We start from the raw sequence: 71,838 nt of genomic DNA on the forward strand, positions 1-71,838 counted from the left end.
TTTCCAGAAATTACCCACCTTCTGAGAATCTGGAACTTCTCCAGATGTCCCCAGGCTAGAGAAGCTCAGCTCAGTCACCTTGGGGCCACAGGGGGCCCTTCCCTCCTCCCACCCATCCCCAGCATGGTGCAGGGGTGCTTGGCCCGGGGATGTACAGAGCGGCCACTGCAAAGCCACCTCCTCCCTCGGGGCTGGTTGGCTCTGGGGCACGAGCCAGCTTGGAAGGGTCTGTGGCTGGGTGCCTCCATCCTGGCCAGGTTTGGGGTCTCAGCACCACTGACCTTCTGCCTGAGCAGGCAACAAGCCCAATTCCCACTTGCTGGCAGGACTTGCAGCATCCAGTTGTCTCTTTGGAAGAGGAATTCATTGGGTGTGTAAGGACTTGCCTTCACCTTGCTCAAAGGTCAGGAAGAGCCCTATGGATTTACAGTTCCCCCAAGCATTCCTGCACCCAGAAAGCCTTGACACCACAGTCCTTCTTGGCCGTGCAGTGTCTCACACCAAGGTCACAGCTGATGGCCAATGGCATATTGCCCCAACACCAGCTCTCTGTCTCCCTCCTCAGACATTGCACTTCCAGGACATCAGCTGTGCCAAGGTGCACCACAGATGTTGCTTCTGCAGAGAAATTTCTCTCCTGGATAAATGCTTTTTGTGTGTCCTCCTGCTGCTGCCAGGAGCAAAGCCAAGCTGTGCTCAGAGGAACAGGATGGGTTATTTCTAAATCCAAGGGGGAAGGTGTCAACTCACAATTGTCCTTTGAGGTCAAAAGATTGCACAAAGCATCTATAAATTGATGATCCAGTAAGAGTACATTAAATAAATATCTGCCTATTAGTTCAGCTCCAAGAGCCTGAAGGCAAAATAGCTTTTCCTTGATAAACAACAAAGAGCCAATGTTTTCCTGGGCAGGTCACCCTTGATTTGGGGATGAACCTCCAAGCATCATTCTTTAAAGAACTATTATTGTAGCACACCAGAAGAGAGCTCATTACAGTGCACATGCCCCATTAGCAGTGATTTATATGTACTGCCACATTTTTTCTTTAATTTTAATTTCAAATTCATTTTCCTCCTCTGCATGGCCGTAAGGTTCATGCTCCTGGTCAGCCCCAGGTGCTCCCCAGGATGACATCAAATGTCCTCACAGCCCACATCAGCAGAACTACCTGGTGGAGCTTTTGAGCAGCAATGGGACAGCTGCTGGAAAAGCAGCAGCATGGGCTCATCCTGCTGTCACCACATGGAGCCAGCAGCCTCATCAGGTTCTTCACTTTGAGGACCAAGCAAATATTTAACAAGTTCCCCTTGCACTACACCACAGTTCATTATCCGGTCTCCCGAGCTCCTTCAGTCAGTAATATCCTCTAATTGATGTGATTTGGCACTGGGCCATGGAGTTAAATTGATTTGTAGGCCAGCAGGAGACAGCAGATGCCCTTTACACTTGAGGAAAGTGGCATGTGGCTGTGTTTACTGGCTGCTGCAGGGGAATGCTGTGGCACGAGATGCCTTTTAGGGTGCAGGAAGGGGCTTGGCCTGCTTGGTGTCCTCTGTGCACAGCCCCTGTTGAGTGGCAGGGTGTGACTGTCACCAGGGAGTGCCTGGGGATCACTCCAGTGATGAAATTCCCCCTCCCTCCTCAACCCAAGGCATGCTGGTGCACAGGGTGAAACAGGGAATTCTCTTCTCTAAACCAGGGCAGGAGGAACAAGGGTGATCTTTGGACCTTTTGAAGGGTGTCCCAACACAGTCTCCCATCTCTGGGCTGGAATCAGTCTGGGGCAGGAGAGTTGCCTCTGGTTGTGTAAGAGCAGGAGGAGCAGGGACATCCTGCCTGTTGCCTTCAGTAGTGTTGATTATCACATTTCCAAACTGCTTTGCTGCAAATTATTTTAGGGCACAGTCATGTGACTCTTGCTCAGGAAGGTCTACAAGTTTTAACAACCGTATGCAACTCGCCTTCAGGATTTCACCTCCAGCATACTAACACTGTGGAAAAAGGAAGTCAGCATGGAGTCTCAGCTCTTATAATCAGCCTAGTACTCTGAATATTTAAGCTTACTTGAAAGCCTCTTTTTATAATTATGAAAAAAACATTAAAATGGTAGACGAGTTAGGAATCTCATTTTCCATTTCAATCATCTTATTCATATTCTGAGAATTTTAAGCTAGCACTGAAATCCTTTCCTTATCACACCAGAGAGCCACATTCATCTTTAAGATATTTATTGATAATTAAAAATAGTAAGATTACAATCACTCATATAAAAATAATAAATCTGAATAAAGCAGGATGACTGGTAGAGGTGGGAGGAGGGTTCCTCCTTGGATGTCACATTACTCCAGTTCTCATGGATTTGACAGGGCTGGAAGGATTTTTCCTGAGCACTGGCCAAATCCCACACGGAAGCCGTTGCCCTGGCAGTAACCTAGGGACAAAAAACAACACACAGCTTGTTCTGTAAGGACAGCGGGATTTTGCCAGGAATAAAAGTGAATAAAGGCATAAAGAGACCAAAACCAAGTGAAAACATCTCAGATATGCAACGAGGGGTAGAAAAAGAGAACACCTGGAAGAGTTCAAGTAGCCCAGGAACATGAGGAAAAAAAGAAGCACAAACTGTTAAACACAGCAATATGCAAGTTCAGTGAATTGATCAAAGAACAACCAAGATGTGCCAGCAATATTTCTGTTTTCAAACCTAACCTGCAGCACCATCAATCTACCTGGCAAACTGATTCACTCCCTGGCCCAGCCCTGCAATTAATCAAATAAATCTGGATTCTCTTTCTGCAGCATCAGGAGTGCTCTTGGGATGTTAGGATGCTGACAGCCAGAAAGGCAGTCATTAAACCCCCTCAAACAGCAGCATCTACCCTTGCAGAAGCTGTTTCACTTGCTAAAGTCAAGTGGTTCAGTTCCATGAGAAATTCAGCATCTGACTCCAAGTTCTCATTAATCCTCTGTTATATAAGAGGGCGTGGAAGCTCTGCTGGCTGCTGCTGCAGAGCTCACGGGGCTGTGACAGCATCTCTGACCACGGGACAGCTCTGTGTCTCCCTGCTCCTGCGTGACGGAGGAGATGACATTGGGACAGGGATGCTGCAGCTCCTCCTGCTGCCACGGGCCAGCCAAGCTGCTCCACAAACAGCAGCCACCAGCAAAGCTGCAGGCAAGGCAGGGGAGGGGACACAGCCAGGGCCTGCTGGCCCCTCTGAGAAGTCTATTCTGGGAAGAACAGCTGAGGAGACCTACTGTAGCCTTCTGCTACAGCAGCTGATCTAAGGAAGGACAAGTGGCATATGCTGCATTTTAAGGACTGATTTCATAGTTAGAGATGCATTTTCCTGATGGAATACATCACCTGCATGTGATTAAAAACAGCTGCCTTCAAGAAGCCAAGAAGGAGCTCAACAGAATAGACCTGAATTCCCACCCTTAGCACAGATCAATGGAAAACTCCTCTGAGGAAGAGAAAGGGTGGGCTCAGGCTGCAGGGCAGCCAAAGTTACTGCAGCACAAAGTGAGACCCTGCCAGCCCTAACCCACGGTACAGCTCTCACAGCCAGGCTGAAATTAAGTTTTCCAAGGACAGTGGTGTCTCTAAGTGCTTGTGTAAAGCCACCGACACCGTCCTGGTACGTGCCAGGTAATCCTCATCCTTAAGCAGCAGTGGAGTAAGGCACTGTAAGGCTCAGCTCAGCTTGCATTTGCCTCATTAGGCTTCATTGCCAGCTTTCCTTTGAGCAGCAGCTGATTATTTCAGTCCAGTTTGGTTATCCCTGCTGTCAGGCACAATTTAGAGCAGCACCAAGGAGCAGCACACTGAACAAAGCGAGCCCTGTGCTGCCAGCAGCCCTGGCCTGAGCTTTGTGTGTGCCAAGGAGCTACTGAGGGGTTTTTGCAGGCAGCTGCCAACACCACCAGGAGCCCTTCCCCTGCCGTGCTCCCTCCTTGAGACACTTCTTGGGAGAAATATATTTCTCATTTTATCCGCTAAGTCTCTGAAATAGGTCCCACGTGGGGAGTAAGAATACAAAGTTGAAACAGGAAACCAGAAATGATGTGTTGAGCACTTGGCAAGAGCTAATAGCAGCTCCTTGGGAGAGGATGGAATAGCACCAGCCCTGCCCCAAGGGTGCCTTAAGGCCCTGGACCTGCCATAGCTCACTAAATAAATAAATAGGAGCAGCTCCCAAACGGCCCCAGCAGACCCCGGCTCTTTGCAGGTGTGGGCTGTGGTGCCCACAGCCACCAGCTGTGCCAGTGTGAAACAGCCCAGCAGATCCACTGACATGGCACTGCCCCACTGCCTTCCCCAGCTGAGCAGCAATGCCATCATGCCATCTTTAAAGATTAAAGACATTCAGGATTCTAAGTATTTAATTAATTGCCATAGCTCGTCCTGGGCAGGAAGAGCATGGCTCGTGGACTGGTCACATTTGTCCCCAGGCTGGCTCTCCGTGCCAGCAGCTCCCAAACTGTGAGGTGCTCCTTGCCAAAAGGGATATGAGTGTGTAACACCACAGGGATGTTCATCATCCCTCACTGTACCCTAATTTAGGGCTCCTGGCACAGTTACTGGGGACTCTGGAGGGCAGTGTGGCACTTTGGATTGCTGGAGGAGTGTCCCTGGATATATGGGGAGCCTGTAGAGAGCAGTCTCAGATGCCTGCACGTGTCAGCATGAGCAGTCACTGGGCTGTTGGGAGGCTGGAAGGTGTCAGAGGCACTGGGGACTCCTCAGGTTCATCACCTATGGCTCTCCCAAGTACATCTCAACCTCCAGCTGTCTCAGCATCTTCCTCTGTCAAACTGGCAGCTGCTCACAGAAACATGATTTTCAAGGCTATTGGATGGGCTGCCAGGCAGGAGGCACTGGAATTGCCAGGGAACTGGAATACATACATTCCATTTTTTTTTTTTAATCACAGAAATTTCTTAACTTTTCTTAATTTTTTTGTCAGATAGAAACAGTTTATAATTTTAAACTGTTTTGCCAAGAATCCTAGGAGTCCAGGTTGGGTTGAGCAGGCCCAGGTACACAGGCACACATATTAGCATCACACCATGAGGCAGCTGCCCAGGTGTTTGTCACTCCCATTTTCTCTGCCCTCAGTCACACCTGTGAAGTCTTTCCCCATTGCTTGAGCCATGTGTTCCTGTGCAGCTATCTCTGATCACATCAGCAGGATGGAGCTGCTCAGAGCCAGGCGTGGCACTGGCTGGTGACACACAACATCCCACAGGACGTTCCCTAAAATCCCAGTAGGTCACACAGCGAAGGCATTGGAGGCTTGAAACAAAAGTTTCTCATGGCTGTCCTTGCCAAATATTTGCCATCCCAAAGATGAGAGGAAAGGAAAACAAAATTTGTTTTGCACTAGGCTTTGGGTTAAAAAGTAGTAGGAGTGGGATTTAGATCACAAAACACCGTGGTAGATTTTAATTCATAAAATCCTTTGATTATCAAGATGAGAACGAAAACCATATCTCAGCATGAAAGAGCTCTCAAGCAGAGCCCTTTTCAGAGGGGAGCTGGTCAGCTGTTCTAGAAGGCTCCATGCTGTTTCCCACATACTTGATTTGCAACACACTTCACTGAATATGCCTAGGTTGCAAATGAAATATTACTTGAGAAATAACTTCTTTTAGCATTTGCCAAGCTCTACTCCACATGCAAACTTGTACTGTGGTGGAAACAATTAAACTTCTCCTAGTCCTGGGGTATTTTTACCCATAAAGGCAAACCTACCTCCACCATGTCCTTGGTGCTCATACAGTGGCATAGCAAGAGCATTAAGGACTTAGCAAAGCAAACAATCCTATAATAATAATTCTAGAAAGCATTTATGGCAGGGAAATTTCCATCCACCTGCTTTAGCCTCCTCACAGGTAGGATGGAAACAACATTGCTTGCATGGCAGGTATGTACAGAATAGCCCAGCTCCACTCCAGGGCCTTGTCCTGCTGGGATCAGCCTATGGAAAAGTGCCCTTGCTGCAGTGTAAGAGCAGTTATCCAGCCATTACCTGTCAAAATTACTTCATCTCCATCCTGCAGGAATTTACGAGACTGCCCACTGCCAAGAGGGATTTCTTTTGTTCCATTCCAGGACAGCTCCAGCATGGAGCCAAAGCTCTCTGGCTCCTGCAGTAAGAGTTCATAAACAAATAAACAATTTTTTAGTGTCTTCCCTGCTGTTCAGCTTCTTGCTGCTGGGAGCAGACAAACAAGTATGTTACCTCTACTGAACTGAGTTTTGCTGTTGATTTAATGAATTGATACATTGGGTCCTTTTCCTGACTTTGCATTTTCATTTCTTGCTGGCTATTAGCAGTGGTGCTTACAGCTGTTATCTGGTGTATTTAATATAGTGTTCAACCTGTTAAAGCAGCTTGGGTGTGCCACAGCAAGAATGGAAACAAGTGGAGGAGCATTCTACAAGTCCAGTGCTTTTATGTAATCATGTTTCAGATTTTTAATTACATTTTGTTCTTCAGAAGAGCAAAGCTGGTGTTTGTGTCTTTAATGTCTTCTGCAGTATAATAATCTGAAGATTCAGAAAGCACCTCAGAAATGCTCAAAAGTGAAGTACAGGCATCCCAGCTTGCAAACAACTTACCTGAGGCTGTCTTTGTGACAGCATGTACAGGATTTGTGTTTGGTGGTTCAGAAAGTGAGGCTTGCCCATATATTGCAGCCACTGTCCAAATGGCAGCTCAAGGGGAGTGACAGCTTGTGAAGCTGGCTCCAACTTAAAGTTATACCCAGGCACCTTTTACATTCTTTTCAGAAATAAAAAGCTGCATTTCATAGAGGGTAAATGGATTGTGAGGATGATTCCACACAGAAGTTAATTTGCATCTGTTGTAAAATAGTTCTTAGGGAAAGAAGTACAGGAGAGATCAAAACCCCAAAACTCAACAACTTAAAAAAACAGCCAAGCAAAAACCCTACCCAAACCAAACCACTGCTCAGTGTGAATTTGGGGCTACCAAAGTAGCACCCCAGAGTGCCTGGGAAAGAGCTGCAGATGGTTTTGTGGTGCTCAGATAAGGAAGGGCTTAGCCCCAAGCCCTGCTCTGTTGGTTCTGAGTTGCTGACCAGTGACTGTCATTGTTTCAACACTTACAGGTCCACTGATGGTGCCAGAGGCCAGGAGGTCTCCAGGCCTGAGGTTGCAGCCATTGATGGAATGATGAGCCAGCTGCTGTTTCATGGTCCAGTACATGTGCTGGAGGAAGGAGGAAGAGGGGCTAAAGCAAGGAAGCAACGAAGGACAAACATCTCTGGTGGGACATTAGGCTGTGCAGAATGCAGTCATGTGGCTGGCCTATGGCATTCATAAAACTCATAATTTAACATGCAATTTAGTCCCTTAAAATTTTTCATATTTCAGCTGGATTTAATTTTTCCTCTTCTTCCTCTCTAAGACCAGTACTGCTGACCGAGGCTCCAGTATTTTAACAGCCTTGTAGAAAAATCTACTTATTACTGATTTGCTGACTACTGATTTACTGATTAAGGTAATTACTATGCAAAGAGCCAAATGTGAATATGAAATTGATTGAGAATTGCTGCAGCTGGCACATAAATCTCCTGGCTTCAATCGGTGGGTGGAGGCAGAGCCACCACGCTGCCCACGGAGGGGATGGGGCAGACCCAGGCTGGCAGCAGTGAGTGGCATCTAAATTAGAGCTGCAGAGCTGTATTGCAAGAGACAATTCCCTCTTCCTGCAGTCCTCTGCTCTCGTGGCTCCCTGCCAAATGGGCACAGAGATGAGGATGCTCTGAGCACCCCAAAGCAAGAAGCAGAAAGAGCTGTCCCCTTCATCAAGCATTCAGGTGTTTCCACCTCACAGGGGGGAACCAGCACCATCCTCCCTGTGAGCTGGAAACACTTGAATGTTTTTCATTTTTTTTTAAATTATGGACTGCCCAGGGAAGTGGTGGGTTCACCATCCCTGGAAGTGTTCAAAAGGTGTGTGGATGTGAGGGACAGGTTTAATTGTGGCCTTGGCACTCCTGGGTTAACATTTGGACTCTATGATCTTGGAAGTCTTTTCTAACCTTAGTGGTTCTATGATCCTGTTCTATGAGTCTAATACAAAAAGCAGTGTTGGAAATTGCCTGGGCTGGAGCTGATGGCATCAGCAAGATTGCAAATAAACAAAAGATGCTGGAGTCTTACCTTGAAATTGGATCTGCATATAGTAGTTGGCGTGCTCATTCCTTCTCCTGCAGAAAATAAAGGATAAAAAAGAGAGAAGCAATTTGTGTTGGATGAATGATGTTGGAGTCTTTTTATTTTACAGATGGATGGAGACTTCTTTTATCACTGTAATCCCTAGTGAGAAAGCAGTAATAACATTTTCTATTGCTATGAAGATCAGGATTTCATAGAAAACAAGTGTGTGTGTTGCACTGGAGTAGCATCAAGCTTCCCATTTCCCACTCTCTGCTCTCCTACAGGAGAAACACCTGGACCTAGTGGTCAGCAGTGCCCTAAGGTGGGGGCTGAGCTGGGTTAACATCTGGATTCCACACAAATCTGCTCAATCCATGCTTTGATGACCTCTGCCTATGCAAGGAGACCCCTCAGGGACCCTCCTCAAGGGGAGCTGACCAGCTGGGGGGCATTCCCTGCTTGGCACATTGCTGCACAGCCAGCAGGGAGCAGGAGGAGTTCTGCCCCTTCCTCTGACAGGGGCAATCTGGGCAAAGCACGAAAAAAGGGAGCACAGGGCCCAGAGCAAAGTGCCTGAAGGTTGTGGAGGTGCCAGAAAATTTAATTGGCAATTGCAGCTTTGTAACCCACTCAGCTTTGCCATACCTTTAATGGCAACAAAGAGCTTGATGTCAAAAGTGTAGGGCTCTTTATCCTGAAGGTAGGGCAGCGGCTTAGGATCCTAAAAGCACATAAAACACATCATAATCTAAATAAAAAGGAATTTAAAAATCCACAAGACATTCCAGTGAGTATTGGTGTACCCACCCTGTGCTGCACAACCCATTCACTTCACCATTCTTACTGCTTAGATTATCACTGTTCTTGGTCTCATGCACACACTTTTAAAGATCTTTCTGAACAGACATGATATCCTTTTAATCCATTTCCTTTTTCTGCACAAGGCTCGCAAAAGCCATGCCCATCATTTCAGTGTGGATGTTAATCCAGCACAGAGTGCCAGCACACCTTTGCTCTGTGCCTGCACAGAGAAGATGGTGAGGTCTCTGCAAGGCTCTGTTATCTTTCCCAGTTTTAACCACCTACACAATGCAGACAACTGGAAATGCTTGAACAAAGTGTTGTGGCTTGACTCCAGCCTCTCTCCACCCCTTATTGGGGATGCTAAGTGCTACCAAAGACCCAGAAGAAGCTCTGATTAATTTATTTTCCAGGTGTTTTAAAGATGATTTTTCTGCCCTCCTCAAACAGAATGACAGCACAACATGTGCCAGGGCCAGTGACATCAATGAGCACTCGAACTCAGAGGGCCCTGATTGACTTCATCTGCTCAGCAGCAAAATCACAACTGTAAATTCCATGGAGAAATCCTTGGCATGGAGGCAGCTCAGTGATTTCTATTGATGGCACCTTCCAGCTCTGCTGACATTTTTCTAGCATTGCTTTTCCTTTATTTCAACCTTTTCTCTTGCTGACCTGGACAGGGTTTGGCAACACAAATGGCATGAGAGCTTCCATGGTGACAACCCACGGAGAGATGGTTGTGCCAAGGCTTTTGCTCAGGAAAGGACCCAGAGGAACATATTCCCACTTCTGGATGTCACGGGCTGGGAAGAGAACGTTCAAAGAAATGCAGGTAAACATATCCTAGGAATTGCACATCCATCAGACCCATGAAAGAGTAACATGAATTGAAATTGCTACCCCCAGCCTTTTCTAGCTGTTGTGCCCAAATCCTAATTTAAATTCATCCATTTTCAACCCATATTTCTTAGATCAGCTAGATTAGGATGATAAATCAGCAATAAGTAAAACAAACCAGATCATCCCCATATAACCAGTATTTTTACCCCTTCTTTAATTATTCCTTTTATACCCAGCTAATCGTCTTTGCCAGTCATAGGGAGAATTTCAACAAGTTAAATCTTTGCAGAGACTGAGGCATTTGTGATTGCCAAATCCTTTTCCTGACACTGAAATCAATCACCATCCTTCATATCACCATTCTTAGGATTCCTCCATCCCTGCCCAGAAGAAACTAGACTGATATTAGCTCTTTCATAAGTAAATAAATCTTCATTAGGCAGCAATTTCTGGTTCTGCTAATTGATCAAAGATGGATTGATACAGGCAACACTTCATTTTCACCCCCTTTCACTCGTACCCAGTGGTTTCAGTGATCAGCACTCTACTATTAAGACACGTGATTTATGCCTCTCTAGGGTTTCCCGTGGAGCTGTAACCCCCTCTCCAGGCAGATTCCCACAGCACCGGTTACCGCTCCAGTCGTTCATCAGCACCATCCCAAAGATGTGCTCCTGGGCTCTGCTGATGGGAATGGGCTCCCCAAACTTGTTTCCAGGACCTACAAAGAATGCCTGAAATCAAAAAGCAACATGTTGATTATGTTTTTGAAGCTAAAAATCTTTACTGCACAGAGAGTTACAGACAGCAGCAACAGAGGCTGGACAGGATGAGTTTTGTACCATTTCCCACACACATTTGGACAAAACCCATGGCCTGCTCCCCTTTTCTTCCCCTCCATGGAGCTGGCAGGCTTGAATTACTTAAGAGCTCTGTGTTGCTAAGAGACAGGCATTAAACAAGGGCATGATGTTGTCAAAATGCAGGAGGAAAAAATGGTCCCTCCTAATTAGAGTCCGGATGCAGAACAGGTTTGCCCACTGAAGGAACTGATTGCTGCAGACAGTGAACAGGAAGGAGTTTGAAGTCATCCAAGGGGATACTGAACGTGGCTGGAGCCTGATGAGACAGTGGGCAAGAACAGGCAGGTGGAGAAATGTGCCCACTAAGTAAAATAGGCCATGAACTGGGTGCCTGCACTCATTCCCTTAGGAATCCACAGCCTGCAGATGCAGAGGATTTTATAGGAAAACTCAGCTGTCTCTTTCTGTGTACAATATGGAAGCTTTTCCTTCTGTTCTTGCAGCAGCCAGCAGTAGAGCTCAGGCTGGAAAGCAGAGCTATGGCAGCACTATGGGAACCCCAATTTATGGGACTGCATCTCCCCTTACAGCACTGATTGGCAAAGCACACAGCATTAAAGAGTTTCACTACATTTTTATAACCATTTCCATCAATATTACACTTCTTCCACTATTTTTTTTTTTAAGGGAAAAGATTGGGAATAAAACATACAAAAATTATATAGGCCATTAAAATGATATAAATCTTAACAGAATCCTATGAAACCCTCCCTTCTGGACCACACTAAACCACAGCACGATGTGCCTTCCCACCAAGTTTTTTTACAACACCCACAGCATAGGTTTTAACTTTCCAGGCAGGAGAATCAGGAGTTTGAATCCCACTGCCAAGAACTCAGGGCTTCCTCTGCTCTAGCACAAGGTGCAGACAGCCTGGACTTCCCAACCCCCAGTGTCCATTGATAGATCCTGGCTGCAGTGCAGAGGGAACTGCTGACCAGGAAACGGGCTGTGGTGGCTGATGGAAAGAATTCTGCTGCCTGACTGCACCACTGGTGCTCAGCTTTGGCCAGGTGAGCTTTTTCCAGCCTGAGAGCTGTATGAGCAAACCTCCCAATGAGCTAAGGCACCCTGTTCCTCATCCAAGGCAAAGGTTTGTTCCACAGAAATCTTTACTGGCTGCAGCACAGACAGCTCAGAGAGGAACACAGGAATGGACCTTCTGGGATATTCAGTTTAGAAGAAGCCAAACCCACCCTTTCTTCCCTGTTTCTATTTTAATATTTTTCAAGTCATAAAGAGAAAAAAAAATATCTCACCATTTCTAACTCGATATCCAGACGTTTACAAGCACCAAACACTGGAGGTTTATCTGTGGGTAGAAGCAAGAATATATTACAACAAGGGGCAGCTAGGGAAATAGAAGTAATGGCCAAAAGAAGCAGCAGCTGGTGCTGCTCGGCAGGGAACAGAAAATGGACTTAAACCAGGGCTTTCTCTTGCCCTGACCCCAGGCTGGGCTTTAGGTAAGGCATCCCAGACCCTTCCACTCCACTACTCTATGATATGGAGCAAAATTAAAGAATAAAAGAAATAAGAATCCAGATGAAAATCCCCCTAGAACTCACCATTGTCAGGTTTTGTTTGTCCCACAGGTCTCCGGATGGGTGTCCCAGACACCACCACAGACGATGCCCGGCCGTGGTAACCCACAGGTAAGTGCAGCCTCGAGAAAGAGCACCACAGTGCCTGGGTTAGCTGGGTGCCAGAGCAGCCTTTTGGGGTGGAAGCACCACGGGAGTGTGAGGTACAAGGAGAAGGAGCTCTGCATGCATGGGCACAAACTCAGCACCTTACTCTGATATAAGGATGGAAGTAAAATATAATAACAAAGCCATGTTGTAGTCTTAATGCACTGCTGTGCCACTGCTCCAATTAATTCCTTGGATCTTAAATTCTGCTCTCTTGTCCCTCAGCAAAACCTAATTCTTTAAGTATACTTGTCTTTGAACTGGAGGGGCTGCACAGTAACTGGTGTGGCCACTGCAGTGAAGGGCAGTGCAGATTCAGCTGAGGCTGGGGACGTGTGGAACTTGGTTTTGGTATTGAACTCTGGACATCACTGATTCTCATCTGCTGTGAACTGAAACCAGTGTGATCCTGAAAAACTACTCACACCTTTGAAACAGGATCCATATCATGTATACGTACAGATAAGCCTGCAAAATAATGCTGCACTAGAGAACATTCCAAGCCACCCACCAGTTGGGCATCAGAGCGTTCTCCTTCCCCCTGAACATGATCCCAACGTTTGTGGCGTGTTGGCGTGAAGAATAGAAGTCAGTGTAATCTCCTGCACGAGGAAAAAAGCCATAAAACAGGGATCAGTGGCAGCAAAGTCCCTCATCTGCGGGGGCTAAAGCACATCATACACTGCTGGGGATGGAAGGAGCAGAGAAGGAGACAGTGAGAGAACTCAGGGGATGTCACTAATAGCATAAAGGGGTGATTAACAGTTCACCTATAAATTATGCAGACAGAAATGGCTTTTTTTGTTTTGTTTTGTTTTGTTTTGTTTTGTTTCTTGAGTCTCCAGTAGAGAAGAGGAGGGAAAAAGCAGGACATAAAGCAGCAGCCCCCTTTCCATAGACAAGGCAATTCCCGCTGCTTTTCCTCCAGCCGGCCGTACCCGGCTCAGGAATTCGGGCGATACTCAGGACATCTGCTGCCCTCTGCTGCCATCCCTGCAAACAGCTCCCACCCTCCTGATCCACGGGAAAACGGAGGCAGTGAGGGGAAATCACGAACTGGGAGGGTGCATTTGCATTGTGCTGGTTGGTGAGCTCAGTAATTATCCAGCAGCTCCAGGAGGATCCAGCAGTAAGTTATCCCCTGCAGTTCCAGCCTCCCAGAGGAGGACCCAGCCACCCAGGAGAGGCAGGAACCACACACAGGACAGAGCTGCACCTAAGGACTGTGGAATCCTAAATGCCTCCTATCTGTGTGCTCCAGTTCAGTCACACCAGGGCAGTCCAGGGCAGTCATGGGAGCCAGGAGCCAGCAATTTTCTGACAGGACATGTTCAACCTGAAACTATTTTCAGGAAGGTATCACACCTATGGGAACTCCTCATGGTTCCTCTGGGACAGGCTAGACTTTGTCCCAAACCAGGGCTGTGCCCCAAGGAAGGCAAAAGCCAACTCAGAACAGAGCTTGGATAGAAAATGGGCAAGTTCACATCCCTGTTCCTGTGCAGGTCACACCCTCAAGTGACTTTGATCAAGATGGTTTGGGTCCAAACACAAACTCCTGCTAAAACCAGGAAATTATTATCTATCTGTATGAACATAGGAATCCCAAAGCAGTCCTCCTGGGAGTGGAGGCAAGATCTGGGATGCAGAGTAATGGTCTGGGAGTGGAAACTCATGCTTGTTCATGAGGCTGTGCTGGGATATCTGCCTTGGAAACTTTGCAACACCTGAAATATTTTATGATGGCAAAAGGGGAAATTGTTGGAAACTGAACAAGTGTTTCTTTCCTGGCTCTAATCACAAAGGCCTTTGGTGATGCCAAGCTGATGACAGGAGTTATGTACCACCAGACACCCCTGATTTAATGGAAATTGCATCCAGGAGTGCTCTGGCTGCTATTGAGCTTCCCCAGGCTTTTATTCTTGTGCCACAGACAGCACCTACCTTTCATTATGTACAATAATCTACTTCTGGCTGCTGCAAACCCCATTCCCTGTCACAGCTATGATCTGTCTGTCTGAGCAGGCTGGAAATGAAGCAGCTGCTCCGTGTGGGAGCAAAGGGCAGCGCCGAGGAGCCCTTGGCTGCCCCCACACTCACCGATGTGGGCAGGCAGGTGCATCGTCGCAGAAGCTTGAGGTACAAGTGCTCTGAAATGAAAAATGATGCCTTCAGATCTCGGAAAACTTGCAGCTCCCACCCGTAAGAAGCATGGAAGAGGCCGACTTGCTCCCCCAGCTCCTTCCTTAATTTAGTTTGCAAAGCCTTGCAGAAATAAAAAATCTGGCAGAAGAGCTGGTGACTGCACAGGCTGCTGCTGTTACTGGGATGGCCACAGCAAAAGGAGCAGCTGCCAGGGTGTGAGTGGGGAGGGGGCAGCCCTGGGGCTGGCTGGATTCCCAAGGGGCACAGAGAAATCCCAGAGCCCCTGCCCAGGACAGCACTGCCTCTGCTGCGTGGGAAGGATGAGTTCATGGCATGGGGCTCCTGGGGGGTCTGATTTGAACTGCTGGCCCTGTTCAGGGAACATCCACGTGGCAAGCAGCAGTTCAACCCCTGTACTGCTCATGAGAGCCTAAATCCTCCCAGTCCCCCTGGCAGGACAGGGAGGAACAACTCCTGCTCACTGCCGGGGCAGGCACTTGTAGTGCCTAAAGCATCACTCCAGACAAACGAGAGGTGAAGGGTTAATGGGCACAGATGTTTTCCAGCAGCACAGAACAGAGCACAGTCCTCCCCTCCTGCCCCCACACCTCTGCACGGCCCCAAACCTGAAGCCAATTTGTGACCACATGCTCAGTTTTAGCAAAGCCGAGTGGTTGCTGAGGACAGACTGGGGGGCGTCCCCACACCTGCTCCAGGTGTGACAGGCAGGGAGGGAGGCCCCGGGGGAGGTGGGAGAGGTGGAGACCCTTGAACAGCGTCTCCATGGAAGGCCCTGGTGGAGGGGGGTGGCCAGAGGACCAGCCCAGCCCCCACAGAGAGGCAGCAGGTCCGGACACACCCCAGGGCAGAGCTGGCTGTTTCCAGGTGCAGGGTGACACCCTGGAGCTGCGGGCAGTCACAGGATTAATCAGAGATTAATCTTTACGTAATTAAGAGAAGGAAGCACTCGATGTGCACAAACCCCAGTTAATTCCCACGTAGGAGGCAGGTGGCCACGTCAGACTGTTGGTTTTGGTGTCCTGTCACTCAGGTGACACAGGGCACAGCTGACACCTCCCTGTGCCTGCAGCCACTCTCTGCTCCCTCACCTTCTCCGCAGCTCCGCGTTGTCCCTCAGGGTGGGCTCTGCAGCTGACAGCAGCTTTTGGAGGAAAGCCCTGGCCTCGGTCCACGCCGGCCAGCCCAGCCCCATGAAGGCATTCAGGGTGGGCTGACAGTGACCCAGAGGTGCAGGGGCAAAGAAAAGACCACATTTTGCTTATCCTTCACATGCAGGAAGATGTCCCACACTCCCATCCCGGTGTCGGATGCCCGTGGCCGGGGTTATGTGGCCGTGACTGCCCAGATCACCCGTCCCCCTGCCCATGGCTGCCCACACCCATCACACCCCACAAGTCCTCTGCAGCAGGACCTGCTGCATGGTGGCCTCACCCCATCCTTACACACCACTGCAGGCCCTGCTGGCTTTGATATCTCAGCCAGCTGTAGACAGAGGTTGTTTTATTTACCTTTATCCTTAACACAACCTCCCTGTCATTAATATCCCACTCATGGAGCGTTGAAGGTACAAGCAGGAGTGAATGAACATTTAGGTTTTGTGTCAGACACTTGCATTGCCAGAGGATGATGACACTTTCCTGGAAAATGACCTTTGGACCCCGATGCCCCTGCTCTCCTTGCTGTCACACCTGTGATGGTTTTTGCTCTACCAGAACCTGCCTGACAACATATTTCCAGTTCATGTTCTCTATCTCACCACAAGTTGCTAAAGTGCCTTATGGAATATTTTTTAAATGCTTGTGGAAATCAGAACAGACTCTGATAAATACCTGATCAAAGACGTGCTGGTGTTTGGCAAGAGCTGGTCCATTGAAAAGATGTTTAATGACGCTGAGATCCAAAATCTGGTCTCCAATGGCTACCCCAAGCCTGTGCCGAGGCTGCAAGGCAGCAAGAGGAGGGGGGAAGAGAAGAAGAGTTTATGCTTGTACCCAAAAATGCCCCAAAGAGGGCTTAGGGGAAGACAGTGACCACACAGAGTTTAACCCATCCAGGACAAAGGTCTGGTACCACAGCAATGGACCTTCAAGAGCCAGTCTGAGTCTGGCTGCTGAAAAATGTTAAGCCCTATGGGCAAAGCATCACTGCAGACTCCCTACAGACCATGAGGGGTGGAAAAGAGCCTCATCCCCATCTTTTGGGGAAAGGATAGCAGAACAAAGAGAAGTTTCTCTCCCCGCCCTCTTTCCCCCAGAAAGAGGCTGATTTGCTCATTAACACCCCTCATTAACAACATGCATTGCAGAATAAGCCCATACATCTTCAATATGCTGTGAAGTAGGAAAACACTACTGCTCCTTCTACAAGTGGGGAACAAAAGCATAGAAAGGCCATGGGCAGGGTGAATTCCATGCCTGTGGGTATGCCACTGGAGAAACAGTCATTTCTGCACCCCAGCTCCTCCCCAGAGGACTGAGGGTGCTCTGGACTCCCCTGGAGATACCAGGAGGCACTCCATGCCCAGGCACACGATTTCTGCGCCTCGGCGGACGAGGCTGCCCTACACCGCCCATCCTCACACCACACCAGGAGCTCAGAACCCGCACACCGAGCCCAGCCTGCATCCCTGCTGGATCCTTGCTGCAGGAACAGCATCCCACACATGGGGAAATGGGATGCAGCCCAGGAGACAAAGCTCCTGTTCATGCCCCGGGCGCGTGTGGAGCTGGCGGCGATGGCGGGGCAGCAGCACCGACAGACCCACGGCAGCTGCACGGGGCAAAAACACACCACAGCCTCCATTATTTGTGTCTTTGGGCAAAGAGAGACAAACTATTACAGCCACTTTGAAAAGCAGCTCACCAAAATAACCATCTTCAAAGATGCATGCTATTAAACCTATTTTTCAACCTTTAATTTCCAAACAAGATTCCAAATGTGGTAGTAGGCATTTATTCAGCAAGCATTCCTGCAGAAAAAAAACTAAAGGTCATGTCAGGTTAATTTGTAACTGGGATAGTCAGGAATGACACCAATTGTTTTAGCCTGAAATCATTAAAACATTCAGCTACTATCAGAACATTATTCTCCTAAATAATTTCTTTAAGTCTTGCCTGTCATTTCATAGGGTTTGAGTGAAGATGTCTTTTTCAGGGAACAGTTACTGAGGAAGGCAGAAAAATAGTCCAAAGTTGCTAGATAACAGCATGCACATCTCAGAATAGATTAAACACACCATCTCATTTTATCTTCAGAAAATACCACATCAGAAAACACAATCTTCTGGTTCATTTTTTTAAAACCTACATGGATAACTAGCAGAAACCAGAAGATAATAATGAAGTTTCCATAAGGAATGACAAATAAATTCTCCACTTTTTCCTTCTGAGAAGCAGCTCTTCACTTGTTTCCCTATCTCCATGAGGACACATGTCTGGAGCTCCATCCTGTCAGGCACTCAGAGGGGTGAGGCTCAGCCTAGCTGGGCTCAGTTCTCATGGAAATTGGGAATTGAGAGCTACCCCCTCGGTAGAAAGGTTGAGTCACATTTTCTTTTGTGATCATAATAAAACAGAAGGCCTGGAGCTGGCTGAACTGGCAGGCTTTGAGCCCAGCTTTAAACATGACACATTTGCACACATTTAATGCAGCATTGCATAAACATACACTCAATAGAACACAATGGCTCAGCTGCAAAAACAGGTGAAACACACATCTGGTGCCCTGGTTTAATGCTTTGGCAGCCACCAACAAAACTCCCCAAGAGCAGTAGTTACTGGGGCTTTTTAAGGGGGATGGTGTGATTACAGTCACAGAGAAAAGTAATGACTGAGTTAAAAATAAAGAAATTGAGTGTGAAATGTGCTGTGCCTCTACATAGGGAGTCAAACATAGATTTACTGATGTCACAGAAATGATGGAAACCACACAAGAACTACAGTACATATTAGCCAAAGTACTTCTCATCAGTATTAACACTTCCGCTTTCTTTTGTGCAGTTTCAAAGAAGCTGTAATCAAAATAACCACACTAAGGAAACAGACAATGTGCCACCTACGGCTTTGCCATCAGGTCAGGAAGCCCATGAGTGTCTCAGGCTGGGAAATCTCCCTTTATCCCACATTGCTGGGAAATTCTGCCCTCTCATAGCCCTGGAACAATTACAACAGCCCAAGAACAAAGTTTGCTGTTAACTCACCTCCTCCTTCGTGGAGAAAACCCCATAGGGGAGGTTTTGGAGAGGAAAATCTGAGTCCTTGTCTACCTGGATGAAAGACATGCTGAACCCCGAGCAGCCCCAGCTCACACACAGCTCCCACTCTCCAGCTGCTGCAACCCAGAGCAGAGGGGCATCAAATCCCACCCTGTCCTCAGGCACAAACCAATCGCTGCCCCGCCACCATCCCACCCCCTGCCTGGGCCCTGGCAATGGTTAATCAGTGCCAGAGGTTTGCCTGAGTCAGCAGCTGTTAATTGTTCCCAGCCAGAAAGTGACCCTGGTGAGAGGGGGGTCTTCCTCTCACAGGCACCTTTCCTGGAGGTATTTAGAAGATGTGTAGATGTGGCACTTAATTCAGGGGTGGACTTGGCAGCGCTGGGTGAGCAGTTGGGCTTGATGTTCTTGGAGGTCTTTTCCAACCTTAACACTTCCATGGTTTTACAAACTCTCACATGAAATCAAGGCTTTCCTGTAACAGGCAACTTGCTGGGGGTGAAGGATCCAGCAGCTCTAAGAGCAGAGGAACTGCCCTGGTTTAACTTTGGAGGGGTCACTTATGTGCCAGGTCCCTGGTGAAATGGTTACGTCCACACTGATTCTCCCACCACAAGCTCAGCAGGCCTTGGGAAGTTGCACAATTCACACCTGAAACTGCACCTTTTGTGGCTTTTAGTTTTGCAATGCTGCTGCACCTCGTCAAGTTCTTCCATTTTCTCCAGATAGTTCCACCATCTTAAAACCAGAGACATATGTGCAGCCAACAATAAAAAACAGGGAAGCTGGTGCTTCTGCTCCCAGTCTCAGCATTCTCCCACTTGCAGCAGAAAATTCACTCATTGTCAGAAGTAGAAACCAATGAGGGAACATCCTTGAAATTAGAATTAAATAGCAAAAGCCAAATCTTTCCAATAAAAACAGGAAGACAATTGTGATTGCCAAGACAAAGAATTGGTTTGCTGCTCAACCTTTTTTTTTTCTTTTTGGCAGAGGAGTCATTAGAAGAAATGCAGCAAATGGTTCAGCCGGAGATTCAGTGCAAGATGATATAACAGCATCATCTGTGACAGCTGCTCACTCATTGAGACACAAGCTCACAAGGTGCTGTTTGAAAAGGGGTCTTACTTAAGCATCACAATGCCTAGCTTGTGGAATATTTATTGTAAAATTTCCCCTGACTGTTGGAAATGTTTTAAACACAGTGAAGATGTTTTGGGGACAGATTATAAGATCTGGGCTATAGAACCTGCTTATTCCAAAACAGAAACAGAAACATGTTAAAAACCTGTTCTAATACAGTGTCCTACACAAGGAGACAGACTCAAGCATTTTGTAGTGCTGTGAATGTGCTGGTGTTAATTAAGATGTTCATCTGCTAACCTCAAACTAATGACACAAAATACAGATTGAAGTGCAGATCAACCACCAGGAGAACACAGGGCCATGCCAAAGCAAACAAACATGACACACAATTCAAAGGTGTCACAGAAAGGTGGACATCCAGTCTAAATGTAAGCTTATACAACAGACAGGAAGTATGTGAATACTTTTCTTGTACCTTTCCTTCTTTCAGGCACCAGAGCACACAAACATACTAGGTTTCCCCCCACCTTGTGAAATCTATGGTGTGTTCTCTCTGCCTGGCCCAGAAGCATCACTGTCAGGTGAAAGGCAGATTGGTCAGGAGGGCACACAGAGAGAAAGGGAAAAGAGAGAGACCAGAAATCGGGAAGAAGAAGAACTGAAAGTGAGAAGAATTAGAGAATAGGGAAGCAGCAGCAAAGAGGAAAGCAAACAAGAAACACCCACCAAAGGTGACACTGCAGCTCCTCCACACTCTGTGCTGTGTAAGAGGAAGTTTAGCAAATCCTTTGAGGAAATACAGGATCTCTGACCCATGATAAGGCAGACTATTACTGAAACTTGCCAGTAAGTTATTTATTCCTTCCTTCACTATAAACTCCATGTGCTTCATAGATTGTGGTTAGGCCATTTCTGCAAGCACAAGCTACTCCATTTATTATTCGGTCTTGCAGATTACTTTAACTACCAGAGAAAGCTCCTTCTGCTGCAGTGTTTATATCCTAAATGTAGTGTTTTATCTACTAATTTCCAGCCATAGCTTTTTAAGAGCATTCTGAATTTGAAAATCAACAGACAAGGTCTGGAATCTGCAGTGTCTCTGGTAGTTACAGGTGAAAATATAAAAAAAACCATCAGAATTTAGCTGGCATTGGGATACATGTGGTAGCTGTGACTAAATAAAGTTTAAGTAAAGGAACTATCAATGGAAGGTCCCCATTAAAATAAAGCAAGAGAAATCAAACTTATATATGCCAGTGACAGCCACAGGGGCTCAGATTTTTTTAAATTTTATTTAATCAAAGTTAAGACGTGGATAAACATAAATACAGCACAGGTACTTCAGATCATTCTTCATATTTGTGTACAGACAAACTGATGGATGTAATCCCAATGAAAACTGCAGTCAATGAAGCGCATACAGCCTTCCCCCCACACACACAAAAACAAACCCCAATTTAAAAAAAAAAAAAAGAAAACAACAAAAAACCCCACACAATCTCAGCACACACTCTCATTACAAATGATTCATACATAAATAGGTAGAGGGTGCAAACAAGCTAATATGCGAACATGTATAACCTCTCGTTAATGGGAAATAAAAAACCAGAAGCAGCCATAATGATTAAAATACATTCAGTTACTGATAACTAGTTGTGCCATACAAGGCATTATCAATAAAAAAAAAAAGGAAATTGTGCTGCAGAGAAAAGCTATATACAACAAGAAAATAAACTGCAAAGTTAACGCATGCATGTTTTATCCTGGAAAAGCACAGCCCTCCAATATTTTCTCCATGTTTGTTATAAAAGCCCTCTGCACTCAACTAAAATTAAAATGATCTTAAAGGATAATACTTGTAAAGTTTACTTAAGTCTTCAGCCACAGAAAACTGCAATGAAAATAATGTTCAGAGTCATTTTCAAAACAAAACAAAACAAAACAAAAAAAAAAAAAACAAAAACAAAAAATCTATTCATCTGATGACATGCATGATTAAAAGGTCTAGGCAAGATACACTGCTCTACGTTCCTGATGACTAAGGAAAAAAGCTCAAGTCAATTTAATCTGCAGATGGTCAGAAGATTTTTGTATTCCAGCAGTAGCAGCAGTTCAGATCTTCTGGATCTTTTCCCCAACAACTACAGGATTCTCTTTTCTGATTTTCTCAGCAGCATCAGCTTTGTAATTGTAAGAGCAACTGTGTACATCTGAGTAACGGTGCATTCCACAGTAAACGTTCCCACACCGACATTCGAACCCTGTGGACAGAAACAGCAGCTTAGGCATTTCAACATTCTAAATTACACTGGTTTGCTTTAAATCCTGAATGTGTTCACTCACTAGCAATAAATCTCAGTCACCAGTGTCAATCAATCAGCCAAAGAGCCTCTGCTGCAGAAAGCATAAGAATCACAAATAATACATTTTTAAGTGATTACAGCAAGATTTGACTTGATATTCCTTCTTTTTGCATTACACTCTAGGACATTCCTAGAGAACTCCTGCCCTTTTGCTATGTTTATGAATATTCACCCTCCAGAACTCAAGCCCTTTCACTGGACCACTGCAAAGCTGGCTAGTGAATGGCAGCAATCTATCATCCAATTCCTCAGCTAAGCAGACTTCCAAAAGGAAGTATTTGGAATTATGAACTCCACTTTTAGACAGGAGGCTGAAAAACAAAATGATACATGGATGACTAATCTAGTAAGAGTCAGCTGAAAGCACCTTTGACTGTTATTTCAAATCAATATCAAACGACCATGCCCTATTTTCTCTTTAAGATAACATTTCAAAGGGCCCAAGCCTAAACAAGCCTAAGAAAACCGAAATCAGTATTTCTTACCAGTCAGTCCAACCTTCTTCCTGCACATGAAACAACGATTCTTTTTCTGTTTTGGTTTGTCAAGCGACTTGTCCTGTTCTTCAGGTGTAGGCTCTGCATTCTCTGACACTGAAGCTGACATTAAAAAAGTTAGTAAGAACAGTGGAGAAAGAAGTCTGTCTCTGCCCTTTAAGTCCTACAATAATCTAAGGCCCATGTTGTACATTTGGCCATTTTGCTGCAGCTTCCATGTCTGAAGTGCATTGGTCTCTCCGTAGCAACTGGAACTCCCTCCTTCTAGACCTTTGATTTAACTTAAGAAAAGAACACACCAAATCCTTAAAAATACCACAAAACCAACCAAAACAGTAAATATTAGGTTTAACAGCAAGATTCAGCACTGTCAGATGCAGGAAGAAAATCCAACAGCCAAGTGTTTACCCACAGTATTACTCGCTCAGCTCCCAAAATCTGCTTGCAAGAAGCACTCTATGCAACAGGATCAGTTGAGCCAAACACCCTCTTTCAAATCCTGAATCAACATTATTATTGCTGAAGACTGCAACATGGAGGCCACACAAAACACAGTGCTTCAGAACAATCTCCACCAGTGTGATGCTGCTGCTCTTGCACACCTGGAAAAAACCTACAAAGGCCATAAGTGACTATCTGGGGTGAGAAACACCAGCTCAAGAGACCCAGACTTATAGGTGGAACTACACTGCACTGGAGCCCAGAAGGAAAAAAAATTAGGTAAAAACCTAATTTTAAAGGTATTTCTCCTAAGGCATCTTTCAACCCACTGTAGTGTTCTCTCACATCTAAAAGAAAGAGGTTACAGGTTGTGTGGGAGAGTATGAACAAGTAATAGTAGTATTTGCCTGAGTCAGAAAATAGAGTCAAAAATAGAAGTTGGCTGGTTTTCCTCAAGTATTTGCAGATTCCTTACATTACAAAGCAGAAATAGAAACCAAAGAAAAAAAAAAAAAAAAACCCAACTTCATTTCAAGAAGGGCTAAGAGCCAACCTCTGCCTACCAAACATAGCTGGACCACAGCAGGACAAGTCTCCAGTGAGTAAGACACACACAAGTTGGGAGTATTTGCAACAAAGAACAAAAGCAAGCTCCAGCTGGGAGGAGTGTGGATGGAAGCAGAGCTAGAACCAGTGCTGTAAGGAAGGGAATACAACAGCAAGCTCAGACATTTGTCAGGGAAAAAGCTGCAGGCATCTCTGTGCAGCTGGACTTTTGTTTGTCAGAGACTGTCAGATGTAGTTCTGTGCTAGCTCTTCACCAGCTGACAGCTCTTCTGCATGACAAATCCAGTGGGGTTTTTCATGTGCTGCTATTCTGATCTTTTTTTTTTTTTTTTTGGAAAGGAAAGGGCACTCATCACTTTTGCTATGTATCAAAACATTGTACTAAGCAACATCAATGGATAGCAAGATGCCTGATCACCAGCAAAGACTTTGCCTGAGGGGACAGTATATTCCACAGGTTAATCTAGTAAAGATACTATTATAGATGGTCTCTTAAATCCTTCTCAGTCACCATCTATGCTACAAGCAGAGCTTCTTTGTCCTGAAATTTATAGCAATTCATAGTTTGCAAAACAAAAAAGGTTCAATGGCTTTAAATGGCTGTTAAAGGGCACATTTCTGAGTGGGTATAGTATCAAAAGGATTGCAAGGTAAGAACCAGAATCAGCAAGGACTAAAAGAGGTGAGATAAGTACCAGAAGTGATTAAGACTTAATCAGATGTTGTAGTTTTACAGAAAACAGATATTGCAGTCTTTATTAATTCATTAAGACATATTCATGCCATGAGCTAACATTCTCCAGCCTGTACTTCCTGTTGTAGCAAATCCAGTTACCTCAATCTAAGTTTCACTAAGAGCCTCTGTAACTATTAGCTAAATTTAGGAAAACTTGGCACTCTTCCCTGCATAACAAGGCTCTCATACACCCTTACTTACATTTTCATTGTGCGTATGGCTCTCACATTAAAAAGGTTTAAAATATTTAAGAGCTACTGCTCAGAGTAGAACCTAGTGGGAAGATTCTTCTACTGCACCACAAGTCACTTTGTATCTGCTGTAGTAACCATAAATTTTAGGTCTCAATTTGCTCTTGAATAGAAGCTAGAGATTTGAACCAAAATTCTGTATGATAATCACAAATATCCCAACCACTTTAGATGACCAAGTGCCACTGTTCAGTCTATAAGCTACCAGTGATGACCACAGCAGAAAAAAGCCAAGTAAGATGCTATACTGTCCAGCTTGGAGCTTGCAGGAAATATGTTGCAGCCACTCCCAACAGCTGCATTTCATCTGGATTCCAGGATGCTGCTGCCTGCTTTCCTTGAACCAAGTCATCCCTTCCCCCAGCCCAAGAACAGAAGCCCTGGTAGCAGCAGTACAAGCTGCCAACTAACCAAAAAGGAGTAAAGTATAAACACAGTCATATTTCTGAGTTAACAAGTTGGGCTGGTCACTAAAGTTCCCGAATTTACAGAACATGTTCCTAGCTGACCAAAACAAGCAGAGCCTGGATTACTTCCTAAAGGCACAAGCTTTTCCTACTGCTTTGCTTGTACAAACCCCTGCCTGAGCTTCAGTGTGCTCTGACTGACCACAGAAACAGCAGCCACATGACAAAATGCACTCCAGCCTCTGCACCCCTGCAGGCACACACAACACAGCTCTGTGTGTGCAGCAAGACACCCAATGCCTCACCTGTTCTCTCTCTCGATGTTTTACATTCATCACCCTGCATTACTGGGCAGAGGTTTTAAAAGAAAAAGGTTTCTCATTCCTACAGAAGAGCATGAACAGCTACATTTACTTCTTAAGGGCATTTCACTAGGCCTAGTAAGAAGAACCCCCACACCTCCAGAGGAGTGAAATGTGAAGTTAATCCAAAGGAGAGTATCACTACTTGTGAACATTTTAAACTGACATAATCAGCCTAAAATATACTGTTTCAAAACAAATGAAGTTAGAGCACACTCACCCACAGAATTTAGCTTTAAATTCTTCTGTTGAGTGTTTCCTCTCCCCCTGGAGCATTCACCCAGTATATCAGGAGATCCTGTATTATTTGATACACTTGTATCATAATCATACTCTACCTCTGAGTCCCTCGTACTATCAGGAAAGTGAGAAGCATCCATCAATTCCTTTCCAGTACTGTCTACTGTGCCAACCCTGATAAGGCCCACTGAAGCTGAAGCCATTAGCTCAACTGCATTCACCTTAGATCCAAGCAACCCAAACATAAAATTCTGCAGCAAAATTGTTTTAATATCAAGTTTTTTAAACTTAGTTTGAACTTCGCTGTTTAACCTCACTAAAATCCAGATATGCACAAAATCAGGTGACTTCATTCAGAACAGCCATGTACCTTTTAGACAGTTAATCCAATCTAACTTTGTACTTTGGTTTTTCAAATAATAACCACACCGCATGACGTGAGTGATGGCATTTTGCAATGCTAATAGTACATGCTCCTCTCCAATTCACAACAAGCTTGAAAATCACAGAGGCCGTTTTCATTCTCAGAAGTTTTCAGCCTCAGAGGGGCTGAGTTCATCCATTAGTTGGATTTATACTTTTACCCCCATGTTCTTCAGTTGTAGGAGCTCCACAATGTTTGTGGTGGAGTCCTTCTGCCTCCCATGAGAGTTTCATTTACCTTTAAAATCCTCCCTGAACCAGAAGCATAAATCCTAACCTGGATGGTTTTAACTCCTTTACCTGCTTGCAGGCTTGCCTGGAGGCAGCCCCGTTAATCCTCTAACAAATCAGGAATCCTGACTAGTTAATCCTAACAGGGCCACCATGTTGAGCAAAAGGTACAATAGCCCAGGAGGTAATTAAAATGACTTGGAGAGATGCTCAGAATAGAAGAAAGCTGCTAGAAAAGCTGGACTGTACTTAAATGAGTTTCATTTCAGGTCATCTTTAATGGCATGTTCATGGTATTTAAGAACATTAAAGTTAAAAAAAAAATTTATTAGTCCCTATCTTAGAGCATCTAGGCTTTTGCACTGTTCCACAAGCATCATCATACAAATGCTAGCTCTAAAGTCTACACTTATTAACATATTCTAGAGTTTTCCTCTATTTCTTCTGCAATGTATAAATCCAACAAAGACAAATCTGAACTGCTCTTTGGGAATTTTATCCCTTTGTAGTTTTAGCTTGACTGCAAATAGCAAGGACTGTGTTGCATGCAGCTCAAGTCTCATTTATCTGTCTGCTTTAGAAGAGTAATAATAGTAATCTAAGAAAGCTTAATTATTCACCCAGTCTTTCATTCAATGTTGTTGTAGCCTGGTAATTTTTGTTAAATGGCAAGTTAAGGGGACCTCAGCTGAACACAATACATTAACTTACACCAGCAGCATAGAACAACTCGCCCCAGAACAGACATTCCCACAAGGCAAGATTTTATCAAAATAATACTGACATTATTTCTCCTGTTCCCCTACATCAACAGAAGTACTATTAGACACACTTCACTCTGGGACCAACTTTTTTTTTTTTTCTTCTAAATGTTAGAAACTTAGGCAATGCTAAAAAAGAACCCCTTGGATTCACGTTTGTATTACATGCTTGTCAGCAACCTAAAACTCAAATTCCAAAAAATCGAAACTTCAGGATGCACAACTATGACAGCAATTCAATAAAATCCCTCTCAGCATCCATTCTAAGCTGTTTTGCTTCCAAACTTACATTTTCAAATCAAAAAAACTTTAAAACTGGAAACACTACATTTCCTATGATTTGCAGTTACAGGACATCACAGAAGGAACTCTTAAGGAAGTGAGGCTGACCCTGCCAGAGAGTTATAAATAGGGATGGTAATTTAGAACTCAACTACATGCTGGTGATGTTCTTAGTTTAGAAATGAGGGTACAAAGAAAAGGACAGAGGACACAGCTGAGTAACCTAAACACCTGATATATGCTGGTCCTGCAGATACATCCCTAAATTCAAAGCTTCTGGTTGATAAATCTTTTATCTTCTCATAAGGAGAATGAGCTTGAGAGGTGGAGAATTAGAAGCAGCACAAATTTATCCAAGTGTATAAGAAGAAAGACATGCCTCTGAAAACTTGCTGGGAAAAGTCTTTTCACAGGCTCAAGACACCTCAGAGCCAGGGTCAATAAAGTAAAGTACTGCCTCTGTCTCCCAGTGAAAAGCCAGTAAATGCATTGTCAAAATTGAGACAAGAGCTCTCCGTTTCAGAACACAAACTTCCTAACAGGCATTAGAGTGTATCTCTAGAATGTTTTCAAGAGTAAACATGTTTATAATTGACAACTCAAAGGTTAGTAAAAATGTCAAAAAATGGAATTAAAAGCATTTCTCCCAAGTTTATTAACCAAGGAGATGGCCTTACTCAGCACAGTAGCTGACTAATGACATCTATATTCCATCCTACAGAAAGGGACAGGTCAGGTTTAGAAAAGTATCTGAGAAGCAAAGCTTTGATACCAGAGATACAGTCAAAGAACTAATATTTACAATGTTTAAGTGGAATTACAAGTTGTATCTGTAAAAAACCCACACTTCTATGTTTAGATTAGTCCACAGAAAAATAATCCTCCCCACTAAAACCTAAACTGTCTCAGCAGAAGGCAGAATACTTACTGACTTACCTTTAAATATCTTTCATAATGCCTACAGGTTACAAGTCTGAGCACATTTTGTATACTATCTGGCATTTTTGCATTTCCTAAGAAATACTATTAATTTTTTTTTAGTCTTAAGCTCTGAAAGCCTTCACACAGAAAACAAGAAAAAAATGAAAAGAAACTTTACATTGTACCAGCAAGAAGGATTTTAGGCCAATATAGTTAACTCTCTTAGCCATTGTACTTTCAACAAACATAGCCTGTGGTTTGGTAATTTTATATTTGATAAGTGAATTTCACTAGTTCAAAATCTTACACCACTACAGTTCAGAGGAGAAAGGTTCTTTTATAGGTGTTTCCTGTTTATAAAAGATACTGACCCTGTTCTGGCAATGGCTATGTCAAACACCCTCTAGCACAAATATACTCAAACTTCAGATATGTGCTGTAAATGGTTACTCTGAGAAGTAACAGATACTCAAAACTCTACTCAGGTGTAACAGCCATGGCATAGAGACAGAACAGGATGTTGATTTATGATGTGCATTTCCAACACCAATTAAAACACTTGTTTATGGCAGACACTGACATCGCCAATTAAACATAAGGTTTTGGTTTCACTTGCCATTTAAGAAAAGAAATTTTGTTCTTATTTTGCCATCTGATTTCACAGAATATTTAGGTTTGAGAATCAGACATGTTTGAACAGGAGTGTATTAAGAACAGCTGAAGTTTAAAAAGCATTATTCATAAGTTCTGTCACTGAAAACTACGCACCAACCTTGCAACTCTTCTGTCTCAGGTACTGTTTTGTCCACAGCCGTACTATCCGCTTGGGATGATGCTACAGATTCTGTTAAAAGTGACTGACTGGACACAGGGCTGAGAAGCAAAAGAAGAAAATTATGATTTTTTATGATGCATTTCCACATTCTTTTCCAATAAGATATATTAGGGCACCTCTTGATGAAAAGGTATCCCAGAACATTTCACTCTGAAGTTGCTTCTGTAAGCACTTAAAACTGCTACAATCTGAACTGACACAAAAGGTAAACATTTTTTTTTAAACTCATACTGAATGCAACAAAACAGTTCCACTATAAAAAAGGAAAAATATTTTGGGTGATTTGGCATACCATCATTCCACACAGAAGCAACAACGCAACATTCAATATGCAAGGATCTTTATAACGGAAGTCAGCAAGATAATTGTAGAGGAGATAGTTTCAGTGTTCTGGTGATACGAATGAGAAAATTGCAGCATGTCAGTGTTTCCAGTAATAAAGCTGCAGCAGCTGCACACAGAACCCCTTGGATTTTCAGTGTGAAGTGGTGCAGGCTAAGCTTCCCAACCCTTTAGCCATACTGCTAAATCACAGCATGGCTGAACACTCACCAATGAACACCCTGAGCAGTTGAGAGAGAGAGCAATTCAACACTAGCCATGACTCCCAGCCAAGCTGCTCATCCAGCAGCTATAGAACAAGATAGAGCTCAAGTCCCAAGCAAGAGGTAGCACTATCTCATTTGCATTTTTTTTTCTTCCTTTCCAGTGAGGAATTCACTCTTGAAGGCAAAAACCAGATTATCCAGCAGCCCATGAACCAGCACTCCATGGCACAACCAGAGCACTGGAGTCGCAATTTTAATCATCAAGAACTGCATGTAGGTCTTGAACTGCCCATCTGGCCACCTACAAAAGGCATTGTCAATTAATTTTACCTGTCCTCAGAGTATCATAAGTCTGAGGTATTTCCAGAGACTAATATTGAATTCTTGAGGTTTTTTTATTTTGAAAACAACAACCCAAGCAAGTGACACTGATTTTTTTTTCAAGTGCCAGTCCAAGAGCAACCATCCACTCCTTCTCCCGCAGCCAGTAATCAGTGAGGTACTTCTGTTCTTTCATTCTATTGAAGTTGTGAGAGAACAAAGGCAAGGCACTGTGACTGGTTCACATCTGTGCATTGACCTGGATGCACTTTTTTTTACACACACCAGAAGAGTTGTTTCAGGGTAAGATATGTATTTTCTACTCCAACTATAAACCTCAGAATGGAAAGACTAAATATAGCATCAAGCATGGCACCTAGCTCTCAGTTCATATGCAGGATCCAAGCATGAGATAACACCTCCTATAAAAAGCTAGGGAGCAGAAAAGTCTGAGCAGAATCAGTCAGCAGTAACTGATGGAATCACCCTTAGCCTGTGTTCTACTACATTCATTTTTTTAAAGAAAAGTTGAAATGAGTATTACTGCAAGTTTAGCTTCCATAGTATATAACACACTAACACTTTTCACTCAAAATTTCCAAAGCACTTAAGTTGCTGTTGATTGTGTCATTCTAAACTGAAATGAAGTTGCTAAATATAAACAAATATTTAGCTTTTACAAATGGAGAATACTTAGTAAGTCTGAGTGATTTATAAGAGGACATTATGTATCCTTGAATAATCCAGACGGAAATTACTTGTTTAATAAGAGATCAGTTCAGTAGCACAACTTGTACCAAGACTTGTGTCTTTACCCTGTTCTAGTACTCTCCACTTCTTGCTAAGTAACTGGCTTGTTAACACATTATCATACATTTATTTATGAGAGCTCCCTGCCATTTTACAAAATCCTCAAATTTCTGGGATGAAAAGAATTCTCCTTTGGTAAATACACAACTGCAAGTTGAGGAAGCAGAAGAGCAGCCAGACAAATTTCTGTAGAACAGAAGCTGACAACTTCTATTTGAGGCTAAATTCTAAAGACAAATTTCCATTTGAATGCCAGATGAAGCACAGAGATCTGCTAGCATTCACCCTGAGATCCCATGCTTTAAAGTTAGCACTGAAATTTTACACCTTTTCCTAATCCTGGTTCCAGCATTTAATTATGCAGGATCAGCACACTTCATTTAATCGTTTTGACAGAGATTTTTCTATAAAGACACAGAGCAGACTGAAGCACCTTACCTTGGCTGCATAGATGGAGTCGATGTAGAATCTAAAGTGGACTGAGTTTCCTGGGCACTGCCCTCTGTGCACTGGACCGGTAAGGACTCGGTGATACTACTGACAGAGGCTGCTGCAAGACACACCCAGGGAAAATGGGTTATGCTGCTTCCTGGGATTACAAAAATTACACACTGCATTTACTCTTCGACCCCTACAACACCAGTCAGGAAAGTAATTGAATCTCTGCCTACACCATAAGGAAACTTAATTTTACAAAAAAAGTAATTATGTTTGGCCATATTTTGACCTCGTTCCAGCCTCATACCCCCAGAACTTATACTGCAGAAAATTCTGAAGCTGGAGTTTTAATGCAGTTACTATTTTTTACTAATTAAAGCATCTACAAGCAGCTTTCTCAGCATAAACTGCTGTAATCTGACATGAGAAGCTGATGTTTTGTTTAAAAAACCAAGATGGATCTGTGAGAATACCAGTATAACATCCTAATGCCAACTCCAGATGCATTTTGAAGGTGTAGAACCCAGATGCCCAGATTTCTATAAAAGATATTGCTTCTATTTAAAAGGTCAGGTTGAAGGAAAGGCAAGAGTACAGAGGGCACTGGGCCAAAAAGAACAGAAAGCATGTGAAGTTAAGGAGAAACTATTGTTGCCTTTTCCCAACCTGGAAATGAAACTTAAGATAATTTTACTAAGGAGGAGCAGATCTTTCCTTGAAGGCCTTCAGGGGCAGTTATGGAAATATGTCCACAAAAGCCCCCAAAAGCCTTCAAAAGGAAAAGGCATCACTATCAAGTGTTTACAGGTTAATCCTTCAGAATGAGGTCACAGAGATGAAATACCTGTTCTTAAAACACCTTTCACAAACATTCCCCAAACTCAATCCTATCTCTGTCAGTAATTTCAGCAAAAATATGTTGTAGTGTTTTTTCTGCGGTTTTATAATTTTAAATCAGAAGCACTCGAATACAAAAGGTATTAGTGAGAGTCTACTTCTGAGCAGATTAGTGGTAACACAATTACATTATGAGCATTCCATCCAAGCTCATTCCATAAGTTAAGATGCTGGAATGAAATGGTTTGCACTAATGCTCCAACAATCAGTATCTGGACACAGCCAGGAAGCTGCTGCCCGCTGTGTCAGGTTGAGCTGTTGACACACACACATGTGCTGGGGTTACTTACCAGGAGGGCTAATTCTACCATTACTGTTCTGCCTTTGAAGGTGCTCTTTGTAGCACACTGAACACATGCCATTTGTGCGAGGGTTCCCGTAAAATCCGCAGCCAGTGGAACAAAGCATAGGCACTTGGCTACGGTTAGTTTCTTGAGCCATTCTCCCTTCTTCTATAAACCTGAAATTGATACACACAACCCAGTATTTAGAGGCCTGAGAAAACCCTTCTTTTACAGCTGACATTTGAAAATCTGGAATTTCCTAAAACTCAGCAAAAAGAACATCCAGAAAAAACGCCTTGTGGGTAACTCAGTGCCCTTTCCCAAAAAGTCTATAAAGTCTGTCCAATAACACTCACATCATATGTAGGCTTTGCATGACCCACCCTCCCAGCCCCACCAATTTATTTTCAATATATAGCCCACAAAGAAAAATAATTTTATTAAATATTGGAAGTATTACTGCTTCTGGCAGTCAGGTAAGGGAAGTAGGGGAGGGAACACTTATGCTGAAACCTGAACACCTGACACTGTGCATGAGAACTGTAAAATAGAGACAAGCCATGGTAACACAGGATTACTTGCTGCATAATTATAATTAACAACAGTCACATGAATTCAGATGTCACTGTTTAGTCACTGCGTCATTAGTGAAAGACGACACAACTGCTTACCACAAACCCCGTATTGTGATTTTTCACACACTAAGAGAAAAATCACCCTTACAGTCAAAAACACTAGCCCAGATACACATAACCTTCTATTTATAAATAGTGTGAAAATATAATAAAAATGAGAAGAGATATATGACTTAAGATATATATATGATATATGAGCTGCTACATTATTCAGCATCCTTAAATTTGGTTGTTATAAAGACTGTATCATTTTTCCCCCCTGGCTTGTATTACTCAAGTTTAGAGATATTTGCAAGACATTACCAGAAAATTAAAACAAATGACAATTTCCACCAGTGTTCCGAGGCTCCAACTATTATCAAGTGGTCTAACTTCCAAATAATTTTTGACATGTTATTTCATGAGATAAAATTAATGTTCCATTTTTTCCCCCCTCCATAAATACACAACTGCAGTTCTTTTTAAACAATTTTGAAAGAAAAACATAGCTTCACATTAAGAAACTAGATATATCAAGATATAAATTACTTATACTTAATTCACAATCAACTTAGGTCTACTACTTCCTGATTAAAAAGTAAGCTGAAGCATAGGTAATTTTAATTCTTGCGAGTCAAGCTGAACATAAGCAATATTACTGAAAAAATCAATCTTGTAAGTAATATCAGCATACATTTCAAACAAAAAGAAAAAATACAGAGGGAAAGGGGTTTCAAGATACTTGAACACTTCACCAATTGCCATGTTATAAAATTAGAAGAAACCATAGTAAGAAGTGCCACAGTAAAAAAGATCTTTTACATAAGATGTATTCAAAGTCAAACAAAAACAACGTTCCCATTATTTTGTTTCCAGAGAAATCTCCACATCTCCTCTCACACCCACATCCACTGTGTTTTGTTTTTATTTCCCCAAAACCTATGAAATTGATACCAAGAGCAAACCTCTAGGTTGCAATGCCAACAGCAACACTTAAACAAGTCAAGTCTTCTGCTCACAGCAGTAAGATACTCTATGGACGAGGAAGGATTCAAGATCTAAGACAAGAAAGATGTACAGGCAGGAAGACAACCAAAATCTGATAGTATCTTTTTCAGCTTCAACCTGCAATTAAGCTTATTTCAGCTCTTGACTACACTCCCCCACCCCAACAGAGAATCACTTGCTTTCAACATACAAAGCCCCCATTGACCTCACACGACAGCTAAATTTGATTTTTGCTGAAGTACTGCACTTGTAGCTGAAAGAGCACTTTCATTCCTGCTTTTCTCCAGACAGTCTTTCAGAATGAAACTGCAAGTAGTGCATGTGGAATTTAATTCTTATGCTGGGCCCAACATTTCAGAGAAGCCATTTCAGGGAAGTGCAAATGAATATGAGTTTGCTGTGCTTTGGTAACCAGAACCAATTTAAAGCTGAAACCTTACGCAAGTCACTTTTGGCATAGAATGTTAAAAGATTGAAAGACTAATTAAAAACACTTTCAACTGAATATTTCAAGAGCTAATAGAGATTCAATGTCACAATACAGTATTAATCCTTTTAACTTTAGGCAGCAGCATATTAAAGAGCCCTACACTAACTTCCAGACTGTACCATGATTTTCATTCTGTTCAATATTAGCTTCAAGCAGCACACAGGAACTCGGTACCAGCCGCTGCTAATATTCCCCAACACAACATTGCTGAAGGGATCAGGTGCTAACGCAAACACGAAATAATCTCTAACATGGATGTTAAAAAAAAAAAAAAGTTCTGCTCCAATTCAATAAACAAACTGTGAAAGGTGCCCAAAGATGCCCAGACAAAGAACAAGAAAAGCTGGCCCGAGTTCCAGCTAAGCCAGTTCCCAAGTTCATTAACCAGTGGATCCTGTCACCAGTCAAAGCTCAAGCCACTGGCATGAGGCTCCAGAACACTTCAATCTCCAAGGGGAAGTGCCAGGGATTCTTCTGAAGAGTTTTAATAAGGGCCACAGGAAGCGGAAGATCTTTCATTGGTTGCTAATATTTGAGAAATACAATGAATAAGAGATAGGATCAACCTGATGCAATGTTATGAAGTCAAAGGAGACCTTGCACCAAGACAACAGCTTGTTGGGTTTGAAGGGGACAATTGGGTACAAGCCACCTGACCCACGCAATTACTGCTGTGAGCTACCAAAAAAAACCCAGCAGGAAAAGAAAGGACCATCACCAGCACAAAGTTTTCTGACAGTTCAGTAAGCTTAACTAGTTCACATGCAGAAACACAACAAGTAGAAACTCCAACACAGGAGAGCCTCTGGAATCGATGTGAGGGAGGACATGTGACCAGGAGGGACAACACATGCTTTAGCAGCCTGTAAGCTCCTGGGATGGTTGAACTGATCTATTTGAACCCTAAAGCCACAGAATGCCAAGCCAATATAATAAGCACTCCCATGCTTAGCCCTCCCTTTCAGTGCTCACATGTACCAATATGAAACAAGGAAATGATCAAACTTTAAAAAAAATCAACCACTCCACCTTCTGCCAATTAGTTTCAACACAGATTGGTTTCTGAGCTCGCCTGCGTGCTATTTGGGCAGGAGAGGGTCTAGCTGCAGACACGTGTGAAATGCCTGTTTCAGCAGCAGAGCTGCTAAGAGAACCACTAGCCAAAAAGAGGCATTGAAAACAGAACGAAAGAGACCCAAGTACTGGCAGTTCCTGCCACTGCACTCGAGCCATGCCTCTCCTGCACACACGCACTCCCGCGGGAGGGCAGGGGCCGGATGACACAGCGCTGCTGCCGCAGGGACTCCGGGCTCCAGGCAAACTGCCACCAGCCGAGCAGCCGGACTCTGGCCCCACCGCAGCAAACAGAGCAGCGAGAGATCACTGAGCAGATGCTTTTGGGGGAGGGAAGGACCTCCTCTCAGCCCAGTTCTTGGCTCAGCTTCCGATGATTTTTGCTTCAAAACCGTAATGCCTCACGCAGGAAGACACACAGTATCACCGAGCCCAAACATCCCATAAAGCAGTGGAGGTGAGCAGTCACTGCTGAAACCACTGTCAGAGGGGCAGGCATGCTCCCACAGCTCTGGCCACTGTTGCCCCCCATCCCTGCCTGCAGCCACATCAGCTCAGCCATCTCATGGAAACAACACAAATATTTGCTCTGGTGCACTGGAGAGCTTGCTCATCTGATAGAAGATCAACTCCAGAGACATGACATCTCCATGTGACACTGCACAGGAAGTGACATGGCTAAAAATAGGACAACCCTTTATTAGGGGCAGCAAGCCCTTGCTGAGCATCGAGCTTACTGTAAAATAAATCCCAAGTGCATACACTATCCATAATTTCAAAAATGGCCTCCCCTAGCTTGGCTTCAGTATGACACTTGAAGCAGCTTCATAGCTGAAATGACAACAAGGTCTTGGGATCAACATGACTACATGTATGTCCCTCTTGGTTTGAGGTGTCACAAAACAAATGTGGAGCTTGTCAAGCTCCTGGAAATGCCTCTGGGCTCTGCCTGCTCCCCCAGAGCTGTGCCTGCACAGCATTCATAGAGTAATGCTATGATTTCTGAAGGTTATTCTGAATGAAGAATTGATTTATCTTAAAGAAAAAAACTCAAAACAACAGAGCTCCTTACAGTGTTTTAAGCATATTCCCTGCTTTGCTTTACAATATAGTTGTATAACCAGTTGTACGAGCCCTAATGAGAAGGAACAGACTAGAGGGAAGTGCAAGAGCTTTAAACAACTCCTCTCAGTACAACCTCAGAACATCTACTTCATTGAAGATTATGGAATAAACACCCTCTTTCTGTATTAGCTAAAAATTGCTAAACTTCAGCTGAAATTACCTCTGTGTTCTTAAAGATATTTATTGCCACTAGAAGCATAGCAACACACAGCTCTGCAGGCTAAGTCTTCCTTTTCCTACAAATAAAGTGCTTACAGGCTACCTGTTCCTGTTACTCCTGCAATACACAACTTCATTCATTTAATAATGCCCTCTTGCTCCTGCTGCTACGGGTTTTGTCTTTCCTTCTTCACCATCACATCCTCAGAGTAAATTCCTCTCTGTATGAAGCAAAAAATATGCAAAGGACATGTCTATAAAATGGATAGAATTGAAGCTGTAGAAACACTAAAGCAGAGCAAATCTTCTGGACATCAAGTTCTCAGGAGAAAGAGACACATCTTCCAATACTCTGTAAAGCAAGCAACAAAATACTCGTGGACATCTCTTCCCCACACAGCAGGCACTGTGATACTGGTCTTCCTCCCCACCCCCCCCTTTCTTCTTTTCCTTTTAATTAAAATGTTTATATGCCACTAGTTTCAAATAACTGATACCCTAGCTTTATAGGCTTCAAATGTTAATCAGTAAGATCAGAGAGAGCGGCATTTAGCAGGATTAAACACACAAGGTTTAAGAATAATCTCTTTCACTGCTGCCCTCCCCCCCACCCCCCCAATTCTAGACAAGAAAAAAAAAATCTGGCACAGAAGCCAGCTTTCTCTTCATCTGTCTTCACAAAGAAAAAGGTCTCTTGAATACCAGTTACCCTCATACTTCAAGTTCTGGTAAGGAAAACAAGCAGATCCTCACATCCTGCAGTACAGTCTTGTGTTCTGCAAACACTCCTAAAATCTGTGACTCCTATGGGAGGGATCCCCCCCAGAAGCTAATGCTGAGACCACCCAAACAGCTTTGTGCCTCAGCAGTAGAGCAGACACAGTTTGAACTATTCTAATGCCAGCTTCAAAACTGCTGCTCAAAGAGAAAGCAGAACACAGCGTGAGCTACTCTTCACTGTCAAAATCAGCACACTGACAGTTTTACCTGACACTCACCTCAAATGATAAATCCAGTTTTAACAAATGATTAAAATATTCCCTCCTCTATAATAATCACCTTTATAATGAAGCAGCTTAGCACTGACTGAAGTAGCATCAACACTAATGGTCATTTTCTCCTTGTGCTAATGAAGCATAGAAGCTGCAGAAGTGGTAATGTGTGCTGCTTAGACATACAAAGCTTCATTCCAAACACAAATAAGACACAAAGTTGGGCACACAAAAATACACTTCACTTTGTAGCATGTACTGGCACAGATACCCAATACCACCTGTACCACCATATGAAAAGGCAGGCTGGTACAAAAGGCAATAAATAGGAAATGCATTTTTCTACAGGCTTATCAAAACACAGGGCAAATATAAAAGCCCAAGAACAAAGTTCTGTTGAATCTTGCTGCAGAAGCTCCCAAAGCACTGGCTGTGACCAAGGATACCAGTTCATATTGGAATTTGCTGTTCAGGTGTCCTGCTACCAGCTCAGGGTATAAAGCACTAGAATCACAACTTAATAGCAAGCTACAGAACAGTCCTGGTTTTTTTTACTCCATTGCTGTGTCCCAAAAGGCTCCAATTTACATTCACTGAGCAGTAGCTGCTTTAAGGCATTATCATGTCCCAGCAACTTACTATGGAGCCAAGAAGAACTGGCAGATTTGAATAGGGGCCTCAGTCATTACAGCTCAGCCCAGCTTGCTGGTTGCAGTCAGACATGTCATTTCATCTTACAGCTCACCCTTGCTAAAGCACTGCAGCTGGTTCACATTTGCCAGCACAGCTACATGTGTAGTTACACTCTGACCCAGTTTCATCAGAATGCTTTGAGTTAAAAAAAGTGAATATGGTTAAGGACCAGCTATGCAAGCAGATCTGTAAGGGCAGCGACCTCTTTGTTCCTGTAGCAGCAGAACACACGGCTGCTGCATTTTTCAAAACACAGGAGTTCCAACTCCTCAGCACCAAGAGAATCCATACATATTAAAGCTTTCCACTTATTCTACTGAGTCTCCAGTTTTCTTCCTGCTCAAGCAAACTAAAGTTTTAAATTGCAATGTGAAGTTGAATTTATATGACTTCATAACAAAAACAAAATACTCACACTAGTGACCAAAGACTTACATAAGATGTTCTTTTAACTCACTTGACAAGTTATTTAATATCTACTATGTTCCTGTCTATTCCTGTTGAACAGCTTTTTATTTTTGTTTCATTCACAGACTTAATTTAGGCTACAATCAAGTACTTATACTAGACACTCCTAGCAGAAACTTTACAAAAAGGTGTAAAGAGTTAGAGAAGTCTTTTCTTCACTTCCAATTTTTATTAGTTAGCAAGCTTAAATCCTTCCATACAAGAACTAAAATATAAATAAAACTGGAAACTTAAGAAAGCTGTATCTCAGATTTAAGATGTCAAAGACTGTGAAAGAATCACACTAGTGGAAAAAAAGATACACTCATGAGAGAAAGTGACAGATGGACAGAAAAGAGACAGTTGAGGTCTTAGGAAGAAGGGACAGAACATTAGCAACTTTTATAACTAATCTGAGCCAGAATATCATAAACTCAGGAACACCTGGTACAGACAAAGCCTCCACTGTTAAAGCGTGCATGCTGCTAAGTACAGCTGACTGCTCTTGTACTCAAGGTTACATGAGGAACAAGAGAACATTTCACTACAACCTCTCCACTCTAGCTAAGCAAGAACAAAGATGCACAGATTCTATACTGGTATCAAGGAGATCACTGATAATAAGGACTCAGCTTTCCATGCTTGTCTACATACACTATTAATAGATGTTACTTTGAAACTGTAATTACTACTTGTGACCACGCTTAACCTTTGCAAAGCATGGATTACCAGACCCAAAGATTAACTTCTGTAAAAGTGGTACCTCAGACTTTCATTCACCTCATACAACAGCATCTAATTGCTTGCAGTAACCACTTAAAGTCTACAAACAAAAACAAGTACAAGCAAAATTTTCATACTTAATTTCCAAGCTTTCTAGTATAGTCAACACACCAAGTAAAGGGCCAATTCCATGAATGTCATTACTGAAAATTAATGCTAAAAAAATTCCAACAATTAACAAGCAATGTAAGAGGTATATTTTATTACCTAGTAGGAAGAATCATATTTTATCTATTTTGGATTTCAAAGAGGCAGAGTACAGACAAAAGGATTTGCACTGGAATAGCAGAAAGCTGCCACAGAGAGCTATTGGTGTGATGGTGGTTTTTTTGCAGGAATGACCACTACTTTATGGAGCATCTGCTAAGATGCCTAAAAAATTAAGTGCAGCACTCTGTATAAAGCCTTCAACACTCCTATTTATCATGCATTTCAATTTGAGTCTAAAGCAGCAAAATACAAGTCAGGATGCCAAGGATTATCACTGTTTGTACATTTAAGCCTGTACATTGGGACTTCCTAGTTGTTCTAGACTAACACTGCAGCACCACTAGAATTAGACCCTTGCATATGACAGCAAACTTCCTGAGATTCAAAGAAAAATCTTTTTTTCATCTTAAAAAATTTAAAAGCTTCTTATTCCCCAGTGGCACAATACATTTGTAGGCACCCCTAGTTCATCCAGCAAACTCCAGTCCAGAGCAACACAGAAATGCTTTCAGAAAGAGGCACCACCAACATGTTCTTAGTTTGTGTCTCTCCAGTGATGACTATCAGAAAATCTAAGCTGACAAAGCTGCCTTTTTGGAGAGGTCAACCTGAACGCAAGTGAAAACAAAACAAAACCTAGACATATAACAAAACTCACTTCTCCGGTTCAAGAGAAAAAACAGCAAATAACCCTTGGAGCTAGACATGCTTGTTTACAGTGAGCCATGACAGGGACCTTCAATAAAGATAACTAGTTAAACATTAAAAGCACTGAGAGCAAATGCAGTTTACTATGTACTGAACAACTATAGTTAAGACAATTTCTATGTGAGTTACAAAGAAAAGTGAACACCAGACAAGAGTCATCATGTGTTTCAAGAAGCTAGTTTTTGATCTGGCATCCCTGGGGGAGGCATGGTGAGAGAAGTTCAAGAGGCATATCTGAGGAACACAGAAGGACACTGGCCAGCCACCCCACTGGTCCTGCTGTCCTACCCAAAGCACTCTATGTCCATGCACAAGCCAGAGAAGAGTGTCCTTCCCCCCAGACATGAAGTTATACTTACTCAGTTTAGCCTCCCCAGCTCACCCAAGATTTAAGGCTGAGCAGGCTCATTTTTGGAAGATAGCTGTCTCTGAGATTATGACTGATGCTGAAACCTTACATGAAGTTACACTTATGACAGAACATGCAGCTACTTTTAAAAGAGCACCCTTTTAGAGTGCTTGCTCTGGCATTTCTGCTTAAGTGGAATAAAAATTCAGAAGTTACACCCATTAGAAAAATCAAACCATGTCAGTAATTGCTCATCAGCAGTTGGCTATGTCAGCTCACAGTTTCCATCATGTGTGGCTGAACTGGTGCCAAGCTGTACAAGTCACAGACACTGCTTGAGGAGCCCTTTTCTTTCATCTGGAGTTTGTGCCATCTCATACCTGTATTCTGGCATTCAGGTGCTGCAGGAATACTTGAGTTGCCCTTCACAGTCCCATAAATTTAAGGTTTACTTGAAATCTGTCAGATAACAGAAATGCCTTCTTTCAAAATGCTCTAAGAAAGGTAAGAAAGCTACTCTGAAACAGACCAGGCAGGGTTGGATTCTGCTTTCTCTGGTATCACATACTGAAGCTGGCCATTTCAGAAATCAGAGGTTGTATAGAATTAGAATCAGGAGATTCTAGAATTCTCTATTCTCTAAATTCCTTTAGAATACCAGGCCAACAGGGATGCACGAGAGCAACTCCATAAACTATCTTTGGTGCTGTATTTTAAAACAGGTTTGACTTAACACACTGATGAGAAATAATCTGCAAGAAGGATTCAAACACTTAGAAGATTACCCTCATAATTACTGAAAGAATAGATATAGATTCAGTAATCGCTTCTTTTGAGCTTCAGTGAATAAGTAATCTTCTCTCAATACAGCATAAGTTTCACTTATTTTAAGCATATCAAACCCAGAAGAGATAAAAGCCGTTTTAACACAAGTTCCCAAAATAGACAGCTTCTTGTTAACAAAGCACCTGTTGCTGAGAACTGACAGTAAGCACAAAACACATTATAATTTGTTTTCATAAACAGCACTGTGTAGAATTTTAATTAGCTGATAATGCCACAGTTCTAAATGGGCCTAATGCTAAAGGAGCTCCTGCTCTAATATCGGGGTTCCTATGTGTTAATAAATAAAACTACCATCATTTCTGGCTAGGGTATCTTGAATTCAGCTTAACTTCCAAGAACACTGTGATTATCATGCATGATGTGTAGTTCTATTTAGAATTATGCACTATATCTAATTTAAGTGTGTAAAATTATACAATACCCTTACTGTGGTTTGATGGGGAACTCAACCTAAAGCTAAAGCCTGACCAAAGAAAGAGGGTATGTAAGGACAAGTTTTCAGAAGAAGAGGTCTAAGTACAGCATTCCCTGTGGCAAAGCTGCATTCCTCATCTCTTGCAATACACTTAAATTTAGTCAAGGGACTCAAAGGTATTACTTTGTTTTAACCTCAGTGCATTCTGGGGGGGGGGGGAAGGGGGGGGGGGAGAGCGTGTGTGCTGCTTTTTTAATCCCTTAATTATTTCAATCACTGGGGAAGCCAGCTTACAGGATCCCAAACAAATTACATGTACTACGTAGACGTCTACATACTAAAACTTATCACTCTGCACAAAGCATAGGAAAATACTTCACAGGTGATCAGCAGCTGCCATGTTGGACAACTGGTATTCATCCATCACTTTAATACACTGTCAAGTCTCACTGAAGATAAGAACAGACCAACTGGTCACACTCTGAAGTTTTGCACCTTTCCTTAGTTTCCTCTCAGCTGTCACTGAAACAATGGGACACGTAAACATCCAACTGCAGCCTATACACACACATTCAATACCAATTCATATGCAACTAATGCAATGGTTTCATGATACAGCTAATTGGGGGCTTTAGATACCTGTCACAGCATTGCTAGAACAGGAACTGATCTACCCTGAAGACTTTGTTCTTCAAAAGCTTGGATTAGCTCTTTTATCTGGTTTATGGTGCAGCTCTGTGCCAGAGGAGTCAAAGTTAACAGTGCACTGCAGGAGGAAGGTGAACCTACCAAGTCAGTAGCAGAACTAAAATTTAAGGCATAGCCTCACTTACAGCTTAAGCAAAGGAAACAGGCCCACATCACCAGGAGGTCATAGCATGAATTAGTGAGAGTTGCCTTGTGTCAGCTTTAACTATCCAAGTGTCAAGTTAACAGATAAGGGGCTAGAGAATTATCAGAAACTTGTAATGAGACACTCTCCATTCTGAAAGTTTCCAGAAGTACACCACTTGCTCAGATGGAGAGGTCACTGCTTAAGAAAAGCTTAAAAACATACTGGAAGCAACTTGATTGAGGACAACTGGCATTTCTTCCCCCACTGCCATCATGGAACAGAAAATAGTTTTTTACACTTCTTCCCTAAGCCCATACAGAACAGACTGTACATATTTCAGTTTCTCAACTAAGAAGAAAGCCAGAGCTGACAGCTCTCGAGTAAGAGTCTGCATTGCAAACACTGTGCTTTAATCACTAGGGCATCCTTTTTACCTACAAAATACTCCAATTACAACTCTGTGAACTGCCCTCCTGATAACCAAGTCTGCTATTCATTCTATTTCCAGACAAGATTCCACTATGTGAGCACACATTTCTAGTACAATGTCTCCCCCACTCACTGTCCAGAACACTTAGATCAGCAAGTTAAGAACATAATCACCTAAAAATAGCATGGCTGGATGCCACTGTCTCCCCACTTATTACTGTGCTACCTTTGTACAGAGTTTTCTTCTACAATTCTACATGGAAAAATAAAGCCATAAATGGCTTTACAGGAGGGACTTGTAATCAAAAAGGCCAAGCTGTTAAGTAGTGCCCTGGGATTTCCCCTTTTCCCTCAAGCCACATAAACAAATTTACATTTTTAGAAGATTTTGAACAATAACTCCTTAAGTAGATCCAATTTCTCTTTTTATCCTCTTGCCATAGTGATTGTATTCTGCCAGAGAACAGATTGACACATGGCAAAGTAACAGCACTTTCTAGAGAAAGAAAAGTTCACAATATAAAGGAAAAGTACACAAACGTAGAAAAATGCAGGCCAGATCACCAACTATTTTGCTTGGCATATTAAAGCCAGTGTCACACTTCAGAATGGATAAAAATGGGGAGAGAAAAAAATCTGCTCACAGGATATTGAGCTTCAACTGTCAACAACATGTGGCTTTCTATCATGATGCTCATTCCTTTCCATTCACAAACTATAACCAAGAGGGCTATTATCAGGAATCAGTGGAAAAAAAAAGAACAAAGTATTTTCCTTTTTATTATGGTACTGGGTCAGAAACAGGAGGGTTATCAGCAAGAACAAGGCCCTTTAGCTTGGCCTAAGGATGCAGCCACAGGCACAGCAGCTTCAGCTATGCTGGTTCCGCAAGAACAGCAGCCTCGCTACGGCTTGGAGAAAAGCCCAGTGCCCTTACACTGTCTCCCAGAAATCTCTTCTGTCTCACTCCTTTTGTGAGGGCAAAAATCCCCACACAACTGTTGAAGAATATTTATATCCCTTACATTAAAAAAAAAACATTAATTTTAACCCATAAGCCTGCATTTCAAAAATCAATTGTCCCATTATAAAACTTGATGCTGCTCAAGGAAACTCAGCAACACTGCAATGCACATTTTACACTGCATATGCCACCCTATTTAAGTTCACCAGGCTGAGCTTTCAGGCCATACAAAAAAGTTTTAAAAAATTCTTCATTTCAGGCCTTGACAATCTGAGAAATTAAGGTATCAGAGCTGCAGCAAGGACACAGGTATTATTCAGAGAAGACTAATGTTCCAAGCATTCTGATTGTGTAGTGTGGGATCTGAGGATGAAGACAGAAGGATAAGTAGGTAGCAACTAATCAGGGATTTATTTATATACAGAATGACTAGGTATAAACTTAAGACCATGGGTCACAGTCACATTATGACTTTGCAGAATAACAAGCTAATTCCTGCAGAAAGAGAGACCAGAGGCAAGAGCCAAAAGCTTCACAGACACCAAGTAAGAGAAAAGCAAATGCAGGAACGCAACAAAATCAACCAAGTGACCAGAGTGTGAAATGAGATTTTTTTGTTGTTATACTGAAGAAAAAAATTAAAGCAATTACTCCACTGCTATGCACAGAAGTTTTAAGATCACTTTTAAATGCACTCAAAGCACCAAGTTTCACTGGATTTATTAAGAAGGCGATAAAGTCATGCCCAGATACCAGACCATTCTACAAATCAAACACTCCTTTATCTCAGCACTGGTCTTAGCCCCTGCATGGTTTGTCACACACAACTGATAATTTGTTTGTTATGTAACTAATAGTAATACACTTACCTTGACCTATTGTTACTAATGCTGCCTTCCTCCTCTCCAAGGATACTTAAACAAACCCCATGGAAATATGTTGTTACTCAAAACAGTTCTACTGAGCCATTCTGAAGTTTTTTCCCTAAAAAGCATTTCAGCAACGTCCTTCCATGTTGCCACAATTTTCTTCTCTTTCTTTGCACCTTAGTAATCAAATATTTTGGTATAAAATAAATACTTTTCTTGTCACCTTTCACCTGGAGAACAACGGTTGTTTGATAACTAATTCTAATTAATACCTACAAAATCATTTAAAGACTTGACACCAATATCCAACAGCATGCCATACTAGCATGATATTTGGATAGTATAATCCCAACATGAGAAGTCTGGTGAAATTCATTTAGAAAACTCTCTGGTATCAGCAACTAAAGCTACCTGATAAGCACTTTACCTGAATCTGAGTGAGGTGGGCAAGGAGAGCAATCTCCAAACCTTTCAGTTTAACACTCACAACCACTTCTTTTGCCCCTACCTTGATAAGGGTGCAGATCCCAATGCAAGGTCATCCTGTTGCACAGAAAACATTCCGGTGCATGACAACATTGCACTGCATCAAGGACTTGATTGTACCTGATTTTACACAAACATGTTGAATTCATACAAAATTCATACAAGGGGTAGTAGAGAAACAATTTTATCCTTCTTTGTAGTTTTGTATCCTCCCTGTCACCCCATCCTTGAAACCAGCATGATCAACAACTCACTGAATGTTTTCTCCTGGCAATCTAAATTAGAGATAGCGTTCTGTATAAAATGCATTAATATGTCCAATTTAGGTACAGAATACTACATTTATGCCTGAAGAATCAGTGGTTCTCTCACTGCAAACGTATTTTAAACCTTAAGTGGAAAATACCTGCCTTTCTCATGCAATATTCTGCTTTCATCAACACAATTATATTCCACAGCACACACATGAAAATCATCCAGTCTCCTGCATTGTTCAAACTAATCGTGAAAACTTCAGGCCTTGCTTAAAAAAACCACACAACGCAAAATGTTTCAACGAGCCCAAAACACCTCACTTCCATCTCAGAAATACCTCTCTCAAGCTCCCATTCCAATTTGATTATGAAGTTGGTATTTGTCTCCCTAATCCTTCACATAAATAAAGATGCATTAGCATCATGAATTCCAGGACCCACTGGTAGAATGCTGTCTTAAACCCTGGGCTAGCTATACTGCTGGGGTGGCTGCCAGGGCCTGCCAAGCCAGCCACACTGTTTATAGTTTAGTTCTCCAGATACAGGATTATTACATTTCAGACTGACAAATACCATATCCTGAAGGTTAGAGTCTTGTGACACAAATACATCCTGGCAGGGCAGAACAGCTGAGCAGGGATGGTCTTCAGCACAGAGACAGTCTGAGCTCCTGCAAGACTGCTGAGGCATTAAGTTAAAGGAAGAACTGTGGTTTTAATAAAACTGCTGCTTAAAAAGGAGCTACTTTTAGGAAATACTCAAATGAGTGTATTCATTTGTCTAAGTAATACCCAAAATACTGTCTTAAGTTGATCTAAATGGAGCAGAAGATGGATTGAGTTAGGATTTAACTCAGTTTATCTCTTAATGCACAATTTAATAGCAAAAAAAGTTACTTCTCAAATGAAAAAAACCCTCAATTTCTTTCAAAAACTGGAGATTGAGCAAAGATTCCCAACATGATTGAGGAAAAACAGTTTTTGCACTGTCAAAGCTTTGTTTTAGTTAATCTCAGTTTAGCTCAAAAGCCCTATAAACACACTTGGAAGAAGGGATCTGTTAAAAATATATCACCCCACCCCTCCAATTAAGGGCTGAGAAGCTTATGACACATCTAAGAGATCCAACAAGAACAGGGAAGAAAGACTCAATGTTCCTGATACTTCTAAAGGTAAAAAAAAAAAAAAAAAAAAACCAACAAAGCAGGTTTAAAAATCCCAAACATGTTTCATGCCTCTATTAAATGGATTTTAAACTAAGAACAGATCCAAACTATTTTTATTCTTTTGTAGGTCATGTGCAATTAAATGCTTATTTTTACAAAACCTTATTACAGTGTAAACATCACTGGGCAGATGATCCGCCCCACCCAGAGTGAGCTCCACACCACAGGAGGACACACAACTATCTCCTGAGGAGCCCTTGTATCTGCAGGAGAGGGCTGGTCCTGGGCACCAATCTGCCCTGCAACAGCAGCTCTGTGCTGATCCTGCCTCCTCAGCTCACCCCTTTCCTAGAAACTGCAAGAAAACCTGTTAGAGGCCAAACCTCCCAGCTAAAAGCAAGGGCAGGTGTCCCTTTTTGGGGGTGGCTGACAGGCTCTAGGATGACATTATTCCTCTCCCCCCTCCCTTCTGCCTTGGGCACAGGGCAATTAGCAGAAATGATCCCTAAACCACTTGGGAAACAGGGGGAGGAAGAGAAGGGGAAAAGAGCCAGTTGGGCTGGCTCCAGCCAGGAGTTGAGAACAATTTGAGCCAGCCTAGTTGACTGTGGCTGCAGTGCTCACAGAACCCCTCTGCTGGGAGCGTGCAGGAGGCCCCACGTGTGGCAGAGAGGGCCCGACAAGCAGAGGGGATCCAAAGCCCACATTCCTGGTTTCGGGGTAGGCAGCAGCCCTCCAGAAGGCTTAGGGATATTTTAGACAGATCAGCCCATGGCAGGCACACAGCCTGCTCCAAGTAGCACTGAACAGGACCAGAGTGCAGGGTCACTGTCCAGCTCATGCTGGGCCACCCACCTCACACTGGGCAGTGCCACCAGCAGCTGGTGGACTGTAGGGCACAGATGTCCTTTGTCACAAAGAGGGGAGATAAAATTTTGTCCTGCATTTTGTACACAGGGTTACAGTGAATTTTAAGAATCTCTTATTCACATTAGAGATGTATATTCCATCCTGGCACAAGAAGCAGACACATAAATCCCACAGCACACAACACATTCACAGTGTTTAAGATCTGCAGATGGAGCATGTGCAGGAGAAGGTTTTTATGAACAAGAAATGCTGGAACAACCAATCATTGTGCAGGGACAACACAGGTCCTGCCAGCAACGGCTTTGAATGCAGGCAAGAAACATTTGCTGTAGCCTGAATACAGAAGTTGTACAGCTGTGCCAGCAAAGTGGTATGTTTATCCTTTAGGGCAGATTTGCTTTCTACAAACAGCCTGCATTAGAACTGTATACATGTGGCGAAAGAGTTGAGCATTTCACTCCTGTGTTGAATAAATCAGCAAAACTGGTCCCAGATAATACATCTTCCCTAAGTTGGGGGCCAGAGGGGACTCAAGAAACATGGCTGCTCAGTGATCAAGCAACAGGAACCAAGTTGACTCATGTATCAGCTTTTATCTGGTTCTAAATGAAACCAGTTTTTGGCTAAATGCAATATTTAATAGCACACAAATACTTCAGTTGGCTTCCTTTAGTTTCAGCAATTCCAATATACTTACTCATTAGTTTAGAGAAATTCCAGCTAACTCTTCTTGCCCTCTCACCTCATACACCTGATCTAGCCACTTAGTCTTAGGCCTAGCATCACATGGAAGTTAAGAAATTAATATCCAGGTATTAAACACTTATGTATCCTGGTCTTAAACCCAGTACAAAAAACCTATCCTAGCTCTCTGCTAAAAGATATAGTCACTGCCCATTCTAAAATAGTATTTTCAGGGTTTAAATACAACACAGGGCATTTAAAAATGGCATAAACAGATAAAGGCAGCAAGAGCAAATTAGTAATTCAGACCTATAAGCCACGAGCCCATGGCAAGACACCAGTGTGTCAAGACACTGATATATATACATAAAAGCAATCTATTCCCAGCATTTTAGGAGAAAACACAATGGCTCAATGTAAAACTGAAAGAACGAGCTACACTTTGAAAATAACACTTGTTTACATTCAGTAAAGGTCCAAGCAATTGCTTTCCACGGTCATTTGAAAGACTGTTGCTCAATTTTTCACATCCATTCTTCTATCACCATGACTAATCATACAAAATCCATCAAACTTCTTAGACTCAACAAGTACTGGGAACATGAGTCTTTCTTTCCAATTCCCAGGAGCAGCTGTGTATCAACCCAAGTGATTTTATAAAAACAGGAAGTATTTAGGGAAGTAAGAAAATAGATTTCCCAATCTGAAAGCTTTGTTCTGTATGCAGCCTCATCTAATATAGAAAGGGTGACAATTAAAAGAAAGTCTTCATTCTCATTAGAACCCCCCTGTTTCCTGCCTCACCACTTCCTGCTCTCCTCCCTCTCACCCCATCCCATGCCACCCATGGCAATTCATACTTTTCCTGTTCCTGAAGCCCATTCAGATGCATAAAGTGTCACTAAAAATACCATATATGATATAACTGGTGCAGAAACTGAAAACAATCTTTCCTCAAATAAAACACCTGCTACCATTAGGCAATACAGGTTTCCAAAGAGATTCAGACCAATTCCAAAGAAAAAGAAAATTCTCCCCCCTCCTTTTTTCTCCCCCTTAGCTAGAAGGGTAATAGCTGCAACACAGAGCAGTAACACTTCATTTTTTCTGCCTGTGGTTGTAATCAGAGCTCTTACAGACCCAGACACCCTACAAAACTGATTAAAATTGTGGAAAAAAATTGCCATGTTTTACATAGTTTTTACATATCTTTGTTCTAAATGCTAAAGATCTGCGAGACATTCTCATCAAGAACAAACACACAGACAACAGCACAGCAGCCTTCAGTGATACAACAAAGGACAATTTAAGACAAATGACTTGGAGCAAATGCTATCACTGAATAATCCCACAGCAGCTGTCATAATTAGTTACCTCCAATCTCATCAGAATCAGGGAAGTTAGAGTTAAAATCGAGCTCTCTTCCTGTAACATTGTGTAACTCCAAAACAGCAGCATTATCCACGCTATTTTAGAATTAACATTTCTCCATAAGATAATGTGGAACCGCTCGATTCTTCCACGCCAGAACACCCGGTGCAAGGCGAGAGATGACAAAAGAAACTCGGTCAAGTTTGAGTCTCTCAGCACCTTATTTCCTGTCTAAAGAGCCCTTTTGTTCTGCTTCCCTGCATAAATGTTAATATCCTGCCATCATTAGAGAGCGAAACGACGAAGGAAAGCCCCACGCACATGAACTCCACTGCCCCGGAGGGCGGAACGACGGCACACGACGCGATTAGAACGGCAAAATTCCTACCAACACGATCTCCACAATTTTCTGTTCGCTTCACCCCAGATTAACTTCACTTGGAGCTGCACTTCGGCGCAACCTACCGTGGGCACGGGGCCCGCCCTCTCGCTCCTATTGGTCGAAACAGCGGAGGCCCGCCCCGCCGGCAGGGCTGCGCCCGCTGATTGGCGGAAGGGCCTGTCCGTCACGTAAAGAACTTTTCCTTGCTAGCAGGTTAGGCTGGGCGGGCTCGGGCACCCCGGGCGCGCGCTCTTAAAGGGACCGTGCCCCGCTGCCGCCGTGACAAACCCGAGCCGCGGGCGCAGCCCGGGACTGATGCCCGGCACGGACCCCGGTCCCCGCGGGGCACCCACCCCTCCTGGCACCTCGCTCCACCACGGGGGTCGGGGGTGGAAGAGAGGATAACTCCCGAGAGGGCTGGGAACGCTGCTCCCGCGGCAATTACACAACTGCCGCTTGCTCCACTTATGGGATAAAATTAGCTGTGGGTTTGGAGCCCATCCGCGCTTTAAGGGTGACTGGAGTTACCCTGGGAGGCCGAACACACTATATAAATTAGTAACCCCGGCTAAAAATACATCGGCTCGCCGGTTCCAAAGACTTCCACCCATTTAAAGCATGAGTCAGCAGGAGCTCCGCAGGAAGTGACTGTCTCCATCCCACAAGGTACCACGGCTTCTGCCAGAAACTTTTTGTGCTTATTCAGGCTTCACTTGACTGAACAAATTTGCAAAATCCTGGTCACGTTATGACAGCAGCGTTTCTCACGGCACAGCTTCCCCTCAGCACTACACAAAAACCTGTATTCTAGATTGAAAGTGGTTCTTTTTCCTTCGTGCAAACACAGATGTGGTTCCCTACGCAACTATCCAGTGAAAAGATGAGTAAAAACAAAACCAGGCTTAACAAATATTTCACAAGTGCAGATAGAACACCTGGTTCAAGACGAACCTTGCCCCATCCTAACAAGCAACACAGGGAAGAGCCAGAACACAGTCAGTGTTCCCTCCTGTACCCACAAATATCATCATCATTACACAAGACTTATCTGGGTAGCAAGGCTGCCTTACATAAAATATTTTCACGTGTTTAGTGTAAAATAACTAAAAACATTAAGCTAGAGGAAGATAAAGCACTTGTCAGCACAAGCAGATTGGGGTTGTTTTTGTCGTGTGTGAAAGCAGAGAGGAAAAACTTGTTTCTGGTTCTTGTCACCTTTCCCAGTGCTGGAACTGCCTGCCTTCCCTTACTTCACCCACTACCAATACCACAAACCAGGGAAGTTTCAACTTCCCTAATACAGATTAATGAAGTCCAAGGCAGTCCAGCACACTGCTTTACTGCAAATACTACGCAACATCAGGAAAATATTTACAGCTAAGTGCTCCCTTGAGCTGTGATAACACCGAAAAGAGCATAAAAAACACCCTCAGGAAGGATATTTACTTGTGCTAAAACGATGAAATTGCACATTTTGTGTTAGCTATTTTAAAGCAACCTATCATGCCACAAATCCAAGTACAACTGAAAAGCAGCAATTGGTTATAAGTTGATATGTATGAAACACTACAAGAATAGAATTAACAATATTCACAGAACTTCCCCCACAACACCTAAAATATAAACTGAAACAACCAGACCTTAATCCTTGCATCTAAATTCAGTGCCCCATGAAAGCCAGCACTGCTGGAAGCTGATCTGAGGTCCCCTGAGCATAACTCACACTTGCATGACACTTTTTTTGACCAACCCTTATCTAAGCAATCAAAACCAAGAAAACAGTTCACACAAACAAAACAGACCAACAAAGTATCTCAGGAACCAATCTTGGAAAGCTTCAATTCAGAGCACATTCACTTTAGGCCCATAGAAACAGCAGCACAAGTCACAAACTATATCAACCAAACTGTTGAGTGCTAGAAGACATGACAACCCTATAGTCAAGATTGTTGTTGGGATACTTTAAAAAGAAGAGGGGAAAAAACCCAAACCTAATATAGTATTCCAAAGTCTCCAGCTCTGTTTGCTACCACAGCCGTCTCACCACCTTGTAATGGCAATGAAAAATAATTTTTATCAACAAACATCCCACACTTCAGCTCGTGCTTCTGTCACACAGGCAACTAGCAGCTCTTATCACTACAGGGGAGATGTTCCATCCCTTTTCCTCCCCACCTCTTCCCCCCTCAGGCCCTGCTGTCTGGCCAACTCCTGAAACCAGCTCTGGTGCTAATCAGCCCCTTCCACCTGCCTTGAGTCTCTGAGCTGGCAGAAGTTTGGCCAGCCTCTGATGAGCAAGAGTATGGCTTACCCAGAGCAGAAGAGGGATGGCAAAGCAAACTCAGCACTGGCCTCCCAGATTTTCTTACCCCATCTCATTTAAAACCAAAACACACCCACACCTAACTGTCCTAATAAGAAAGCCCCAAGAGTAATTTGCTATCCTCATAAAAGTGAAGATCCCCACAACATCTGTGAAGTGGGGTATCCAAACTAGATTCATGGTTGACCTTAAGGTCACTGGACTAGAAATCACAGGTAAACATATCTGTATCTAAATGTTGGGAATCCACGCATTTAAAAATTGCCATTCAAGTCATTACCCCATGCTGAAGGAAATGTAGTAAAACTGGATTGTAGTGAAACCTCAGTTTCTGCAAGAAGCCATCTATTTTCCCTCTAAACACACATACATTCTGGGAAAACAGCACAGGCACATTTTAAGGTTCAGGCTCAAGTTAAGCCTTTGGTCCTATTACAATATCTGTAGCAATAACAGAAAAAAGGAAAACAGCAGATTGCAGCTGCAAGAACACTAAGCAGGGAAGCTTTCACAGCAGTGTTAAAAAAAATCAGCTTGCTGCCACCCAACTTTGCACTTGGGCAGTAAGAGAGCACCTGACTCTCATTTGACTATGGTAATCATGGAACAGCTAAAAGGCCATTTGTTCTCTAATCTTACACACACAGAAGACAGCAAGTTTGGGAGACTTGACAGCTCAAGAGATCAGGAACAGAGCCTTCCATCTGTAAGTCACCAGTTCAAACAGAGACAAGAATAGTAGTGATCAAAAGCCACATGTGATGGCTGTTCAGGGATTAGATGAAGAGATGGTTACTCAATCCAGGCCCCAGCAGATCAGTGTGAACCACAAAAGCTTTTCTTCACTATTTTGCACCTGGTTTTCAGTCCTGAATCCATGACATCTCCTGGATTCTGTATGCGTTAATAAGTAGCAAAGAAACTGATCTGCTGCATACACACACTGAACTGGCACTGGAGAAAAGGACTTTACCCTCTGGTTGTCAATGATGTCTGCACTACACCATGCTGATTTTTTTCATTTTTATTATTATAGTTCAGACTTTTAGCTTTTCTTATTACTAGAGAAAGTTTTCAAAGTAATATTTAACTTCTCATTCCTTTCACACCCTCAGATGCTGTAACCCTATTTATAAACAATAGTTGCCAAACTTGCTGTGTATTTCTTAAAATATATCAATTTTAAAAGTACATTAGTGTAGGAATTTCAGAACTTTGGCATTTGAGAAATTACTCTGAGACAATATTATAAAGCTTTTTATCAAACCTAAAAAACCCCATTATTTCATGAGTGCCATGTCAACATAAAGGCAGTGGGGAAAAAATCCCTATGTGGAGAAACAAACATTCCTTTTCATTTTATGCATTCTTCAAATCAGTCTCTGCAAAGTCTACTAGCAGTAGCTCCTTTTCCAGCCTGACTTTAGTTTTGAAAGTCTGCAAAAGTACCTGGAATTTCCAAGCTGGATAAGCAAGATGAAAACAAGTTCAGAGTGTATGTTGACTGAAGGTCCCCAGAGCTTGGGTTCATTGTCCTGCTTCAAACACCACTACCAAAAACAATCTTCTACAGAAGCCCAACAATACACAGTTCATAGCTCTTAGTAGCACATTACTTCCCGAGAATGAAATTGCTGATGAAAAGCCAAGATCCTAGAAACCTAGCAGGAAACTTATCCTTAGCTGTAACTAAGGAGGCCCTCACGTACAAAGAATTCAACTTGCTATTCCAGGAGTTTGAAGAGAACAACATACCAGACTGATGAGATTTCAGTAATCTTGAACTTCTGAGATCCCTCTTGCTGCTTTCAATCCCAGATGTACTACTGCACTGCAATAATCAGATCTGGAAACAACAAAGAGGTGCATGTGGTAAATACGGAGAGGTCTGCTGAGCTGTCTGGCCAGCAGCACAGACACACCAGACAGACACATCCCACTGGGTAGTTTTAGCAGCTATCTCAAACCACTCAAAGCTTAGCTAACTTGAGATAGTATTAAAGTTCCAGCATGTTACATCCCAACTCTTTCTATAAAGGCAAAAAGCCCTTAACAGAATCATTTGTCCCTGCCCTGTGGCCTCCTGGCCTATGAAGCTGGACATTCCTCACAGGTTTCAACTTCTCAGCAGCTGCCATATGGGTTTGCTTTGGGGTGGTTGTTGGGGTTTTTGGGGGGTGTGTGATTTGGTTGGGTGTTTTGTCCTTTTTTTTTTTAAATCAGAACATGGAATTGTATCTCGTAGAGCTGCACAACCAAGGTCTCTGGTGACAGAGGACAACATCACTTGCTTCAGCCAAAGTCCTTGAAAAAGGATCTAGACATTTTAAAAGACACTTCCTTGACATCAAGTATCTCTTGGGTGGAGCAAAAAATAAGTATACTACAGTTTCCATTGAATTCAGCATAGTCCAAGTGCATTTATACATAAGCTATAATAATCTTTGTAGGTCAAATGAAGTATCTTGAATGCAAGTCGCAGCCCATTCAGTATTAAACAAAACAAAGTGCATAGCAATTAACTGCCAAGGAAATTGAGCCAGAAGTTTGTATACTTCCAATTTTCTCAGAAATCAGACCGATTAATACAGCTGTTACAAAATGACACACTTTCACAGAAACAGGGATTACCTTTATCTGTAACCATAGCAACTTTTCAGTAGTTTGTGTTAATGTTACTCACCCTCTGATAACTTGCCACTATCTCTTTCAAGCTATTTGTGTGTAAGGTTTTGAATGTGCTATTTGAGACCATGAAGTAACAAGAAGTTGAAATGTAAACTTACATTCTTCAATCACACTCCTCTAAGTATACTGTCACATACAATGTTGTTAATTTTTGCCATAAATTCATGATTAGTCAAGAAGCTCAATAGTAACAGATTAAAATAAATTTAACATGAGTCACAGGTTTTTAAAACAAACATTTTAAGAGGTATTCTATGAAATATATACAGGAGACAGTTTTCCCACTAGCGAAGAGTATCTTCTTCTCTATCTGCAAAGTAATAAACCCAAGGAACTATGCCACTGACATGTCAGAGACTTTGCTATTCAGTACCAGAAGGAACAAAAATCCTCCCATTATACATTTATTTTGGCCTGAACAAATACAAGACAGATCAGAAAAGAGCTTGTCACCTTGTTCGATGTTAGGTGATAGTAAAGAACAGGTGTAGGTACCTCAGCACTACAAAAACAAATCAGATAAAATTCAAAGAGTAAAGCTGTAAAAGTTAGAGGACAGACAAGAAAGGGACAAAGGAATGAATTGACATATTTACTTCCTCAATTGTTGACTTACCATCATCCACAGCTCAGAAGAGGATTAGCACTCTGTGCAAAAAAATTATTTAAGACGACACAAGACAAACAAAAACATTTACTTGTAAGTAGGAGGAAAAAGAGAATAATTTATTTCTTTTTTTTCACTGAAGTTCACAGGGCAGCTTACCAAGCTGTGCCCTTCTCTTTTCAGTGAAGAGTTTGGCACAGTTAAGATGTGAGCACAGAACCTTAGAAGAATCGGCACGCTCTTTGCTCCCTGTAACTCTTATGCAATGACACCTATTATAGGACAAGCCCGGACAAACACTCGGGAAAGGACTTCAGAACACAACGGCGTACTTGAAGTCAACCCATGCAGGGGGTGAAGTAACCACCAGGGTTTTGCTGAATGCCTCCACATTACACCAGCACATATGGTAGAAGCTTCTGTGTTTTGCTGTTGCTGCTGTTGTTATTAGCAGTAAGGTAACTGCCCTTTCTATTTTCTAAGGTTACCCAATCCTAACATCCTGTGGAAACAAGAGTGGATGTTCACACCCTTTATCTATCACTCCAGGCTTTTGGCAAAGCCTAGGAGGCAAACTGGGTTAAATCTCACAGGCTTCCTGGGCGAACACCAAAACAACAACAATAACTTCCCATAAAGCAAAACGCCAAAGTACGACAGACTTTACAAGGCTTAACCCTTGGTTTAACTACAAGAGTGGTACAACACAAAGCGCACGTTGGTTCCCGAGCACCCCTGTCCCCACACCAGCCAAGCCCGCTGCACTGAGCTCACCCGAGGGGCGGCGGGGCCCGCTCCGGGCTGGGGGAACCGTCGGGCGGGCAGGGCAGCGCCGCCGGCTCCAGCGCGGTGCCGAAACCCCGCGGTCCGTGCGGAGGGCGCGGGGCCGGGCCCGGCCGGCGCAGCGCTGGCGGAGGGCCGGCTCTGCCTCTCCCTTCCACCCAAGGACACGAGTACAAACACCTCTGCCCCGGGATGGCTCCTGCGCACGCAGCCGCCCGCCGGGGGTGGGGAGAGGAGGACGGAACCACCAAAAAAGGCAGAGAAAGAGCCGCGGGCCCCGCGCCCGCCGTCGCCCCGCAGCCCCCCGCCCTCGGCGTGCGGGGGTCGGGGGTACGAAGGGGGAACCCTCCCCACAGCCCCTCCGCCGCTCCCGGGGCCAGTGGGCGGGCGGCCGCCGTCCCCCCGCCCCGTCGCGGTGCGGGGCCGCGGCCACAGCCCCGGCCCGGCCGCCCCGGCCCCGCCGCGCTCCCTCACCTGCGCCGGGCCCGCCGCGCCCGCCGGCCCCGCTCGCTCCTCGCCAAACTTTTTTTTCCCCTTTCTCCGTGTTTCGTTGCCCTCGGAGTGACGCGGGCGGGCGCTGATTGGCGGAGCCCAGGCAGGGAGGCCGCGGGGAGCGGGAGGCGGCGCTACGGCCCGCGAGTAATTATTACACGGCGACGGCGGCGACGTGAACCAGCGAATGTTGTTTAAAGGGACAGCGGCCCGCCCCACGTCCCCCCCCCCCCGCCCGCAGGGGTGACCTGAGGCGAACGCGGCGGCGGCGGCAGGGCGAGCGGGCAGCGGTTATTGGGGCGGCGGCGGCCGCCCTCCTGCCCCACAAATAAATTCATTTTGCTGTAAAATACCCATGGAGGCGCCTGCTGCCGCTCCCTCTGCCCTTCAGGTCCGTGAAGGGGAAGGTCTGTCCTGGCGGGGCTTCCTGCGGGGCTCAGGGGCTGTGTGGGGTCGGTCCCTCACAGGCCCCTCGCCTTCTGTGCCCTGTGGGAAGGCAGCGGTGGCCTTGGCGTCTCTTCTTAACTATGTCACCTGCTTGTGTTTTCTTCTCTCCTTGTGGGGCTTTGAGACAATCCACTACAGCTTCTTTACATGCCCACCATTTCCATCTCACACTCGATATATATGGATATATTTACTTTTTTTTTTTTTTTTTTTAATACAGTTTCCCCAGTTGTCCCAGCCCATACCATGCAGGGAGGTTTTAAAGGTGAGATTTAACGATGATGAGTGACTTGATGGCTTGAAGCAGATATGGAGTACAGGATTCCAGGAACATGAAACAAATAAAAGGAGAATTCTGTCTGTGGATAGGGAAAAGGAATGGGCCAAGGCTCAAGTAGCTGGCAGGAGGTGAGTGGAGAGTTTTGGAGGAGGGAAGGAAGAGTGTGCAGTCATGCAGCCAGAGAAGCTGAGGTTGGGTAAAACATGTTCCCATTTCATACAATCACAGAATATACTGAGCTGGAATGGTCCCATCAGGATCATTGATGTCCTAGAGGTACTGTGAAGAGATTTAAAATTTGGGGTCTTGTTTTGAGCAGAGGAAAGCATTGCAAGGGGACACATAAAGATTTCAGCAAAGATAAAATCTAAGCAAAGGCTTCTCATTGCTAGGAGCTTGTTATCACCCATGTTGAGAGCTGAGTCGGTAGATCCATAAACCTGGAAAAAGCACTAAAAGGGAAGAAAACACCTTATTTGTTTGTTTGTTTTGAATATCAGAGCTTGGATCAACACTAGAAAATGCTGGTGCAACCAGCATGGAAGTGCTAGCATAGCTTTACAGCTATTTTGGTAGAGATTATTCAGTCTTGGCTGCCTTTGCTGATGCAATCGGTTTTCCAAATGCCAGGTTGCATGAGCATAAGATGACCTGCATTGCATGTGGATATCACAGCATTCACCACAACATTATTTGGAGCACTTTCAAGGTCTTGGCAGTAATCATAAGGAGCTGCAGGGAGTGATGATTGCATTCCTCCCAGCCTCTCCATAATCATATCTTTTTAAAATGATTTTTTTTAAACTTGAATTAATTCCCTCTGGTTGTTCTTGGACTGTTTTCTTTGTGTCAAGTTTCATCTCATTATTGGAAATATAAATGCAGAATAGCAGGGCACAACATCCCCAGTGTTCAGGAAAAGGCCAACTGATTGTTCTGCAGTTGTGAGTGACCAGCACAGCAGCTGGCAGAACAGCAGCGTCGATACAAGGGAAATGCAAACAGTGAACAAGACAGACACCTCCTGCCAGGAGTTACTGACCAGCAACACATGGTGCAACAAATGTTAAGTTGTGGCATCAGATGTCAAGGGGGAGCAGCAGAATGTTCAAATGTGATCTTACTCAAGTTGCGGGTGACGCTCATCAGATCTCATGTGCTGAAAAGAGAAAACTCAGTTACAATAATGCTGGAGTAAGTGGGGTTTTTGGAGCATTCAGAATCACTATGTCTGGTACAGTCAAAAGCTGCCACAGCTCAGAAGAGGCAAACAACCTCTAGGAAAATAGGGAACACAAAGTTTTATGCCATTTGCATTAAATAAAGCCAGTAGTCAAGTTGTCTCTGAGGAAGAAAATTCCCAAACGAGATGGCCAGGTTTATTCTTGGGGTAGAATAAAGGATGCATTTAAAAATTAAATGTACATGTTGTTCTACTGTGAATGAAAAGCATAATATTGAAGTAACAGTGTTCAGTTTTCTGATTTGAGGATCTAGGGACTGATAGGCTAAAAAGCCTTGCTGAAGTCAAGTAGGATAAGGATTAAAAGGGAAGTGTATAATCAGAAATGGCTTAGATGTTGACCACCCAGAGAAGAGCATCCTTGGCTTTGAAATCAGCTGAAGAAGTCAAAAGTGATTCTGAGCCAGCAGCTGCAAGCAGAAGCCTGTTTTCTGTGGACCACCGCAGAGAAGGAGTTGGAGGCTATTGGTCCACCTTAAGTTGATCAGAATAGTTTTTATTTTTAAGAGTGCACAAATGCTCAGCATGGGAAGCCTGATATTCAGTGCAATGTCCTTTAAGGAACAACTTCATTCTACTAGGCATCATTTTGCTTTGACAGAGAAATCCAAAAGAAACTCCAAACATTTAGGCAGGGGATCCCAGTCCAAGCTGAAACACCCAGGAGAGAGGTGAAAGGTTTCCCAGCTGTGCCAGTGATTTGATGATGTATGGCAAAATGGTGAGTGGTAATCAGTGAACATTACTTCCTCTTCTGTAACGTCACAACTGGAACAGTGTTTATTCTCCTTGACCTACATTACTCAGATCTGCTTTCATATATTAATGCTCTCATCGCCTTCATTCCCAACTTATTTTCATGGTTTTAAGGACTATCTATTCATATACCTCTTTAGAAAATATGGGCACAATTTTTCTGAAAGAGGTTTCTTCTGATTTTTACTCCCTTCTCCCAAATCCATTTAATCTATCTGCTAACACAGAGGACCTTTTCCTTTGGCTCCTTTTATGTTTGCTTCTGCTATAGTGGCTTGTTATTTCTTTTGCTAAAGATTTAGAAGTCACTAGAGGAATCTTAGTAATGTATTCATTTTGAGGTAGATTTATCTTCAGAGCTGGTAAATGGGAAGTCTCTTCTTCACCTCAGTGGGCTTTGGATCTGGTATTAAGTGCTATCATCATTTCAGTTCTAATCTTGTTATTTGGGGCCCAATGTGCAGCTTCTGACTCTGCTGAGATTTTCACCATAGGTTTATTGAGAGCAGAATCAGCTCCTGCTTCCTGAGAGACAGACTATAAAAATACAAAAGAAATAAGCACAAGGTTCTCTTGAACAAGTGTATCTTAAATTTTCTTTTATTTGATTCTGAGTCTCACTGGATTTTTTTTATCCACGGGTACTTTGACCCCTGTTCTAAGCCTTATCCTAACAGGATGAGCTGGAGTTTCAGCTACCCAGGCCTGCTGGAAATTGGGCTCAGCAGTTATTTGGCAGTGGCCTCGATGAGCAGCAATGCCAGCTTTCCATTGCAATGCCCACATTCAGAGATTTGCAGAATTAGAGTCCAAATTCTGCTTGTATTTGCAAGCCCAGAATGCCACCGACTTCAAGGGGGTTGTAGGATTTTAGCCAAGAGCAGAAATTTGCCCAGGATTTTTTCAGACTCCCTCATGCTTCTGTTTATATGATATTACCATCAAGCTGTATTAGCATGCTCCATGATGCATTTTACTTTTAAATTACATAAAGGATATTTACTGCGCTGATGCTACATAGTTTGCAAGAAAGATGCACATGTGGAAATGAAAAAACATCAATTACCATCAGGATTTCCAGCTTTCGGCATTCATTTTCCAAAACAACCCAGGGACTATTTCTCATTAAAAAAAAAAGAGCAGAAATGAAAATCCAATTTCTTGGCATTTATGTATGGCATTCTGGAGCCTTACTCATCAAGTCTGTTGTGAAAATGGTTGGAATAAAAACCCTTATATTGTTCAAAACTTTAATACTCTGCTTTTGGTTTTTGTATAGTGGTTTCCCAATCAGAGACATGAGTCCATCCCTAAAAATAACGAAATGTTTTTCTGCCTCTCAGAAGATGGGAGAAAAAATAATCTGGTGAAAACTGAGTGAACATCAGGGATAATAGGTAAAAACACTGGTAACGGTTGAGAATTAATGGATGAAACCTGTGAGAACAGGCAAGTGAGATGGCAGGCGCCAGACAATGCCCAGCGCTGCCAGTGGAGCCAGGTCAGTGCTGCCCTGCCCACAGGGAGGGCACCGCTTCAGGGCCAGCAGCTCCTGGGTGCCCTTGGAGCCGCTGAAGCCGAGAGCAAACCGGCTGCTCGGTGACTTTTCCTGGGCAGGGGCAGCGCAGGGAGGAGGGATTCCCCAGGGCAGCGCTGCTTTGGTTCGAGTCGGAGCCACCGGGCAGCTCAGCATCTTTCAAAATGAGGCAGATTGTGTTGCCACGTGGTTACAAATCTGGGAGCTTCCTTCTAGATGGCCTTGTTTGGAAATCTGGGCTGGGGCCTTTTAAAGCCCTAATGACTCCCCACTTAAGCTTTTAATATCCATGTTAAGTAGTTCATTGGGCATTCAGGAGAACAGTGTGCCATTGTGGGCTGATGAGTAACTTTAGGCAGAGAAGTTTTTTGTACCTCTGTGCTTTTTCTTCTCCCGCATCTGCTTTGTCTGTGTAGCTACTAAAATCTTTCAGGGCAGGAGTGGCTCACGCTGTGCGTGTCTAGTCATCAACACAGCAACTCCAGTCTCCCTGGGAACCTCTCTGTGCTCCCCAGTCCTGCCCATAACACAACCCTCCAAACACGTCTGTGCTTTGTATATGCTACAGGGTTTGAGTATTAATTGCTATTAATTACTATTTAAAATCTGGACTCCTAAATTCTGTAACATTAAAGTAGCCATACATGGATAAACCCTTCCACAAATGGGTCACTGCGCAGAAAGCCTGGAGGCTATCAACTGCTCTGGTGACCAGCTGCTAAATTGTGAGGACACAGGGACCAGAGATGCTCTAACAGGATGGCTTCGACCACTGAAAAGTCTCCATGTACTCAGGAAAGCTTGCCCTACCTGTTTCTGCTCTAGTCCTTGAAATTTAAGGGGAGCAAAGATCAGGGCAGAACTGCTTGGTGATCCTTTAATAGCAGCGCTCATTCGGAGACCTCTAAATCCAGCAGAATTTAATGCATCCCTGAAGGTACTCTGAGCCAATTTGTGCTTTTGCAACTTTTTGTTGTCTCCACTGCATGAGTGGAGAGCTCTTAGCTCATACTGTGTCACTGGATTCTTGGATTTAGAGGGTTGTTCTGCATGAATAAACTCAGTGCCTGGACACATCCTGGTGTCTAGAAAGTAAACAATACGCCTGAAGCACCTGTCAAGGGTCTAGGTACAAATGTCCCAAATGACAAAAATGTCTGTTCAGCCGTCTTCCCACCTGCTTAGGAATGCTAGGAGCACCAGACTACTCTGGGTTTGGCACTCTTGTTTGTTCTGTTCCTGTCCATCTGACCTTGCTAGCTCAGATAGGCTATTTGTCAATGCCAGAGGAATCTGCTGCAACAACAGAGGGAGTATCTGGTGTCAGTATTCTCCAGCTCCTTGAGGGAACTACCTCATTAGGGAAGCTAAAACATCACTATGATTGCTTAGAAGCAAACCATTTGTTCTGCAAAACTCTCCAAGCAGTTACTCACTTCTTGTAAAATTATAATGCCTGAAGTATTTTTCTAAAGCAGTCTTGGATACTCGAATGGCTGGAAATTTGCAGATGATAAAAAGTTTTACAGCGAAGCAGATCTGATCAGTGTTTCCTTAAATTAGACAAATATTCTTCTCTGTCAAAATGTCATTAGATTTTGATAGATGAAAAAAAAAAATGTTCTACTGGAGAAAGTTATAAAACAGGACATTTCCATAGCTTCACAGATCCTCAAAATGCATATGAGATTTTGTAGGCTTTCTTTAGGAAATTTGAAGCTGAGGCTTTTAATACACCTACAGCACATATTTTTGTCCCACAATATCCAAGTATGGTGTCATAATCAGCTTTGATCTCTCTCATTAACTTTGGCAGAGGACATCAAACTGAGATGGGATTACTGCTGTCCTGGTATTCTTCCTCAGAAAAGAAGCCTTTTGGAAGATTGATAGCTGAGGCTGCCTTTGGGTAGTACCTTTCATTCAAGGGTTCTAAAGCAATCTAAAGAAATTCCCAAGTCTTCCTAGCCAGAAATTGGGCCCAGCCTTTCTGCTTTTCTGCAGTGTACTTTGCTCACTGTATCACATCAGGAGGGACAGAGTCTATCCATCTCTCTCCTCTGTGCTGGCCGTTTCCCAGGAATTGCTAGTGAACATAGATGACAGACTGTGCTCCTTGCAATCTACACAGGGAGAAGGAAGGTGCAGAGGGGGAGAGGTATTGTGTTCCTGCTCTCCTGGAACAGATGGAAATCTCTTGGGTAGTATCACATTTGAGCAGTTCCTGCACAGCTGTAACCTATGTGAGTACCACAGTGACAGAATCAGAGCAGAGACCTGTCCATCTTCATTCCTACTCTGTCTCTGATACATTTTATAAAAGTTGTTCTGGTCCAGCTGATACACTGTTTAATTTAATTTAATGTGAAGAAACTCTGATGGCTGATTCCCTATACTGTCTTTTCATGTCTTGTGCACAGCCCAGGAGATATTAAAAAGCCATACTAGCAACTTACCTGAGTTACACACAGGAAATGCCCAGTGGACTTCCCGAGAAAAAGTACACACAGAACAAGATTAAGGATTTGGATCGCTGACAGGTCTACAGTTGAAGAGCAATAAATCACACCTCTCTCCCAGCTTGCTTCTCTCTGCTTCCCCCTTACTTTTTCTACTTCTCCTCTTCTAAATGAAAGGGGACATCTTACAGGCTTGCAAAATCTTCCCTCCTGTGGGAAATTGTTAATTTTCAGAGTTGCCAGAATAAAGAACAAGTTCTGCAGAAAGAGAGCAACATACCATAGTAGAGCACTGCAGTTTTTTTTGTTTTGTTTTGTTTTGTTTTGTTTTGGTTTTTTTTGTTTTTTTTTTTTTTGTTTTTTTTTTGTTTTTTTTTTTTTTTTGTTTTTTTTTTGTTGTTTTTTTTTTTTTTTTTTTTTTTTTTTTTGTTTGGTTTTTGTTTTTTTTTTTTTTCCTTTTTACTTAAAAAACTCTGGTATTTCTGAAAGTCACACCTCCTAGAATATAGTGTCCTGCATGTGAAGATATAGTGGGTTTTTATGCAGTTCAGCCATGAAAATGCTGGGGTGTGTAAGTAATATAAGGTCTTCATAAAGACTGCCTTGTAAAATCTGCTTTATACTCTACTTCTTTTAACTAGCATTCTCTGGAATGTGCTTGGGAATATTTATTTTCCCTAATTTCTTTTCCTTAACTGAGGCAAAATATTTACACACCCCACACCAAGCTCACAAAGAATAGTGCTTAGTATTGCTGCTGTTCATTTGCTGGCATACCTAATTACACAGCTGAAAATATCAACATTAAGTTATGTCTGCATGGCAGGCATTGATGTGGCTGTTATGTAACACAGGTGTGCTCAACCCACCTTCAGCTGAAGCTCAGGCTGTGCTACCAGCAGCCATCACCGAGCCTGTAAAACCAATCAGAATAATATTAATTGAGTCACTAGCCTGTGCCAAACTCTGACTCTAACAACATGAATAATTGGTAATCAAGCCAGCTTGTGAAGACCTTGTGCAGCGTGTACCCACACAGCAGTGATCTCAGCTCTGGGTCACACCTCTCCACACCTCACCAGTACCACACCAGGTACTGGTGGGCCTGGCCACCAAAGGATATGGTTCATCACCCCCCTCTGTCTGCATCTTCCTCTCCCTGAGATGTTTCCACCTATCTGGTAGGGATTGGAGAAGGGGATGGTGACCTAGTTTATAATTCAGCTGGCCAGCTCACAGCTTAAAGCAGCGATGGAGATGCATTGGTGCTAAAATGCTGGATTATGAACTGTGGTGCAGACACACATCCTTTTGTGCTACTTTATGCTACAATAGTGTCTACAGAAAATGCCATGAGCAACACTGACCATATACAATACTACTGCTAACTGTGCTGGAGCTGGGCTGCCAGAACCCATACTACCAGAAGAGAGGAATTGGGAGAAACACACACCATAAACCAGAAAGCTTTCTACTAAGCTCTACAAAATCAATATTAAGTCTTGAGTAAATCAGAGAAAGCAGAGCAATAAGTAAAACAGGGGGAATAATAAACATTAAAGACGTATGTATTAGTCCATACCTAACAAAAAGTTACTTCTCTGGGATGTTTTTCTGAGTGCTACAAGAGATCTTCTGTATGATCTCGGGCAAAATCCATAATTTCTCTCTGCCATGATGTTAGATGATACTTCCCTACTTTATAGTCCCTCATGTTGAGTTGCTGAGTGTCAAAGAGTGCTTATTATGTAGGATTATATCAGGTCCTGAAGAAGAGAGAGGACCTGCAGAAGGCAGATAAAGATGGGATGAGTTTAGTTGTCCTTGAAGTCATCAGGACCTGAGGGCACGGCAGATGTGTTCTCCGGCTCAGTCTCTTGCTAAGGAAGCATTTCTCTAACCAGCATCCAGGGAGCAGATCTAGCATAGGGGCAAGTATTTGCGCTCACAATACTCAGGGGACAACTTGATTAACTGCCAAAAAATGTGGTTTGATTTCTCATCGACACCACTTGTAGAAAATATTTCAGTGGAGTCAGGACTGATTCTTCCCCTGAAGAATGAGCTTCTGGTAAGGTCTTGAGAAATGTCTGAGTAAATGTCTGGAGGAAGGCAATGGTGGGTGTTAGCAGGTGACTGGGCATGTTACCCCTTACAGTGTTACATATGTTAAATTGAGTAAGAGACAATAGGAAACACTGCAGAGTGCCAGCATTTGGGAAGACATCAGTACCTGGAATTCATCTGATGGATAAATCAAGTGATTTTATTTATAACTGGATTTTATGCCTTTCAAAATTATTTCCAACTGTTAGCAGTGTAATCACAGTGGGGAGATGAGAACAAACCTCATTGGCCATTTCTGTGCACAGATCAGAATCTTCTACCTGCAGCTCAGTTCCTTCCCTGTTACCTTTATTGCCTTATGCATAGCAAAGAATTAACACTTCAGCTTTGAAGCATTCTTTGTCATGCCCAGGTAATTAAAATAATGCCACTGCACCTGGTAGAGCTATAAAAATGTCCTAAAAATCTCCACAACGTTTAATATTTTATTAATTGTTGTGTTGTTGTGCTTTGCCTGCAGTAAAACAACCTCATGGAAGTGAGACACTACCACTGAAGGCTAACAAACATTTTCCCTTCAACATCTAATGTTAGCACCGTGCCTTTTTTGTCCTTCCGTTTTGAATCCTTGTTTTTAACAATCTTTCTGTTTTCAAGCAAGAAAAAAATCCAACAAACCAACATCTCTATTGCTGCAAGCAGGGAACCAGAACAGGCAGTGTTGAAGCTTTCATTCCTTTTCCATATGTGGAAAAGACTGTCTGAAAACTTTATTTCCCAGGGAAATATAATCCACATTTTCATCCTGTAATGCCTGAATAATTGCCTTGCATATAACACTATCTCCTCTTAGTGACTAAGGAACTAGAAGAAAAAATAAAACAAAGTTTAACATATACAAAATAACATTGATAGCTTTATTAGAGAAGGTGTAGGAAGCCAAACCACACAAGCACAGACACAGCTATTAAAGGAAAATTAGAAAGTTGTCAACACAAGCTGTTCAAAAATAATTTCAGGTCCCCCAAAGCCATGTGATTTGCTTGCAGAATTTCAGCCTTCAAAATACAGGTTCAGTGTGTTCTTATTTGTTTTCACTTTTTGATATGCTGGGGATCACAAGGAGCCAGCCTTATTTTACAAATGTGGAGGCTGAAAAATTTTTGCTTAATAAAGATTCTTGAGTGCTACCATGACTTCAGAATCTGGAGATTTCAGAAAATCATCACCAAGGCCACATGGTCAGCAGTAATGTGCAACACTAGTCTCTTTTTTTTAGGAAAAAACCTCATGTTCCACACATGCAGCTCCCTGTGGGCATGCTATGTTTTTCCATTCAGCAATGTCATCTCAGAGAAAAAGGGCTCTGTCTAGGATTTGCAGACATCTTGTTGCACAAAGGGAAGCAAAAGCAAGTTGGGACATCATGAAATTCCCATTATGTTCTGTGTATGCCCAGATTGCCCATAAATGCATATGCAGTATGTGTGACTCATCCCCAGATCCTGGATGTGAGTATAGGAGCCCCAGGTGGAGACTGTGCCAACAGTGCAATAAGCAACATGACTAACATCTATCATATGTATTTTGTTTTCTCACCCTTTTTTTCAAGGGAAGGCCACATGTTTTGGCAGGTACTATTAGTGCTCTCTTTGCATCCAAGAACACGAGCTCTAGGAATTGCATCTCGCACAGGAAGCAGGAGCTGGTGATGTTTGTGATGGCCATGAGCCCCTGAGGGAGCTCATTATTTACCGTGGGATGTGGCCTGTCCCCTGCCCAGACAAGCTGCATTGTCATTTTGCAGAGTCCTGTTTACCTGAGGGATGAAGCTGCCAGCGAGGTGTTCAGTCTGAAGGTCTGGAGGATGGAGTGTGCCAAGTCCAGCCATTTGACCATCTTGCTGTAACATCCAAAATTTACAATGAGAAAAAGAAAATTAGTCTTCTTGCCTTTATTTTTTCTTATTTTTCACGTTGTAAATTCAGAATGGTATTCAGTCCAAGTATATGGAGCTGTGTGAAGGTGAAGAGGTGAAATGAATATGCCAAACCCAAACCAAATCAGTGGCACATAGGCTGAAAGTGCAGAATCTGAGGACAGTCCACCCCACTGTGACTTTCATCCAACGCCAACTCATTGATACAATTTTTAAAAAGCCACAGCAAAAGCAATCTACACTTTCTCAAGAAGTTTGACATATCTGAACACTGAGACATTGTGCTGAAGTGAAAAGCAAAACCCTTATTCTAGATGGAAAGGAAAAAATCACGCATTTCGTTTCAGTAAGTACATTCAGTGTCAGCGCCAGTGCTGCCAATTCTGGCCATTAGGTCTTATAATATTTCCTGTTTTTCTGAAAACAAGAATTATGTGTAGCTCGTGACAAATGAATACCCTGAATTTCTAGCCTTAATGGTTGCAAATCAGGGCTTGAAAACCTGAAATGGGTGTGCCTCACAACCTTAAAAAACCCAAAGGCAATTTGAAGATATGCATTTTATTGTTTTTGATCAACCTTGTGATTTTAAGTCATGCATGACTTTTCTTGGAGGCCTGACTCACAGCTTTTAAATGTTCATGTGGGGCTGCAGTGCCCCACAAAGAATGAAGTGCAGCTACAAGAGCTGTACCCAGGTGACAGGTATGGGGCAACCAAGCAAACATGTAACATTTGTATTTCTTAGCAATTTTTTTTTCATCTTGGCAAACATGAGGAGCCTGACACTCTGGCGCTTTATGGGAAGAGAGAAAGCTGAGGAAGAGCAAGGCAAGGAGAAGGATTCCTGCCTAAACTCAACAAACAGGTGAAAGTTCATCTTGAGAAAAAAAAATAAACTAAATCTAACTGCTACCGCTGTTTTAATGAAGGGTTGGAAAGGCAGAGAAGGAAGGCATGTGTTTATATCTCAGAGTTGGTAATGAGGGACTCCTCTTCTCACCCTGGTTCTGCCACTGACTCATCCAGCAGGGTTAGGCCTATGTCAGTTCTCACTTCAGAGCAGATTAGACTTAACCATAGACCCAGCTGCTGTCACATTTACTTGTGTTGAGTAACACTTTCTTCCCTGGTGACAATAGCTGTGATGGGAGAACTCCACAGGTCACAAGAGGTGAATGACAGAGCCCCATTGTGGTTACAGAAAAGAAGCATCTGCAGCACAGAGGGCTCTAAGGCTTGATTAGCTCTATGCCTAAAGCATCTCTTAATTAGTTGAGCCATATGTAGATATCAGGATGTGCTCCTCTCCAGGCTTTTCTTTAGGAGCAAACAATCAGGAGCTAAGGAGGATCTGCGAGCTGAGGTTTGCTCAGTTGGCAAGCCACCCACTCAGCCAAGCAGCTGGCAAGGTGGTGAAGGACCACCTTGCCCCTCTTCCATGCTTAACTGAATCAGCAAGGCTGAAGATCACAATATATTCATGGAGATGCTTCTAAAAGTCATGGTACTTAAGCCTAAGATGCTCTGCTTCAGGACTGAGCTGAGTTTGGAGCCCAGGACAAGTCTCCTTTGTAGAACTTCTGCCAGCCTTGAGTGCACATAGCATACCAACACCCAAACTTGTTACCAACCACTGACAGCACAAAGGCACAAAACAGGAAACCCTCCTAGGGAGGTTTTCTTCATGTCAAATGCTTGGTTGAAAAATAAAGTTTTAACAAGCAACCAGTTGTATGGATCCCCAGGCATTATTTGTTCAGGAATTAGTTGGTTAATAGTGATGAGTATTATCACCATTTATATATACATATATAATTCAGAGGTGCCAATGAATATGATATATCTGCTTTTGTCAATGCTGGCACCCTGCCATGTCTCGTTCCCCCTTTGTAGAGTGGCTGCAGATTTGTTAATAAGCACTAGATTAGAAACTAAATATCATAGAAACTACATTGGTTTTAATTGTATTATTATGGCTATATTGCTTAAATATCAAAGTGAAATCTATGGATTGCTCCTCAGATTTCAAATAAACTATGTGTGTTGTGAATTTAGGTATTGACCTAAATTGTGCTCTTATGGAGGCCTGTACAGTTTTACTTTTGATTTGAAGTGTTTCACATCTCACTTTGCTCTTTTCTCATAAGAAAACATTGTCTTGCTACAGTTCCCAACTCTTACATTATCTGTTTCACCTTTATTATTTTTAGTCAGGTACACAAAAATCGGACTGAACAGCTAAAAATTGTGCAGTATTAAATGCACACTTCAGGACTTACAGCTGCTGTAAGCCCCTCACCTTTATGCTTACTAGCTCAAGAACTTCATGTTCCCCTTTTATTACACATCCATAACTTACAGCAATATAAAAGCACATCATTGTTTTTCCTGATAATTTTGCCACCCTGCTATTTTATGAGCCAGTCAGTTGGTCTGCAAGTACATGCGCAGGTACTGTATCTTGATGAAGGAATTGGATTATTGCCAAATAAAACAGCCAGACTATTATTATGGCTAATATGCTAGAAGCGTTTGCAATGGGTTTTTAAATAATCCTCTACGTTTATATTGCACTATTCATCCTGAAGAGATCCAAGGTGCTGTGGAGGGCTGATAATGGGTCTTTTTGCTCATTGCTAGAACATGACTGCTGCTAAGCTGGAGAAATAGTGACCATCCTGCACAAACAGCATTAGCAAGCACAGCAGGTAATGAAGCAAACAATAATATTGCCATTTGGAATTGCAAGGTAATTGCTTGATTTGGAATTTGATGAGAACATAAGAGCTGATATGCTGCTGCTTGTAAAAATATGCTCCAAAGTATTTTGTGGTCGTTTCATCACTTGTGAGTGATGATGGCACTTCCACAAGCATTAGGTTCCCTGTGACCGTGCTCAGCACAGGATTTCCAACTGAGCTCAGGGACAAGGCTGGGACTTGGAAGGTTCATTTCTATCAGCACATGAGTTCCTCTAAAATATTTCCTAAGCAGTCCAGTGACTTATGAAGCCCAGGTCTCTTTGGCTCAGGACCTAAACACACAGAGCTCTAGTCACTACAGCCCGAACATGTGGTATGTGTGGGAAGGTGGATGACAGGCAGCCTTCAGCCAGGGATGTGTAGGTGCTTTGCTGATAATGTAATGCAGATAATACCACCTTATTTAACAGACAGCAAATCTTTCCTAAGTGTAGTAGGAGGATATGTAACATTCTACTGGACTTTGAGAGATGAGGCATCCTTAGTGTGCTCCCACAGTCTGCTCTAATTTCTGCTTTGGGGCTGGCTCTGCCACATATACTTAAAGGATAAAATCAGAGCTGAAAATACGGAAGCTGAGAAATTCTTCTGTTATGTCACTTTTAAAAATTCACTGTGTTGCTATATGTAGTTATGAGAGGACTTAGTTATTAACTGAAATAGCAGATAGTTCCTAACAGACTGTCCATATCATGCTGCCTATATAACCTCTCATGATATGAATGGAACTGTACCACAAAAGAAGACAATTGATCAG

General features: G+C 43.1%; 2 protein-coding genes across 10 annotated transcripts; both read right to left on the reverse strand.

Annotated features, from left to right (window-relative positions):
* Positions 1-2,212: 2,212 nt before the first annotated feature.
* On the reverse strand, positions 2,213-18,906 carry FAH (fumarylacetoacetate hydrolase). Its single transcript, XM_053988849.1, has 14 exons — positions 18,758-18,906; positions 16,389-16,499; positions 15,648-15,769; positions 14,494-14,543; positions 12,905-12,995; positions 12,271-12,368; positions 11,962-12,014; positions 10,474-10,573; positions 9,672-9,802; positions 8,841-8,916; positions 8,199-8,245; positions 7,140-7,241; positions 6,037-6,154; positions 2,213-2,432 (listed from the first exon to the last, which is right to left on the reverse strand). The coding sequence occupies exons 1-14, from the start codon at positions 18,836-18,838 to the stop codon at positions 2,353-2,355; spliced, it is 1,260 nt and encodes a 419-aa protein (XP_053844824.1). The 5' UTR covers positions 18,839-18,906; the 3' UTR covers positions 2,213-2,352.
* Positions 18,907-21,131: 2,225 nt separating this feature from the next.
* On the reverse strand, positions 21,132-57,675 carry ZFAND6 (zinc finger AN1-type containing 6). Of its 9 annotated transcripts, XM_053988147.1 has the most exons (8): positions 57,571-57,585; positions 56,323-56,354; positions 54,774-54,864; positions 32,480-32,649; positions 31,293-31,404; positions 29,113-29,213; positions 22,707-22,820; positions 21,132-22,119 (listed from the first exon to the last, which is right to left on the reverse strand). In XM_053988147.1, the coding sequence occupies exons 4-8, from the start codon at positions 32,628-32,630 to the stop codon at positions 21,971-21,973; spliced, it is 627 nt and encodes a 208-aa protein (XP_053844122.1). In that variant the 5' UTR covers positions 32,631-32,649; positions 54,774-54,864; positions 56,323-56,354; positions 57,571-57,585; the 3' UTR covers positions 21,132-21,970. The 9 variants fall into 9 exon arrangements, with proteins under 9 accessions (XP_053844122.1, XP_053844119.1, XP_053844121.1 ...); XM_053988144.1 differs by lacking the exon at positions 56,323-56,354 and having other exon boundaries at positions 57,571-57,654; XM_053988146.1 differs by lacking the exons at positions 56,323-56,354; positions 57,571-57,585 and adding an exon at positions 57,088-57,183.
* Positions 57,676-71,838: the final 14,163 nt, after the last annotated feature.

This window comes from Vidua macroura, chromosome 12 (genome assembly GCF_024509145.1).
Source record: "Vidua macroura isolate BioBank_ID:100142 chromosome 12, ASM2450914v1, whole genome shotgun sequence".
NCBI classification, from domain to species: domain Eukaryota; kingdom Metazoa; phylum Chordata; class Aves; order Passeriformes; family Viduidae; genus Vidua; species Vidua macroura.

What these genes read in the sequence shown, in the direction of transcription:
- FAH (XM_053988849.1), bottom strand. Translation starts at nt 18,838, where the DNA reads ATGTCTTTCATCCAGGTAGACAAGGACTCAGATTTTCCTCTCCAAAAC. An exon ending in TGGATATCGAGTTAGAAATG is followed by an intron (nt 10,574 to 11,961) that starts GTGAGATATTTT and finishes TTTTGATTTCAG; the next exon opens with GCATTCTTTGTAGGTCCTGG. An exon ending in TGTTGCCAAACCCTGTCCAG is followed by an intron (nt 8,917 to 9,671) that starts GTCAGCAAGAGA and finishes ATGTGCTTTTAG; the next exon opens with GATCCTAAGCCGCTGCCCTA.
- ZFAND6 (XM_053988143.1), bottom strand. An exon ending in TGAGACAGAAGAGTTGCAAG is followed by an intron (nt 22,821 to 29,112) that starts GTTGGTGCGTAG and finishes TTTTAATGTCAG; the next exon opens with CTTCAGTGTCAGAGAATGCA. An exon ending in GAAGAAGGTTGGACTGACTG is followed by an intron (nt 22,120 to 22,706) that starts GTAAGAAATACT and finishes TTCTGTCCACAG; the next exon opens with GGTTCGAATGTCGGTGTGGG.